Source organism: Protopterus annectens, chromosome 2.part0, assembly GCF_019279795.1.
Source record: "Protopterus annectens isolate FY-2018-M chromosome 2.part0, PAN1.0, whole genome shotgun sequence".
Classification (NCBI taxonomy): domain Eukaryota; kingdom Metazoa; phylum Chordata; order Ceratodontiformes; family Protopteridae; genus Protopterus; species Protopterus annectens.
Genome location: NC_056728.1, coordinates 1,128,491,613 through 1,128,563,701, shown reverse-complemented (window position 1 = coordinate 1,128,563,701; position 72,089 = coordinate 1,128,491,613).

Sequence of the window (72,089 nt, the reverse complement as noted above, 5' to 3'; positions counted from 1 at the left end):
TAGCTGTATTCTAATCTCACATAGGTATCACCAGGCCTTTCATAAACACTATCATCTCCCTTTTCTTATAACAAAACTGTCTCTGTGAGGTACCTAGCAGTATATAAATAATATAAACTGAGATACACTTTGTCCCAATATAACCTTTAACTCCTAGGTAACATCCTTAATCATTTTTAAAACACTCTCCATAGCCAGAGGGTAAAACTGACAAATTAGAAACAGCGTTTCTGTATGTCTTACTCCCTGAAATAATAAGTTCACCTACTATGTCCTATAGCCTGTAATTAACACATCATGTCCATGTTGGTCCAAGTAAATTTTCTGCAATTGTACCATCTAAGGTTTTGATTTTCTTCAACAACCTGTAACTGCGTTTATTTTTATGAGGCTAATCTACCTCTCAACACTCCGTGTAACAATAGTAATCGCACATTAAAAAAAAGCACATTCAGCATGTTACACCCTCTTTAAGCATTCACTTTTGGAACTATCTGGATGTGTTTATTCCACATTGCTCTGGTTTATGTTTCATAATCCTGCTATTTTATAGCTTGTCTCTCAGTATTCAGGACACTATAGTTGCTAGGTAAAGCTATTTCAATAATTAATGCTGCTCGTATCCTTTTTTTCTTTGATTGGAATATCTGGTTTTCTTGCTTCCTCTTTATTGACTGCTGATATTCTATGATCTCATGTGATAAGTGCTTCTTTATTTTCAGTAATCCTTTGTGGTTCATGTTTCCATTGCTTCTCAGTAACATGCATGTTGTAGTGTTTACACAATCCCCAATGCAACAATCTTGCTACACTTTTGTGCCTTTCAGTTTACTGACCCTCAATATATATATATACATCTCACAAGATGTGCAAGTATTTCTGGTTCTGTACTATAGAACTTAGTTTGTCTTTATCTCCCTCGTTTTCAATACCTTTTGCAAACCATTGTGCACATAACCCACTACATTCACCCACCATTATTAATATTTTATTTTTGGTTTAAATGCATCTCTTCTTAGCTATTCATTTGTCAAATTGTAATTAACATGTTTGTTCCAGCAGTTCATCTATAATTTTTGGACTTTCCAGTTTTCTTTTCTTGTGGTCATTGTATTCTTATAGAAATGTGAGCAGAACCAACTCTTCTGAAGTTCTACCTGTCCCTGTTTAGGTATATAATGATTCCATTCACTGCTGCGCCTTCCCTAATAAGGTGTACAGGACTTCTCTATGAGTCCTAGGCATTTTCTCAGGCAGGTTATCCAACTAAAAAAGCAATGACATTTTCTCCCAAGTTGATTTTTTGTAGTTTAGGCAGCAGAATGTTGTGGTCAATAATTTTAGAGACACAAACCATGTTCACAAAAATGCTGGCTATAAGGAGCCCATCACTTATGCTGCTGGAGATAATGTTAGACACAGATTATTGCGAAGATTATGCTAAAACCATTTCGGAAACCATGCTATCAGATAGAAGCCCATAGTTATTAAAGTGTTAAAGCAGCTGTTTATAAAGCACTGTGTTGTGGAGATAGGCTGATAGTCTTTATGGGTTTTGGGCTCAGGTACCTCAGGAAGTGGAAGAGGAATAATGATAATATGTTTAAGGGCTGGTGCAACAATTCCTGTGGTAAATGAGAGGTGATAAATATGAGTTAGGAGGTTGTCTTCCTAAGGGCATTAGGATGGAGGCAGCATACTCTGCAGGAATGTACATTTTAGCTTGAAGGTCCCTTTAAGAAGTCTGTTGGTTAGAGCTAGAGTAAGAAATGTGATAGTGACAGTTCCAGTGGAAGAGATGATAATAACATTTCTATAATACTCTAATGGATTAGTGTTAGAGTTATTAGGGGGATTATTGACCTGATAGGTGAAGTTAGAAGACTGTCTTGTTAGTTGTTTTATTTCTTTCCAAATATTTTTGGATCATTGGTAGCAAATTTTTGTTTACTTCCAAGATAAATGGCTTTTGTAGTTATTCATGTTTATTTTTTTAAGGAGATGTTCTTTTTATGTAGGGGTACATTAAATGGATTTTCTTTCTATTTAGACTAAACTTTATGCCTTTATTTTATAATAATGTTGATTTAAATGGTAGCCTTTTACATACAAAAGGGAAGAGAAAGGTCTGGATAGCACAAAAGGTATCAGTGAAGTATAACAAGGCACTCACAGGGTCAGCAGTTTGGTAAAGGAGAGACCAGTTGATAGAATGCCAGATTAAAGGAACTTAGCATTCACCAATAGATAAATGAAATTCATTAGTTTGACAGATTCATTACAGCATATTTCCCACTTATGGAACAACCCTGGAAGAAACTGACATTTGTGCAGTCAAAGAAACCTAGTTCAAAGCTGTGGAGAGCACCACAGTCATACCAGGTTACTCATCCTATTATTCATTCAGACCCCAAACTGTGGCAGTAAAACAAAAGGAGGTGGAGTTGTAATATATATAAAAGACATACACACCTCTAGGTTGGTCAAACAGTATGATGCACAGGAAATACTCCAGGTGCAGTTAACAATTGACAAGACCCCTATTCAGATTATAGCTAGCTACAGGCCTCCAACTCTGACTCAAGATGCCCACTCCAATTATTCGAATCTATCAAGATTCAACTCTTTACCCTGATCCTGGGTGACTTTAACTATCCAACCATAGATTGGAAGAAATACTCATGCTAAAACACAAATGCCCAGAGATTCCATGATTTTGTCAGTGCAAATGCCCTGGACCAGTTGGTTAACCCCCCCATAAGACGTGAAAATATCTTGGACTTGGTATTAACCAACATGAGTAACCACTGCAGCATCCCTACAGTGTCATCATCTCTGGTAAGATCTGACCACAAAGCAGTCACTTTTAAAGTCACCATCTCCCCGGACCCCCCCCCCCCCAGCTAAGGTCAAACAAAAAACTTCTCCAAAGCTGATTACAACCTCCTGAGGGAAGGTATAAACAGCTTCACAGTCCCCTCCCCCTCCACAGGAATGGGCACATATGCCCAAACCTACACCAAAGTACTACATGAGCATTTATATAGCTGCATGGAATCAGGAATACCAGATAGGATGAAATCCTCCTCCTCAAGGAAGAGTAAACCTGTCTGGTGGACATCTACAGTTACTAAACTCTATAATAAAAAGAAAAAATTGCTGTCCAGGACCAAGGAGCAGGTGTCTAATTGGAAGCAATCTCTCCTTAGCCTGAACAAGCAAATAAGAGCACTAGTGAAATCCTCCAAAGCAAACTTCGAGTCCAAACTGGCCACATCTACTAAAGACAATCATAAGGCTTTCTTCACATATGTCCGCAATCTCAAGGGAAGCACCCAGAGCTGCTCAGAACTGGTGGTCATGGACACCACATACACAAACCCTGTAGATATAGCCAACCTGCTGCCAGACAGGTTCAGTGAAAACATCACTCGTCTGTCCCCCCATCAGTAAAACAGGACATACCCAGTACCTGCCCCCCCTCCTCTTATCTCTAGGGAGCAAGTCATCACTGCCCTCTCAAAAGCAAAAAAATACAGCCTCCATGGGAACCGATAACATCCCAGGCTGCATCCTACATGAACTCAGGCAGGAACTTGTAGCACCATTAGGCACCCTATTCAACCAAAGCCTGAGTAACAGCTTCATCCCAGCCGAGTGGAGGGCAGCTACTGTCATCCATTTGCACAAAGGTGGAGCATCCACTGATCCAGGAAATTATAGACCCATCGGCCTAACTAGCCTGATCTGCAAGGCCATGGAGCGGATTATCATGTACCTCATTAACAAGGATATTGGCAACATCCAGACACTTGATCCCACACAGTTTGGATTTGTTAAGGGGAGGTCATGCATGTTAAATTTGGTTGACTTCTTCGAGACAGTCACCAAGGCCATAGATTTATTTATTTATTTATTTATTTATTTATTTGCAGTTTGATTACCGGGGAAGTCCACTGGGCTGAAGTGACCCATTTTCAGTGGAGGCCCGGGGAGAAAAGCTCCAAGATGCATTATACAATTTAGATACAACTGATAGTTAATATTAAAGATATCATGTAAAATAGTTACTCCTAAATGCAAAATGCATAAATTCAAGAAAAGGGGAAGACAGTGCACACTGCCTACCTTGACCTGGCCAATGCCTTTGATACTATTCCCCACTCAGGTATAATAGATAAACTCTCTCAACTAGGCATCAATCCATATGTTACCAGATGGGTTGCAAACTGGCTCACTGATAGTACCCACCTAGTCATAATAGGGGACGCCACCTCAAGTAGTAGACCTGTAACAGGCAGTGTACCCCAGGGATCGGTATTGGGTTCTCTGCTGTTTGGGATATACTTCTCAGAGGTGCAGGCCAAATCTAGTGGACTATAGCTGACCATGTGGACATCGTCCAGGAGGGTCTCACCCAAACAAATGACTGGTGCCAGAAACATGGCCTCAAACTGAATGCCAAAAAATGCATCATCATCATCCCTTTTGGGGAGAATGACGTCCCCACAAATGATCACATTGATAATAAGGCATTAAGCACGCAATCAGTTGTGAGGTACTTGGGCACACAGGTTGATAGCAAACTGACTTTTGACCACCATATTGCCTCCATTGTACAGAAAGCTTTCTACATGGCCCACCTCATTAGTAAGGGTATCTCATCCAAGGACAAGGTGGTCATAACATCCCTGTATTCTTCCCTTATAAGACCCATTATTGAGTACAATGCCCCTTTCGGCATGTACCTCATAAAGCACATGCAGCAGCTAGTGAGACCACAGAGGTTCCTCAACCAGAGAATCCAGGGCCTCAAACATCTACCCTACACAGATAGGCTAAAAACCCTGTCCCTCTACTCAGTCTTCTACAGACTCCTCAAAGGTGACTTCTGTCTGGCATACAAAGCAATCTCAGATCCTGCCCTCATGGGAGTGCTGCATATCTGCATGTTAAGCTTCACTCAAGTGACCCACACACATGACCTCAACCTGGTCTGTGACATCAACAGGACTTGATGGTGGGACAGATTTGTGTCCCAGAGATTCCCTCTCCACGTAAAGCAGAGTACCTCATTAAACCTTTTTAAGCGCAACCTGGATAACTGGATGGGGAACAGAAAATACACCCCTTGGATTCCACCTGTGTCCTTGCTTGGCTTTGGCATAGGGTGCTGACTTGTTGGAACATGGGATACATTCTTGGCTAGGCTTGTAAGGGCATCAGGGCCAATAGCCTAGTAACTTCCTATGATCCTATGAACAAACGCCCAGTACATGTCAAGCAGACTCCACCTTCAGGATAAACCTAGATTATTAGCTGTGCCACCTCTAATTCTCTCCTCATCTATCTTGTGTTGAGGTTGAAGGGTCTAATGAATATAGTTTATTGGTTAGTCTTGTAATGGACTGTAGAGTGATTGACAAGTACTTAACTATGAACCTATAATGCAAAGAACCATTTTTCTTTTGCTTTTATCTCTTGTAATTTGTCTTAGCAGGTAATTTGATTTCTCTGCAGTTTTTTTTCTTCTTTATGTTGCTCTACCTCTGTCTCAGAGTAACTGAGCACCCCCCCTTAATTTATTTTACTTCTCTTTATTCTTCCTCCACAAAATATTTATCTTTAGTTTTACTTTCTTCCTTACAGATAACTTTCCTAGAACCTTTTCTTATTAGAGGTTTATTTCTTACACTGACAAAACTGTCCTTAGAACTTTGATCAGATGTTGTTTTCACCTCTTTTTTTATGTAGCCTTTGTTAACAAAGTTAGTCCAACTGGGCTTGAGTAGACCTAAGGTGGTATATATACTAAAAAGGGAAATATGGCCAGGACATTGGCAAACTTCTATTCTTTTCAATAGATGCCATGGAAACTTTAACATCTACCTGGGCTACCACCAATTCAAGCAGATTGGACCTTTGTTTAATGTCATCCAAAAGATGACACATTCAAGAGTGCAGACCCCCACAGCTTTATGCACCAAAAGTGAGTGGATTACCTGTTGCTCGCTGACACTGCTCTTTTGCTGCCCTAAGTCTTTCTTATTGTTACATCACTCCTTCTCAATACTCACCTACTGTTTAGAATTCTCCTTTATTAGGTTTTTCTGTTTAAACTTTACAGAAAGTTTAGAATTCTGCTGAAGTTGCACATTTTTATACCTTCTAACTTTATTACCTTAGAATATACCAGTGCAGTGACTGATTCATTCTGTTTAGTTCTACAAGTAATTTCTGCCCCATAATCTGCAACACCTTCTGACTACAATGATATCTATCCAAGCTTTGTAACACTTTCAGATTGCAGTACTTTACTGCTTTTGCTTGCTGGTCTGCTGCTTGCTGCTCTGCTATAGATTCATGCTGTGACATCTTTTTAAATGGTGTAGGCCACTCTTTCTCTATCCTTAACTATGTGTTTATACTGTAGTGGCTTTGTAAACTGATGCCTTGATCTTAGTTGGAGTCATGCAGTCTTATAATGCACTTGGTGATTGCTTCCCCCCTTTCAGCAGGTTAGGCAGAATATGTATACTTGTTCACTTGCTGATTCCCTTCCTTACACTAATAAAGTGTATGTCAAAAGAGCTACTTTATTCTCATTCTCAAAACACATCTTTGAAGTGAGAGAAAGTCTTTTCCTATTTTTATATCATGTGTTAAACTAAGGACCAAAGCAGCATAATGAACTACCTTTCCAAGCACAGTGTGTATTTCTGCTTAGTAACTAGATATTGTTCTCCACAATTATAGACTATTTCATATTAAGAGTAGTCTGTACATAAATGTGATTTCATTATACCTGTGTTTTTTTCTCCTTTATATAAATGTCTGATTTTAAATGTATATCTATTAATATTAATGGACTGAATAATCCAGTAAAGAGGGGGAGTCTGTTCAAATACTTGCAGTTATATAAAGCTCAAATAGTATTTCTACAGGTAACACATTTACTTAAAGAAGATATAAATAAACTTTCATTAAATAATTATTTGGTTTTAGCAGGTTCTGTTTTTTGAAATAAAAGAAGAGGCACCCACATTTCATGGAAAAAACTCACCAGTAATGCCTAAAGTAAAAAATACATATATTGATAAAAATGGCATTTTAAGCATTGATATAATCGAGTGGAACAGAAAATAATATACATTGGTGAACTCTTATTGGATTTTAGGGGTTGGAGCTAAAGATGCAAAAAAATTACTTAGACACTATAGCCTATTGCATGAATGGTGAAGTCATAATGGCTGGTGATTTTAATTGCATTTTATCAGACAAAGATTCCACTGCAGATAGAAAGCTGAGAATCACATCTTCAGCCAAACACTTAACAGATTTTGTAAATCTAATCAATTTAAAGGATATATATGAGCTAAGGAAAACAAACTCACTTTAATTTACCCATTATTCACATAGATATGGAACACAAACAACTATTGATAACATTCTTGTCTGAAGCAATCTATCACATATCAGAGACGTTTCAATGCTTTCATGCCCATTATTGGACCATAATGCTATAATCTTTAATATTATTTTAAAATCTGATAATTTAATATATCACAGGAGATTACCAGTGCACATTATTAAAAAAGGGTTCAAAGAATGGTATGTTAAAGGGATCAAAAATTTCCTAGAAATAAACATGAATGGTGAAGTATCTGACATTGTCCTGTGGGATTCACTAAAGGCTTACTGAAATGAAAGAGTTACAAGCTGGTATATTAGTAAAACAAGAGAATGGGACAATGGATTGAATGCACTACAGGCCAAAATAGACAAACTAAAATTAAATCTAAAACCAAATGACGTTATCAGTCTGTCTGAACTTAACTTAAATATAACATACATTGAAATTCTAAGTCATAAAGTTTCAATAACCTGGAAAAACTTAAACTTCAGGCATATTCACTTGCATAAACTTGCTCTTAGATCAAAAATAAATAAATAAACTAAATCACATCAAAGAAATTATAGCACATATAAATAAACAAAGAAAGAATGACAGATATTAAAGGTATTCTTGAGGGATTTAAAATATTTCCTAAAAATATAAATGATAATGCAAATAACCTAGATAATGATGATATAGTTGAAACTTTTCTAAGGGGAAATATAAATAATAAAATAACAAGTGAACAAATAAATTGATAGATCATTCACTTTAACAGAAATAAAAGATCAAATAAAAAAGTAAAAAAATAACAAGGCACTAGGATTAGATGGTCTTATACCAAAATTATATAAAATACTACCTGATGATACAGTTAAAATATTATATTCTGAGAATTTGTTAATTTCATAAATATTTATAGAGACTTTGTGAATACAGAGATAAATAAGATATTTAATCTAGATAAGAAATTGTTCCCCAAATTATTGGAATTGTTAATAATATCAATATCAGCACCCTATAACCATACTCTTCAGCTTGAACCTTACACATTAACATACCTATTCTCATGTTTTTAACTCAGATATTCTGCATCCTTCTTTCCTGTTCACAGCTGACATTTTATACACTTTGAAATTTTTACTATTCACTTTCTCTCATGTGATAGTAACTTCCCTTATGACATCATCCTATGTACTAGCCTATCTTTCTTTCTTTCTTCCTCTCTCTCTCATAGATTAAAACCTTTGTTTGTAATTAACAAAATTATATCACTGTTAAACTTGTGTTTTTATTTGGAACCTTGTATCATAATTTCTCTGTATCAATATTGTATTTAAATCTTTTGTATATATTTTGTATGTTAATTTTAATTTTGTGGAGCTTTTCTTCCCGGGTCTGCACTGAAAATGGGCTCTTCTAGGCCCAGTGGACTTTTCCAGTCAACAAATGGAATAAATGAATAAATAAATAAATAATGCAATAAAAAATAAATCATATTTGTCACAAATTTACAAAATGCTTGTTATATTTCACATATTTAGACAATTCCTATCGAAACTATTCCTCAAAAATGAGTAATGAAGACTTCTCTAAAGAATATAAGAAATTAATATTAAAATCCTCAGATAAAACCACATCTTCATTATACTGGAAACTTTTCACTTGGAAATTCTTACACAGAGCTTTTGTCATGCCTAACAAAATTACAATTATGTATAAGTCAAATAGAATTAAATGCTGGAGATGTGATTCTGAAATAATAGCTGATTGGACACATATGATATATGAACATGAGGTCATCACCACTTTTTGGAAAGAAATGAATAACTTCATTCAAGCTCTATGGTCAGATAGATATAATATTTCTAAATCGTTAGTTTTATTTAATGGTCCAATTCCTGAGATTATTCCAAAAACCCAAGTACCTCTTCTTTGGTCTATTCCTGCTATAGCCAGAAAAGTAATTACTAAAAACTGGAAATATACAGTTACTCCCGCTACTGTTGAATTTATTACTAGGGCAGCAATTGTTTACTGTAGTGAATTGCATATTATAAAGATGAGAACTTCTAATTTTACACATTCATTATAAATCTTGACTTAAATGTAAAGACTTGCTTGACAAATATTAATTGTTGATATATGTAACACTGATGTATTTGATCAGCTGTGGACTATGTAAACAGTTATATGTTTGTTTTATAATTGATTTATCTGTTGTTTTTAAACCAAATAAAAAACATAAAAATAGTGTAGTCCTTTTAAATACATACTGCTCCTTTGTAAGAGTGACCATACTGCCTGAGTCTAGTAGTCCTTGCAGCCCCATGCAATAAATTCAGAAATTGCACTTAATTAATTTTGTAATAGTACAGTAATAGAAATTTGACTCAGTAATTCCAATAGGCAATTTATTGCATTCAAAATGTTCGATATCATCAGCATGATTTTCACTGGTTACAATTTTCACAGGTAGAATGGTGTTCTTGTCACTAGTATAAAATATGTTTATGTGACCTCTTTATCCTTTTTAAAGTAAGGTATGTCTACAGTCGATTCTTTGTTTATTACCAGAATAGACTTGTTATGTTTTAAACATAGTTTCATTGCATAACAGTCTTTCTACCAGTACAAGAACATTTTCAGCATCTTTAGAGTCAGTCTAGTACATTCACTTTCTTAACTTACCAAGCAAAGCCCTTTTAAATCTATTAATGGCTAACATTTCTGTTATCTTACTTTTAGTATTTTGACCCTCAGGATCTAACCATAGTTTTAGTACATGCTTTAAATCACATAATTGAGATTTTACCATAAACATTCATCTATGAAACTTTTGATCTTGTATCTCAGAGGTAGCAGTGCTTTTTTAACCTTATCACAGTCTTGCTATTCAGTCTCTTCCATGTCTGTGAAGGCTTTTAATGGTTCATCTGTTAGGTGGGTTGACAGAATTCTGTGCCAGTTACTTTAATCTCATCCTTTCTTGTGGGCATGCTGTCTGAGGACCACAAGGTATACTTCAAGGTCTTATTCTTGTTGGCTGCTTAAGAGGTGGAACTGTCTTCTGCATGGTCATGCACTTCACCACCACCACTACCATCCCCTCAACTTCACCAGCAACAATTTGCATCAGTTTCTCTACTGCTGTCATCTTGGTACAAAACTGGTGTACTCCACACACAAAACAAAAAAATCATAGTCCAGATCACAAAACTGTTATCTCTTTTCAGCTGGGGAAAATTTTGCTCAAGCTACAAGTAACAAAGAGTAAACTCAGGGTTTTTTGTTAACATAAAAAATTGTGTGCTAGTTTTTGCAGCTGCACCTACCGATTTGGTATCAAAACAAGACAGAAAAGGTAATTTGTCCATAAATTGTGTGGTTTTATTTAAATGTATGTCTGATGAAGCGGGTGAACCGCGAAAGCGCTCACATTGATTAAAACCTGGATTTTTTTTGACTCTTTACATTTGGCAGTTTTTGGCTGCTGTTTGATCGTTTTTGCCTAACTTTGTTCATTTTATTTGTGGACTATACCTTCAGCCAGTTCTGGGATTTGTTTGGTATATATATATATATATATATATATATATATATATATATAAAAGAACATTTTCAGTGTCTTTAGGGTCACATGTATTGTTTGTGTGCATGCATGCACGCATATGTGTGGGTGTATGTATATCCTCCGATATACTTAAGCGTGTGTCCTCAACCAGTGACCATGGATATCTTGAGCATGTGTATGCCTATCCTCCCATATACTTATGTGTGTGTCCTCAACCAGAGACCATGGATATCTTGAGCACAGTTGATGTCACAGAGGCCAACCATCCAAAAATAACTAAACTAGCACAGTAGACAGTCAAGTTATGCTTCTCTGATACTTAGCTCTGACACCAGAAAATATACATTCTGGCAATTTGTGAGTCATGAGTGAATAGTATGCCTCTAAAAGTGCAAGCATATGGCTAAAAATTCCACATCTCATCCATCAAATTAAATTAATTATATTAGCTAACAAATTATCAGAGTTTCTATAAAATGAGTTTGCCAGTTAATGCAAATCAGGAACTAGTTTCCACCATTGGAAGTTCATTGTGAGGTAAAGCATGGGCCCAAATGTTCAAGATTTATGGTACTTGACAGCTCATCTGGGACATATTTTCATTGTGGCTTGAGGCAGGTAAGTAGTTTTTGCAGTTGCTGAAGCTGATGGAAAGGCTGGGCAGGGCCTTCAGCTAATTTTCCCTGAAAAAGAACTTCCAGATGGAGAGGCTGTTGATTAGAATGCTGAATGGACTATAATGTGAGGTGTAAAGGTATTATCAATGTATAAATACTCTGTAAAGCCAAATGGGCTTTTTTATTTTTCTTCTGTCTGGGATAAATAAACTACACACACACACACACACACACACACACACACACACACATATATATATATATATATATATATATATATATATACACACACACACACACACACACATATATATATATATATATATATATATATATATATATATTTCTCATTTGTAGGTAGTGTGTTGTAAACTTTTGACCAAAAGATGGAGAAAGCTTTGATGCTCCGTTCTAGTGAGTGCTGGTTTATGTGTGGCAGTGAGGTGGAGAAGCAGCACCGAGTCCTGAAACATTTATGTAGCTTTATTGTTCAGGCCAACGAGAAGAGTTAGCATAATTGTATTAGCTTGAAAACTCAATGTAAAGGATAACAATATGCCCCAGAATGTATTGCCTTTCCATAGAAAAACAATGAAGCTCCCTTTTAAGGACATTGTACTTGAAGGGTCAAATTCTGCCTTAAATAATTTACATTTTTTTTTCAGTTTGTTTTCGAGTGTGTGCTGATAACAGGTATTGCAGACTACAGTGTTAGGATTATAACATCCTTTGTCCTAGTTAATCTGGCATCTTTAGAGATCAAACATGATGCATTGTGACAAATGAGTAACAGTATCTTTGCTCTTACTTATGGGTTTTCACATGGCTAGAGCAGATCAGGATACATTTTAACCAAATGCACAGATATTTGTCCCAATAGCATGTGAATTGGAAGAGTTCATTTCCTGAGCAGCAAAAACCATTCCCAGTCTTTTGGCTGTAGCATAGAACATAATTTGTTTTCTAAAAGTCAGTATTTAAGAATGATTTAACAGTGATTGGCTCCTTCAATTTTTGAAGCAGAGTTTTGTTTATAAGGACATGAAGCTGGTATGAGTACTTGATGGCAAAATTGTCAGTACACCATAGTGTACTGATGTTGTGATGTTGAATGAAATAGCGTTAGTAAAGAGTACAAAATGAAAGTGGCATTAGACCTTTCAAACACCGGTACCAGCTTTGTCTAGTCAGACCCTGACAGGCTGCTTCATTTAGTAACTGCTGAATTACTGTGAAGCAGAAGAGTTTAGCCAGTTCATGTCCAGCTCATGTAAAAGTCTTTAATGGTTTACTATTTCAGAGATCTTTGCAAGGCCTGCAAAACATAAGAGTTAATTTACCCCAGCCGTGTTTTTACATATGTTGTTAACAAGTGTTAGCAAAGCAATAGTAAGTTTGTGAAATTTGCAGAAGCTGTACTTCTGTTCATGAAGTAACATATAATATTTGAGCTGGCCTTTCATTATTGTTGACTGTGCTTTGTGCAGAATTACGGGTGTGGGGGGGGGGGGAGAAGAAATATAGGCCTGCCAGAACTGACTTTGTTCATAGAATCAGTTTTGAAAAGAAGGATGACTGCTGATTTCCAAAGTTCAGGGAAGGAAAAGAAGGCCAAGGATATGTTTATTACATGTGTGACTGGCACTAAGAGCAAGTCCAACTAAGTCTGCCCTGTACGAGTGTTGGATACTTTTCAGACAGTGGTTTATCTGAGTAAGGGAGATTGGTTGAAATGGCAATTCTGGGGTGAAATCAATCATTCTTGAGGTTGCTTGCTTATCTGGTAAGAATCCAGAGTGGGGTGAAAGTCTTATTTAGTTTGAGAAATATTTAGCAAATACCTCATCTACTCTTGAGGATAATGTGGACTGATTGCTGTCACAAATAAGAGATTTAACAGGATTAAAATAAATTCTTCCTCCTTGTTTTCTTGATTTATCTGTTTAAAACATGAGGTGTCTAAGGTGGAAAGGCTGTCTTTGTTTAATAGAGTAGCTCTGTTTTCTTTAGTGAGTCAATTAAATTTACTCCTAACCTTGCAGTAGTCTGTCTAATCAGTGTGGTTATTTAGAGCTTTATAGGTTTTCCAAGTTTCCTCCCATACTACAAATGGCTTTAACTTTAGGGATAAACATGGGAACAGGCTAAGCTCTTGCAGTTTTGGTAATGTTGGAAAAGTTCATATCCTGTAAGGGGCAGTAGAATATTCAACAGCTATTGTCATACTACAACACAGTACATCTCCACAGTTACAGAAAACCAACATAGTTGTACATTTGGTCAAAATCGTAAGTAACTGGATGCAGAATCAGAATTGCCTAGACATGGTAAGGCCTTGCTGTCTGTAATTATGGCGGCTGCCAAAAAAGCAATTACTAGAAAATGGAAATCAATGTCTAAACCAACTATACTAGAATTAGTGAATATAGTAACAGAGATAAAACAACTGGAATTGAGATCTTTAGAAAAAGGTAGGAGCAAACTACATAGGAAAAAATGGGAATTGTGGGAACAATACATACAGGGGAGGAATGAAGTTTAAAAGAAGGCATGGCTTAAATGAACTATGTAATGTTTGACTGAAAACAATTGGGTAGATTATAAGTGATATATAATGTTTGCAACTGGGAGTGTGTCATTACGGTTTGTGATGCAAAATGCTTGCGGCTATGATTGTGTTGGTGTGGTTTCTTTTCATTTATATAAATGTATAATTGCTTATGTCGTAAGTGATGGTTTAATAAAGATGTTTCTTGTTTAAAAAAAGGGCAGGAATTGAATAATTTATTTAATGTTGCTTAGGTTATATGATATATAGCAATATTATGTGAAGTATAATGTTTATTAATTTTAACTTGTTAATACAGCTTGATTACTTTTATATAAATGAGATGTGCCTATGTCACAAGAGATAATTCAATAAAGGTATTTAAAAAGTAGTAAATAACTGGTTATATTTATACATATAGTAGCTGACAGATATGTCAGGTAGCCATAATCTCTGTGGAGGTATTGAATACAATCCTGGATCTACTTCTCAGCTGTTTTCCAGTTCCCATCAATCCCAAATAGCTCTCTGTCAAAGGAAAAAACTTCAAAGACCAATACACGTAAGGTTCAGATAAGGCACATTTAATAAGTTGCTGCAAGGAGACAAAAACATGCAAATACAGGATTTTGCCTAACTACTAACAGAAAGTATGCTATTCTTATACTGTTCTACAAGGCATTGCCTTCTGTGGTTGAAGTAATCAAACACAACTTTCAGTATTGTTCTACAGCAGATGTTACTCAGATTTTTTGCTGACATGACTGGATTTATGAAAAACATTTTGAGAAAAACAACCTGGCCTTGGTGGGCTCTAGCCCATTACAAGCTTTTATTGTGTAGCTCTAATACATGTGTTACATTTCAAGGTATTTTTCTAGCTCAGACATAAGCAAGTGCTGATTGCAGTTCATATTTTCAAGCAGTCTTTGTTCTGGTTATCTATAGCTCCTGCAGCTGTATATTTTCTCACAGCACAAGCGGAACTCCTTGTCTAGGTCTCATACATCTATTCATTATTTTCCTGACACAAGCAGAAATTATCTGCTTTCCTGTAAATTTCCAAAGCATAAGCAAAGATTATAGCTGCTCATATTTCATGACAACACAAGGTTAGAAAGCTTCTGCAATTCATACAGATTTTATGCAGTGTGAAATAGAATAAATGTGTTAACCCTTTTCAAGCCTTAAATGCACTAAGCATATTACTAATACATACACTAATACATATTTTTCTGACATTTCCCCCCTTTTAATACTTTTATTCTACTTTCAAAATAAGCATAACAAGTTTTTTCTTCTCCTAACCTCTTCCCACTTAGGATTTGCAGTTAAGAGAGTCATTCAATTTAAACTTATGAAAGCATTTTCAATCTTTTAACAGTTCTTCAAACTCAGTACTTTGATATAGGGGTTCAGAAACTGACATGTCCATAAAGTCTTTAATCAGTCTTTTCATGCAGGGGATGCCACAGCAAACACATACTCCCAGTAGGACCATTCCTACACAAATAGCAATCAGAATGTTTATTAGGATAGTACCCCACCCCCCAAACCATTTCTGGAAAAAGTCCATCAGTGGGTTTGGTCCTGGTTTAGTCATGTCTGACACTTGCTGAATTACCTCAAGGTGATTGTCTATCTCGTGTTTATGGTCAGGAATATACGAACAGCACTCCTCCTGGATTAAAGTGCAAGTACCACCTCTCGCCGCTAGGGTGAAGTCGAGAGCCATGCGGTTTTGAAGCACTACAGTTCTCATGGCATTCAGTTCATCAGTCACCAATTCGAGAGTGGAAAAAGTTGCATTACTCATTACTTTGAGAAGTTTAGACAGTTTTCTCAGCTCCCAGATCGATTTTGTTGCTCCATATGCTGGTAATATGCCTGCCCACGATATAACAGTATCACTCAAGTACATGTGTGTCAGTCCCTCGCCTATAGAATGATGGTTTTTCCAGTGCGCATCGATTTGCCCCACTGGATTTACAGGTTTCTTGATGGGTTTCTTGTCGACCTCTCAGACATTCCAAATATTTCCTCGAGGCAAAACTGCAGTGTGTCGTATGGCCGGAACCAGGTAGTCCAAAAAAACAACTGCCAGACCAATTCTCAGGTAACCACTTGTATGCCTTTTTGCCACATACAAAATAACAATCCTCTACTTTAGTAGTAACTTTACTATGAATATACACTTGTCCTGCATGAAACATTTTTCTATCAATTATAGACAGTTGTTTATAGAGAACAGAACTATGTTTTACTTCATCAATTGTTTTTTGCATCAATTCAAGGAATGAATCATAGTTTGTATTACAATAAGAACCTGCATTGTTAGCTTTAGTGTAACATTTATAAGGAACAGTCACATTGCAATTGCTCCAACCCACCTGAACAGTATCATTTTTATAAAAACACACAGTTCCCTTTTGTGGAATAGACAAGTGCAATGCTATTTTATCCTGTGATGTAACGGTTGAGGTATCATAAATCAAGTTTTCTCAGGTCCCATTGATCCCTAGGGGGACTACAGTCATTAATAACCCCCCGTATGCTGTCGGCAAAGCCGTGCAAATCCAGCAATTTGAAACATTGAAAGTCTCAGCATACACATATTTAATTGCCTGGTAAGTGTTGAAGTTTGGGTGCCAGTCTATGAGTAACGCTTCACGTTTATTCAGTTCAGTTTGTGTGGCTGAAAAAAGGAATGGCCACAACAAAAAGATTATTGTCACTAGTACAGTTAACAGGATGATTATGCAATACTTCTGAGGAAATGGTTGTTCTGCATTCCTGTTTTTTCTGGATTCTATCATTTTTGCTCTTGACATGTGACAAGATTTTTGTCCAGTTCAAAGTTCTTAACTAGTTTGCAGTGCATCAGGTGGATCCATGAGGCATGCTCTGCGATCTTGACTGCAGTGGGTGTCGACAGAAGCACTTGATATGGACCTTCCCACTTTGGTGATGTCTAATTCTTTTTCTTTATTGTCTTCACCCAAACCCAGGTTCCTGGATCCACTGCCACTTCTGATGGTCTGGTTTGTTCTTTATCTGAAACAGAATTTGACTGCAACAGATGTTTAGAATTCAACAAATTTCTCATATACTCTGCCTGTGTACAGTCGGCTTCCTGGTCTGCGGGCATGAGAAGTTTCCACTGAGGTATATAATAAGCCCTTCCAAATAGTTTCTCAAAAGGAGTCAATTCTTTTGCATTTGGAACAGTTCTCATGCTCAACAGTGCCAGGGGCAGACAGTACACCCAATTTCTCTTTGTTTCCTCTATTAACTTTCTTAGCTTACTCTTTAAAATCCCATTATGCCTCTCAACTAACCCTGCAGATTGCGGATGATATGCACAATGATTCTTTAAAGAAATACCAAAATGCTTACTTAGCTGTTGTATGGTTTGGTTTACAAAGTGTGTACCGTTGTCACTATAGATCCTTTCCGGAATGCCGAATCTAGGGATGAATTCTTTAACGAGGATTTTTGCTACGGTAGCCACATCTAGATTTTTAGTCGGAAAGGCTTCCACCAATCTGGAAAACATATCTATAATGACAAGACAATACTTCTTATTTTCACATTTGTTCAATTCTATGAAATCCATACAGATAGTATGAAACGGATACGGTGGTGTAGGGAAACTCCCCCCTTGTGCATGATGTTTGTTACAAACGTGGCACATTAAACAAAATTTTTTAGAATAGTTTAAGAATCCATATGTCGAGAACACTCGGTTCACCAGCTGTACCATCCCCCCTGTTGAGACATGGCATTGCCCATGGCTCAACAAAGCTGCATATCTAAACAAATTAGATGGTAATATTGGTTTCCCTTCTTTAGAGATGTACAGCCCCTTTTCGAGAATTGCTCCTCGTCTTGCCCATCTTTGTTTTTCAGCCTGCGTAGTAAGTGTCTGCATTGTTTTTAACATTTCTAAGTCTAAAATCTCAGAGGGTTGTAATTCCTCATTCAAAAATACTTCTGAAGCTGCCTGTTTTGCAGCTGTATCAGCTCTTGCATTACCTTTTGAAATCCTATCCTGTTGCTTGGTATGAGGTGTGCATTTACAAATAGCTACTTTCTGAGGTAACTGAATAGATTCTAAAAGATCTAAAATAAACTGTGCATGATTGATTGGTTTGCCAGTAGATGTTATCATTCCTCGATTTTTCCACTGTTGCGCAAAAACATGTGCAGTAGAAAAAGCGTACTGGCTATCAGTAAAAATGTTCACACATTTACCCTTTGCTAAGATACATGCCCGTGTCAAGGCAATCAATTCTGCTGCCTGTGCAGATAAATTGTGTGGTAAAAGTTTTGCTTCTATAATCTCAGTATCAGAGACTACTGCATATCCTACTAGGTTCTGTCCTGCAGGACCCCTTTTGCACGAGCCATCCACGTAGTATGTTACCTTGGCATCATCCAAGGGAACAACTATGAGATCTTTTCTAGGCAGTGTCTTTTGCTCAATCACCTGCAGGCAGCTGTGTGGTGTGCCATCTGCAGGGGTTGGGAGCAAGGTAGAAGGGTTCAAAGTCATGCATCGTTCAATTGTCATATGAGGTTGGCTCAACAATATAGTCATACAGGAAAGATGCCTAGCAGGGGAAAGATATGCTACCTTCTCTTGCAGTAAAATAATCGTGACTGCATGAGGCACTCTCAAAGTGAGAGGGTGGAATAAAACTACTGAGGCCAAAAGCTTGTACTGCCATTGCAGCTGCAACTACTGCTTGTACACAGTGGGGTAAAGACCATGCCACTGGGTCTAGTTGTGATGAATAATAAGCAATAGGGTGTTGCGTGTCCCCATGCTGCTGTGTTAACACTGATGTCATATATCCTTGCTTACAATCTACAGTTTGGAAAAAACGTTTATGATAGTTTGGTAATCCAAAAACCAATGAGGACACTATTAAATGTTTCATTTTGCAGAAAGCAGATTCTGCTTCTGGTGTCCATTGTAACAAATCCTGTGCTGCCATAGGCTTTCTATATATCAGGTTAGTCAGCGGCATAGATTCTAAGGCATAGTTTGGAATCCAGCTCCAACAAAAATTAGTCGTACCCAGGAAGGACATCATTTCCTTCTTAGTAGTGGGTTTTGGTGCTTGCAAAATCACTATTTTTCTGTCCTCATCTAATGTCCTACCCTCTTTGGATATTACATATCCTAGGTATTTAACTTGTTTTTTCCAAAGCTGCAGTTTATTTTTGTTTACTTTATGTCCTTCAGTGGCTAAAAATTGTAATAGCGCTATGGTATCTTCTTTGCAATCTTGCTGGGTGGGGGCCGCCAGCAGGATATCATCAACATAAAGTAAAATCTGACTGCCTCTTGGTGGGGTAAATCCCGCCAAATTGCTTGCCATTTCTTGTGAGAATATCATTGGCCTTTCACGATATCCCTGTGGTAGTCACGTATATGTATACCTTTTCCCCTGAAATGTGAATGCAAACCAAGATTGGCTGTCAGGGTATATCGGTATCGAAAAGAATGCATTGCTGATATCCACCACAGAAAAATATTTCTGTTGAAGTTTTAAATCATTTAACAGGGTGTGTGGGTCTGGCACTGTAGGTGCCCTTGGTATTACTGCGTCATTTACAGCTTGTAAATCTTGGACCATACACCATTCTCCATTCGCTTTCTTAACAGGAAATAAGGGTGTGTTACATGGTGAATCAGGAGATTCCACCAGCACCCCTTCCTTAAGTAAAGCTGCTATAATAGGTTTGATTCCTACCTCTGCATCTTTTCTTAAGGGATACTGTCTTTTCTGTGGTCTAAATGCTGACTTTGGCGTGATAGTAACTGGTCCCGCTGTACGAATAAGTCCTACATCTGACTTTCCTGTTGACCAAAGAGTTTCTGGTATATTCTGTAAGGCATTCTATTCCTCCTTTAGTAGGAGTGCTAATCAGCTGTTCTTGCTAGACTGCAAGTGCACGGCTGGGTGGGTCTGAGTTATCCAATTCAACTTCTGCATTTGTATTCCTTGTTCTGACAGTTCTAACTCTGTCTGCTTTTCCCATCTCGTGACTTTTTCTCCTAAGTCTACCCATTTTACATTCTTGTCCTTAGTTAAGCTAACGTGGTAATTGATTAGATTTATAGAGTGCAAAGAACTCCTGGGGCAATGAACAGCTGGCTACACTGTTGCCTTCCATGTCCCAGTACAGATTACGTAATATCAATCTGTTTGCACTATTTCTAAACAATTCTTGCTCATATTCCTTATTAGGTCCTGGTGTGTTACAATAATACAGAGTACAGTGCAACAAATGTTGTTTATCAATGTCAAGGGAGGGGAACTTGCTGATGGCTACGTTCATCAACTCTTCGGTCACTGCCCCTGGACCAGTCGTAACCAAGTCCTGGCTGTACCAATAGAACATTTCACCCTCCGATTGCACTGCAAAGGTATCAATTTGTTGCTGTGCTTCCATACCCTGCATAGTTGGAACTACTGCTATACCAAATAGCTGCATAAGGTCTCTGCCCAAGAGGTTTACTCGGCATTTTGCGGAAACAACAATTTTGCTTCTCTGGGTCAATCCTGAAACAATATTATGGGAGAGGGGCTCCCGATACAGCTGTCCATTAGCTGCTTTCACTAGTATGTAATCAGGTGACTCTGAATTCTCTTGCAGTTTGGAGGGATGTATCAGGGTCTGTGATGCCCCTGAGTCACACAAGAATTTGACTTCCCTCCCTCCCTTCCACCAAGAGTGCAACTTCTGGTTTTGTGTCTGCTAAATAGAGCTCTAAGCTCAATAAAGCTAAATCCAATATTTCATTTTTTTCACTATCCTTAACTTCCTGCACTTCCTCTATTACTTCTATCACATTCTCATTTGTCCTTTCACCGCTATCCCCTTCTAGTGATTCTTGACTATCATATAGTCAGTCCTTACCCTCCTTGTCTTCCGTGGTTGCCTTCTTGTTTTTCTTGCAATCCCTTGCCAAGTGTCCCTTTTTACCTCATTTAAAACATTCACCCCTTTTCTTTCACTCTTCAAAATCCTCTGATCGCTGATCAGATTGTTTGTTTTCCTGTGCATTTCTCTTGCCCTTTTTCCCGGACTGTACTACATAAACTTCTGCTCCATCTTCTACAGAAAATACTTGGGCTTTCTTTTTCTTTTTGCTATTAAAATGCCTTTCGGCATGCCTAGCATATTCAAGTAATGACTGTAGCCTGCTTGTACGATGATCTACCATGTGCTTTGTAATAAAACTGCTTATGGGTGCAATGCTGCCTTTCAAAAATGCATTCTTTAACTGCTGCTCATATGGGGAATCTTGTGTCTGATCTTCAGGAACCTGCATTCCACAATGGTTATTAAAACATTCTAACAGTCTGGCATAATATCTGTCAATAGTTTCACCTTCTTGTTGGATGCATTGATTAATGCAAGTCCAGTCCGCCCTAGGCTTCCATTTCTCAGCGATTCGGTCTGTAAGACCTTTCACTCTGTTGTCTAACTCTGCGCTGCTATGTGGGAGGGGTCTGAGCGCAGCGTCAAGGGGATTCCAGTTGCCACTAATCATGTGCCAATCTGGTCCCACAATTTGTCTGACTAATTTTTCTACCTCTTCTCTGTTTAAATTATAACTTAGCCTCATTCCTTGTAAATCTTCTAAGAACTTTCTGAAATTAACTTTTGGATGTGGAATTCCCTCAGTGGCTTTCCGGATATCTTCCGGAGTCCAGGGTCTATACACTAGAATAGTTGGGTCCTGACCTTCTTGCCCTGCCTGAGGATTAGGTACTTCTATAAGTGGGCATATTTCTTCTTCACTCATAGATCGTGAATTCCTACCCATTTGATATAATTCAATGTCCCCTTTTGAGTTACCTGCCTGTGTTCGAGACCTGGTCTCGATGGGATCTCTAATAAATGGTTTTGCTTTCATAATGTCTCTATTTTCAGTGACAGCAGGATATTGTGGGGGTGGACTAACCTGTTCACGTGCTTCATATTCTGGTAAAGGAGGCGGAGGGGCCGATGCTATTACTAAGTTATTGTCCTTATCTAAAAACATTGCTTTTGATTTATTATTCTTTTGTTCCCTACAGTTTACCTCCTCAATCCACCTGTGTGCCTGAGGAATTCCTAATTGATTCTGCTTCTTTACCCGACCTTTAGAATCGGTTTTAAGCTGTTTGACAAGTTTGATAAGCGAGGATTTTTCTAATTTACCATCAAATTCATACTTATTAACCCACTTTGAGTAGTATTTAATATTATCAGCATGCTGTGACTGTATGTATTTTGCGTCTTTGGTTAACGGCGGATTTTGGGGTCTTTTTGTGCAATTATTACCCATTTTATTCTACCCTTTTTAATCGTTACGTAACTCCTTATTTTTAACGTGGTACCACAGATTTTGTTATAGTCTCTTCAGAATGACTGCCTACCTACTCTGTTTCGCTGATCTATGACAAGACAGTAATCTTTTCTGTCCCTGACTTGTAAAAATACAGTCCTGACAAAACAATACAATTGATCACCTGGTTCGTGAAAAACCCGTCCTTCGGTTGCAGATCAGAAAGTGGCTGGCCTCTTTTGTACAAAAATTCAGTTGGAGGGCTTTTCAAAATAAGAAGAACCGATATGGTTTCTTCCCCATATGGTTTCAAGCCACCTGGCCTGTCTGATCCGAGGCGAAGTGAGGGTTTCCGGTCCGAAGGACCAATCTGTCAAAGGAAAAAACTTCAAAGACCAGTACACATAAGGTTCAGATAAGGCACATTTAATAAGTTGCTGCAAGGAGACAAAAACATGCAAATACAGGATTTTTCCTAACTACTAACAGAAAGTATGCTATTCGTATACTGTTCTACAAGGCATTGCCTTCTGTGGTTGACGTAATCAAACACAACTTTCAGTATTGGTCTACAGCAGATGTTACTCAGATTTTCTGCTGACATGACTGGATTTATGAAAAACATTTTGAGAAAAACAACCTGGCCTTGGTGGGCTCTAGCCCGTTACAAGCTTCTATTGTGTAGTTCTAATACATGTGTTGCATTTCAAGGTACTTTTCTAGCTCAGACATAAGCAAGTGCTGATTGCAGTTCATATTTTCAAGCAGTCTTTGTTCTGGTTATCTATAGCTTCTGCAGCTGTATATTTTTTTCACAGCACAAGCGGAACTCATTGTCTAGGTCTCATACATCTATTCATTATTTTCCTGATACAAGCAGAAATTATCTGCTTTCCTGTAAATTTCCAAAGCATAAGCAAAGATTATAGCTGCGCATATTTCATGACAATACAAGGTTAGAAAGCTTCTGCAATTCGTATAGATTTTATGCAGTGTAAAATAGAATAAATGTGTTAACCCTTTTCAAGCCTTAAATGCACTAAGCATATTACTAATACATACACTAATACATATTTTTCTGACACTCTCTCTCTCTTTCTCTCTTACCCAATAAATATTGTATGTATTAATAATAAATGGCCAAATCTAGAACACTGGCTTAATCATTATAAACCCAAAATAATGGCAATTCCTAACTCATGGCTAAAAGACAATTCTTAGATCTTCCCAAATATATCCAACATAAACCACTACATCTGTGACAAAAGACCAAACAGGTACATAGGAAGGAGAACTATCACTTTCTTACATGAGTCCACAGATTTCTTAACTACTTTGACTGCTATCAGTAAACCAAAAGACAATAAAAGTCTTTACTGTATAGTCATTCAAGCAACCCTTAATGGTCTTGCAAAGTTCTACATTACTGTTTATATTCCTGCACAATCCAACTTAACTATCACACAGAATACTATTCTAGGCATTTTAAACACAACAAAATATCACAGCTCATTATCATTGGAATCTTGAAATTTAACTTTGCTGTTAGAAATAAAACAAAGTTTAATCATTTTTTATTCCTAAAACCTTATTCAAATAGCTACTTCAAGGACACAGCCTTGTAAGTCATCCTCTAAATCCTGTTTAAATGATCTACTTAGCAAATACATCACAGAGTAACTGAATGGTCTATAAATACTCCCATAATCTCTTGGTGACCCCTATCCATTATTCTTCTATCAGCTTTTCAAAACCCTTAATCTCTTACTCAGCCATACACAAACAAGGATAATGCCTGGAAGCCCCTTCAATATAATCGCACAGGAACTTTAGTTAATTCACTGGTCCACTCTTTACTTATGCACAGACTCCATCACTGCTATTTCTACTTTATACAATAGTATCTCCCCTATTCAGGCCAGACTATGACTATTTCCATTAAACAATTAAAAAAAACATAATGCCTCTGGATAATCCCAAGACTCAGGGAAATGATTAAGGAAAGAGAAATAGCATGGGAAATATGGAAAACCATCTAAAGTACTGTATATGATGGCATACATCAACTATCAATAACTAAGAAAAAAATATGCCTTAAGGCAAATGAATCTAAAGTTATCTACTTCAGGTCTATTCAATAGGCACAGGTTAGTCACCTGAGAAAATTCTGGGTAATTATTAAACAACTAAGCATATCTAAGATCTTCCCTAAACAAAACAACCATTCCATCCCTCTCTGCCATGACTTTCTTGATCTTATTCAGAAATCTGTATTTTTCTACCACCTCAGGTTTTTACAAAATTTAGAAATCATACCTCACCAGATCCTGAAACTTCTATCAAACACTGAAAAAATAAACACATTCTATTTTAAACCTGTTTCTTCAAAAAAAGTACCAGAACTGCTCAAGAACATGCAGTACAACTATAAACTATTTCCATCTCTGTAGCGATCCTTTTCATGACACATTTCCTCCACCCTAAGTAAGCTTTTAGCATTTATTTTCAATCTGTTTCTAATTATATCCACATTCCCACATAGCTTCAAACACTTCCTTATAGTCTCCTCCCAAAGGTCAAAATGGTGCATAACCCCTCTTCTCCAAATGATTACTAACAAAATAACTAAACTATTCAAAAAACTCCTTTACCAACAAATTATTGAGCAAATATAAACTTACTATATCCTCACAGACCAACAACATGGATTCAGATTTAAATATAGTACTATTACTGCCATCTACTTTCTACTTGATAATATCTTCACAAGCATGGGAAAGGGGCTTCTAACTGTAGCTCTCTTCTTAGATTTAAAATAGACATCTGATGATATCAACCATAACCTACTTCTAGATTTAAAATAGACATCTGATGATATCAACCATAACCTACTTCTTAAAAGAAACTTGCTTCCTGCACTTTCTCAGAAAATGTCAGTTTGTGGTTTAAAAACTATTTTTCAAAAACAGAATATATATTGCTAACTCCAGTTTAGATAATTCCTGTTCAGGTACACTCTACAAAGGTGTGTCTCAAGTCTCTGTATTAGGACCTCATCTTTTTTCTCTTTTCATTAATCATCTCCTCCAGTGATCTTCAAACTAACTTACTTCTGTATCCGTATGACATAGTACTGATTTCTACCCACAGACAAGCTTCTACAATAACATCTGACTTCTTAACTCTATAGAATTTACTTTCTGAAAAACAAATTAGCAATTAGTGTTAAAGAATTCACTATTATGTTATTATGTTATTTGCCACCTCAAGAAACATAATGCATCCACTCATCATTGCTCTATCAAAGATTCCACAGGAGATGTAGTTCCACTGCTAAGGAACAATGATACTCAGACATCTTAATTGCTCACTCTCTAACACTTCAGCCTCATACTGAAAACCAGTCTCTAAAAGTACCTCAACAGTTGAATATCATATATACATATTCTACTCTTCTTTCACAGGAAGCTAGGAAAGTTATTCCTTAAATGTTCTTACTCCTAAATTGGAATACTGTCTCCTAATCTTTGCTTTCAACTTCGTCTGTAAAACAGAGTTCTTAGATTTTTTCAGAGTTTAATGTAATAAACACCATTTCATCAAAATACACAAATTTAACAGTCTCTTAAGAGAATACTTCATTCCTATATAACACCTAATATAAAAAGTCCTACTTGAATTCTACTGTCCATCTCTAAACAAGTCTTTTGATTTGTTCCTTAGAAATCAGAATACCTTACTCCTATACAGAATTCGCTAATAATAAATTCTGTAGATGGAAATGCATTTTCCAAATCTTGTCTACCATCCTGGAATTCCTTTTCTGATAAATTAAGTTAAATTAACATTTTCCCTAATTCTTTTCAAACAAATTAAAAATTCCTGTAGTAACAATCTGAATGTATTGCCTTAGAGATGAAAGATGACCCTATGCCCATGAGTTATATCATACAATAAGTTTCTTGTTGCATCCAACTCTTTGTATTTATAACAAAAATGAACATATGCATTCTAAATGTCAATATAACCAACCCTGATGCCTATTACACACACACACACACACACACACACACACACACATATATATATATATATATATATATATATATATATATATATATATATATATATGTATTTCACACTACTCTAGACTCTAGACATTAATTGTTCACTTATGTTTGCAAACATATACTGTATTCTGCTGTATCTACCTCTAGCCAAGGACAAAGCTAAAAAGATTCCTTGGACTAGTTCATTCATCAGGCGATTAAATTTCAATAAAATACAAAAAAAAACTTTTTTGCTAAAAATGTACTAGTATTAACACAACACTAAATATTGGTAAGTATAATACAGATGGAGAGATTCCTAATGGACACTGTGTGAGATGCCATTTTAACAGTGGGCTTGCTGATAAAGGATTTAGCTTAGACATTTTTTTTAAGCTGTGCCAGACTTTAGACAGTAGATCTTATAACAAACCTCTGCCACAATGATCCCTGTGAAAACATTTTACAAGATACCTGTATTATAATTCGTTTGAAAAGGAACAATGCCTTTTACTATGCATTGTTTTGAAAAATGGCCATTAAACACAACTGTTTGATTGGCTGAACATATTTTTAACAATGGCAAACTACAGTTATTACCACATGAAACTGAACATCCTGCCATGAAGACATTGTTTGGTGACAAATTCATGAAATTATATCCTTTCTGGACCAAAATCTCTCCATTAAAAAAGCGACAGAAATGATTTAATACCAGAATGTTAGAGACATGAACTGCGAGGCAAAATACTTGTTGGCGTGTGTGCGTGTGTGTGTGTGTGTGTGTGTGTGTGTGTGTGTGTGTGTGTGTGTGTGTGTGTGTGTGTGTGTGTGTGTGTGTGTGTGTGTGTGTGTGTGTGTGTGTGTGTGTGTGTGTGTGTGTGTGTGTGTGTGTGTGTGTGTGTGTGTGTGTGTGTGTGTGTGTGTGTGTGTGTGTGTGTGTGTGTGTGTGTGTGTGTGTGTGTGTGGAGATATCCCCTGACTGAAAATAGGGCCATTATCCAATGGAGTTATTCAAAAAAATTAAGAAATATATTTTTAAAAAGTGACTGGAGTATAATACGAATAGTCACCACATGATCATGGAAGAAGCAGGATTTACCGACTCCTGGTGAAATTTACCCATTAGGATTCACCCTGGGGTAAATAGCACTGGTCATGGGTAAATCCTGTATTAACCATCCCACAGTTGGGCAGTGATTAGCATAACAGGTTAGAAGATTCTTCAGGGCAGGTAGATAGTTTGCAGTAAACTACCCATGAACAGTGGTTGGTACGACCCAATGAACATACAGAAACAATGAAGTCAAGTTCAGGGTCTGATAAGTTAGATAACACCACTAATGAAAAACCACTAAGTCATAATAAAATAGTGCTAAACAGTCACATACCTGTATCGATAAGGACCAGGACCCCTTACCATTTCTCACATCAGGTCACTGACTGCAGAAAGGTAGAACCATTTAACGGGTTGGTGAATGATGTCATCAAGCTTCAGCCACAATTTCATAATTCCTGTAGTCTAAGGGTTGTAAGTTTTTAGCCAGCTTTCTAAGTAGATAAATTTATTTAAAATGTTGCATGCACTGCAGAAAGTAAACTGATTAATAAAGGGGCACCAGGAAGGCTGGGATTCAGCTCATTGTCATCAGAGAGTAGTAAAAATGATAGGGTGATCAACAAATGTGCTGCCTTTGTGAAGACCTCTTCTGGTAATGTTTAGAGTACTAACGGTGATAGATGACCATCAGCAAAGTGGATTAGTCAGGGTAAGGGGCAGGACATGTAGTACTGCAAGGAGAATACACGATGAGCAATGATTTCAACCTTTCGAAGTGGTGATGAATAAGTAGTGGGGTATCCTGTCTGGTAAGTAGAAAAGAACTGTCAAGCTAGTAAAGGTGCAAGTCCCTGGAGTTATCACATTGTTGAGATACTGGAGGTTGACAGGAAGCATTGCTACATGTATGGCTATAAGAGAGGAGTTCATCTTGGATGTGGGTTATCTTGTGGGTGTGACAGACACTGTGTGGTGCTGCTCTGGGAGAAAGGTCACCAATGAGGAGCTCTAAGGTTAAAGTGTGGATATTGCATACTTGTTAGGTAGCTGACACTCCCTTGCCTTTGTAAGGGAAGTGCAGGTCTGCATTGTGGCGTACAATGCTACTTGTTATACCAGTATTCTTATTTCATAACACATTAAGCAACACACATCACAGTATCAGTAAATATTCAGCTCAACACTGGAACAGAGCTACAGCATTAAAACTGTGTAAGATCCACACTATCAATCATTAAAGTAAGGTTCAATATCTAGTACAAACATCCCTCCAGTCATAAACTGTGGTGAATAGAAAGTTAATGACTGCAATGGCCAAAAAGGTTGCAATATTGTACAGAAATGAGTGGGTTTAGATTACATTTAGGACACATATGGATATGTTGGTGTGGCCACATTTTAATACATTTAAAATGCAACACCTTACCCTTAGCAAAACATCACTGCAGCTAACATTCACATGTATAATAATGTTAGTTTTAACACAACAGCAACTACAGAGCATCCTTAATATGGCAAAGAGACATTCAGATTATATGGATTCATGTATGTCCATGTCGTGTTGTGCAAATATTTCCCAGCAATCTGCCAGTGCAGGTTCCAAGCACAAACTGGTAGATGATTGAAGTACACCATCCAACTAATATACAAGCCAGATATTCAATGAACACACACACACACACACACACACACACACACACACACACACACACACACACACACACACACACACACACACACAGAAATTCCCAATGACCAATAGTTGTAATGTAGCTAGGTGATGATTGGACCAACAGACCTGAACATGGCCCCTGAAAGGGGCCATCTTTATTGACTTCATAAAAGGCATTGATCTAATTGACCATAAATTACTATTTCACAAATTAACTGAAATAAGCATTAGTGACAATGCAAAACCTTGGTTTGTAGATGTCCTCACCAACATTTCATCCTAACATATACAGTTGCACACATTTATCATCTGTAGAACTAAAACAACTTTCACATTGATAATAAAGAGCTTATCTCACTGTTCACGTGTTTCTTCTTAGTCATTAGCTGAATAAACAGCTGGATGGTGCCACACTAATAACAGGTGTCAATCTCAGGACAGCAGAGCCAGAAAACTACAAATGTGAGCCATCCATTTCACAGGCACGATACAACACTCCACTGCTGATTTAAGACCAAACTACTGGTGTCTTAAGAAATTAGAATGTGCATTTAGACTGTATTAGGCGTACTGCGGTGGTGGTGCTGCGGTAGCGTTGTCAGCTCACAGTAAGATGGTGTCCTGTTGAAGGTTGTGCGTCAGAGCCGGCAACTCAGCATGTAAAAATCTACTGCCAATCATTAGCAGACCGGAGTTCTGCTGTGGTGACCCCCTAACCGGGAAATGCCGAAAGACACAACATTTAGATTGTATTAGGCAGCATAGATGAGCAATTCAGCAAGGTAGAAAAGTTTTGATGTCAACAAGGAGCCATGCCAGCAAAACCTAAGACTCACAAAAGCTGAATATGTAAAAGGTGAGTAGGTATAAGCCAGAACAGCACCTTTCAAGGAACTATACCCCCACTCTGGAAAAGCATCCCACTGGTTATTAACTTAACTACTGTTCTTATTAAATATTTAATGATATGAAAGGGAAAAGCATTAGGCAAGAGGGAATGTGAGATATAAAATAACCTAATACCAGTATACGAAAAGAAGTACATTCAATTCTGTAATTTGAAAGCATTTGTTAGCAGTATGTACTTATCAAAGATACATCACTAGGGCATGTTCCTGTAGATATTTGTATGGCACAATGTATTACCAAGATACATTACTAAAGGCTTAAGCACATCAGATAGCTTTAAACTACTGAGAGAGATGGAATGTGTGCAAAATGCTTGCAAAAATGCAGCACTTATTGGATGCCATCCTATCTAATATGCACAAAGGCATCCTGAAAGGGGCCATCTTTATTGACTTCATAAAAGGCATTGATCTAATTGACCATAAATTACTATTTCACAAATTAACTGAAATAAGCATTAGTGACAATGCAAAACCTTGGTTTGTAGATGTCCTCACCAAAGATCCTTCAAGGTGAAAGTAGTCACCACCACATCTGAAATAGGTCCTCTTTTAAAAGGAGTCCCCCAGGGTTCCACTTTAGCCCGAGTGCTCTTTTCCATATTTTTCAACAAACTCTCATTTGATCATCCTCAGATACCTCTAATTCTTTATACAGATGACATGCGTTTATATCATGTTATCGAAAGATGAAAATAGCGAACGCTATTTCATCGGCCCCAAAACATCTAAACATGAAAATATCGAACATTCAGAACGGCAAATTTTTTCCCATGGAAAAAATTTGCTGCTCCGAAACACATACACACAACGCAAGCAAACAGCAACCACACACATACACTTAAATTACTACATCTAACGCTACACTAAACTAAACATATGCTACTATCTACCCACTTACCTTAACCCAAACCCTAACCCTAAGGTCTGTCACTATCGTACACTCACCTAACCCGTGCCCTAACCCTAACTCACTTAAACCGCCCCTAACCCTAAAGTCTGTCACTATCGCACACACTCCTAACCCATGCCCTAACCCTAACTCACTTAACCCGACCCTAACCCTAACATACAATCGCACACTTACCTGAACCCAACCCGTAACTTTCCACCACAGCGTTAAGAATAGCGAAGCCACAGAAACGCCAACCGAATTCTTTCCCGAGGAAAGAATTCGCTGTTCTGCAGCTTCGCTATTCTTAGCATTCACTTAATAGTGTTCGATATCAGAACATTCAAAGTTTTAATACTTCGATGTTCTGATATAGACCTGATGACATGATCATCAACAGGTGAAACAAATCTGACTCTGTTATACAAACTCATCTCCAAGAAGACCTCCAGTCCCTCAACCAGTGAGATAGGCCCAAAATCTATGCTCAATCCCTCAAAAACAAAAACAATGCTATTTGAAAGCAACCCAAAAATAGCCAAAGCACCCAGCTTCCTTAATATTAATGATATTATCAATACCACCATATCAACTACTGGGTCCACTTTTAAATCCTGAAATACCAAAATCTCGAGTTTGGGATACCAAACTCAAAACATCGAGATTTCGGTATCTCAAAATTTAAAAGTGGACCAAAAAAAAAATCCACAGCTAAAATAATGTGTTTGCAGGGGGCAAGTTCCCCTGCACCCCCACACCCCCCTACTTAAATATACCAAATCTTAGATTGCGCTACAGTGAAGAGAACAGTAATGCTCCTGTTGCACTTACCATTCTCTTCACAGTAATGCAATCTCGGAGTTGGTATATTTAAGTAGGGGGGTGTGGGGGTGCAGGGGGCTTGCCCCCCTGCAAACACATTATTTTAGTTTAGTTTTTTTTTGTCCACTTTTAAGTTTCGAGATACGTAAATCTCAATGTTTTGAGTCCGGTATCTCAAAACTCAAGATTTTGGCATTTCGGGATTTAAAAGTGGACCTAAACTACTACAGACTTCAAATATCTTGACATTTGGCTAGACCAGTCTCTTACCTTTCAACTGCACATTTGAAACACACACAAAAATATCACCACACTACTGTTTTGGGTGAACAAGCTATTGCCTCTTATGTCCAAGCCAGCCAAACTAACATAGGCAAAGGCATACTCTTATCTTATCTCAAATATCAACTACCAATTATAGCTGTAGGTACAAAGGAACATGCCACCAACTTACAAACCATCTCCAATAAAATCTGCTGGCTCATTACTAACCCCCCAATAATGAAAATCACCACCTAATTCTAGCTAAAGCTAAATGGCTTCCCATACATTTGACAGCCAACCTCCTCCTAGGATTACTAATTCACAAAACACTTTCTCCTGCAACATTGTCCCCTCTCACTCATAAACTGTTCATGAAAACCCCCACATATAATCTCAGGGGTATCTCTCAAGTCTCAACCCCCTTTACTAACTCCCAAAAGTACATTCTGTTATACTAATCATGCATTCTTCATCCTAGTTCCTAAACTTGGGAATCTATTCTTCTCTCAGTCCAGATATTCAAAAGTACTTGGACTTCAGACAACATCTCAAGGAACACCTCTTCACCCAAGCAAAGTGCAGCTGCACTCACTCAAGTCACTTCACATGAACCCTAAAGCTCTCTCACACCCCTTTATCTCTATAATACCAGGTTTTAGGTGGAATATAAATACATGTCAGCATATTAGTCCTCCCTTGCCAGTATCCCCTTACTACCACAAATCTACCATTATTTTTTTTACTCTTCTATCACTATTGGAGCTCCTTTAGTAATTACTATAAGTACTTTCCTTTTCCTTTGTCCTTGATAGTCTGCTGAATATCCCTCCTGAAATCCTTTCAAATTCACATGCTCAGTTCTTTTCAAATGTCTTCTATAGCATTGGAATTTGCACTCTGCAGTTCTTTGTATAATTCAATACTCTTTCCTTTTTGTCTAAACCCACAATGCCATTAACATTCCATGATAATATACATAGTTTAGTCATTATGATAAGAAATTATTATTCCGAGCTATTATATATGACAACTTTTACATGCACCCACTAATGTTTGACCCATTGATCTTCTATACAGTTGCTTAATAATCATCACCATTTGAATCTATGTCACATTTTACAAGATTTTTTGTTTTAATGAAAACTTTCAAAAAAAAAAAAACACGCCAAGAACGCCCCCAGAACCTAGTAACTTAAAATAAACACACGTCTCTATTTACATCTTCAAATAATAAAATTCAAACCTTTTGATAAGAACAATTGTTCCAAATTCACAGCTGCACACAGAGGTATAACCTAACCTAAAATTAAGGTTATTTGTGCTAAGGCACATGTTACAGCCTGTGCTCCTACTTACACTAACTGCTGTCTGTTGTTGTCTTATCTTTATTCCCCTCTGAGATATGAAAAACAACTTGTATACTTTCAGAAAATGTGAACTTTTAGCCTTAAAAGTGCTCTGGCTTTTATTGCATACCACTCATTTTGCGTCTATGAAACCTAAAAAGAAAATGTATAGCTGGCCACAGCTTCAGAATTCTTAACTCACTCTAAACATTTTTTTGTTAAAGGAAAACTTTTCATAACATTCAGCATTCTCTTATCTAGTTGCTTTAATCCAGCCATTTGCCTAAGCAAAAGTAAGAAAAAGCATATCAACTTTATATATTATAATCTGTGCACGTTTACACCCCATTCCTCACCTCACCAACCCAAGATTACAGCATATTAACTTAGACATGCTTTTGTCCTACCTTTCTTCTCTTTTTACATTGTAATGCCTATATTTCTTAAAACTAAAAAAAAAAGAAAAGAAAAAAGACACTTGCTTACTTTAGTATATTTATCATGTACAACAATAACTGAAAATGCTTAACTATATAGCATGCAATTTATATCATACAATATTTTATACAAATATTAAGAATAAAAATTGTTTTACTTAGAATTACTTTTTTCCTTTCCTTTTAGTGTCCTTCAAAGCATTAATGATGTGTGAAGGTGTCCATATTTTACAATTTGATTCATGATTTGTAATCTCACATTTATTCAATAACTTCAGTATTTCTGATCTTCTTCCTGTTCATTTTCATCTCCCAACCCCCAGACTCTGGTTTAAGTCCAAGGAACACCCAATTGTCTAGTCAACTCCTGTACTTTTTTCTGTCTCTTGAGCATTTTCCTTTTTAACTTTAGAAAAGGTTTCACTATTGAAGTCTCTCTATGAGCTTTATCATCAGAAGAACTAGGAGTGTCCCATTCTGTTTAATGGCTCTCTTTTTGTTGGACAGACTTTTGTATTTCCTGCTTAGCATGTCCTGCATGAAAAAAAATGACTTTGATCCTCTAGGAAAAATATTCTGAAGACAGCTGGATACAACAGATTGAATCTCACAACTGCCTTTTAATATTCTCTGATTGCAAGGATAGATTTGCTTCTCTTCTGTAAGGTATACAGTGAATAATCATTTTCAAAAAACACTCTACTGTCTCCAATTTTAACACTTTATCCTTCTGCCACAGTTTGTCAGGATCAACTCTTTCTGCTTGTATGATTGCATCTTTACTAATACAGGTCTTGGCTGTTTTCTCATGTTCCAGTTTGGAGCATACATATGCTGTACCCTTTCAATGAACAAATCCTGCTGTGGAATACCAGTCCAGTTGCTTATTTGTGCTTTCATATAATTAATACAGTGTGTTCTCTCTAGTTTCTCTGGAACAGCAGAAAATCTCAGGTTTTCCCTTTGTGCTTTGTCTTCTAAATCTATCATTTTTTTAAACAGCTCTTCTTGAACAGTCTCATATTAAGCCAGCCTTTTCTTTATTTCAACCTCTAATTTTTGCAGTTTTATCAGTTCATCTACATAGCTGTTTCAAGATTCTCCCTTTTTTCTAGCCTTTTGTTATTTGAGTTGTTATATGCCCTCAAAGTTTCATTTCTCTCAGTCAAGTCTGAACACATTTGATTTGTCTTTTCTTCTAGATTTCTGGAAACCATGTCTTGCACCAAAGCTAGAGCTTGAACTGCTTTTTGCTGAACAGTCAGTGTTTTTTCTTCACCTTTTCTAGTTGATTTTCTTTCAGGCTAAGTATTTCTTTGTTGGCATCCAAGCAGTGTACTTACTAGCCAGAAATTGAATTACTGAATCTAGCAGAGCTACTGACCTTTATCTCTCAGTTCCTTTTCTTTTCTTTTTTTTTTTTTTTTTGCACATTGGGATAGCTGAAATTAAGCTGTTGATCAGTGTGTGGCCATCTTGGAAGTCAAAACAGCAAAATATTGTGCTGCAGATTCAGTCTAAGTTTCCATATATCTGTTTTTAAACAGAACAATGTGAAAATGCAGTCACAGTCTGTGGACAACAGATACACATGCTAGATCTCCTTTTGGTCAACTCTAATTCCTGAGTCATGAGGCCACATACCAACATAAATTGAATTTGTCTTCATATGGAATTTATTCTGCACCTATTCAGGGATGTACCTTATTGCTCTGATGGAAGGCACTGAAGTTTGTTAGTAATAACTTAATGTGATAAGTGAAAGCTTGCTAGTAATAACTCACAATAAATTTTAGGAACTATGACAAAATGTAGCATTATGGCAAATTCATAAATGCTACCATAAATTTTACACTGTGTACACTTTCTGAATTCAAGAACATCCCTACCATAATGCTTGTGCTGTCTATTTACTCAGAAAGGTTACACTAAGTGTACACACAGTCACACTTTTGGGTAAATTTGTCTTCTAAATCACACCCGAAATACTTAAAAAGGGAAAGAAAATGTTTCAGGCAGGATTTCAACAAGTTTATAAAATAGCATGAACCATATAAGTGTTAATGTTATAAAATAATTCAGTAAACATTCCTACATGCTATTGTTAAAATTATGTTTTTAATGGATTACCTTCTTTGAAAGATACATTTTGAGAAAGACAGCAAAACGGTTGCATAGTTTTTCTTTTCCTTTTTTTAAACATCATCATCATCATCAACCCCCTTTTTTCCTAGTTTTTATAAATGGATCAGAGTGTTGTGTGAATTGTTGCTCCCTCTCTTGATTCAGTGCCACTCTCCAATCTCTTTGAGAGTTATGTCTGGCTGTCACTTTTCTTGAGCAATCTATCCATTTCTTTGTTAAATTCCTTGTTTCCTCTTGCCTTCCTCCTGACTCTCCCAAATCCTCACCATCAAATCATATTCTGCTTTCCTGCACATGTGCCTGAGCCACCATAATCTGTTTTCTTTGACCTTCTCTGTAACTGCAGCTACTTTGACTTCTGCTCTCATGTCATCATTTCTTCATCTGTCCCGCAGTTTGCATCTTGCCACCCATCTCAAGCACTTCATCTCTATCACTTCTAACTTCCTCAGTCATTCTGCCTTAACTGCCCAGGTTTCTGTTCCATGCAGAAGTACCGGTCACATCACTGTTTTGTGCACCTTACTTTTTAGCCACTTTGGTGTTCTTTCATCCAGAAGCATAGCTGGTTCAAACAGCACCCTGGGCCGGTACTATAAACCATGGCCCATCTCCTCATGTCTCCAAGTGAAGTGCAAAGAAAAAAAAAAGGAATATAAAGACTTCACTGAAACAAGCCAATTGTAATGATCAGCTTATTACACTTAGATCTACACTCATGACTTTCCCATTAAACAGCAAAAAAAAATAACATAAAAAAAAAAATTTCCAGATGCACGACCCCCCCCCCCCCCCCCGCCCCAGCCATTCAGGTCCTGTTTCTGTTCCCTGTCCCAAATACTGTTTCAGCTTATTTTATTTTTAAAAAGTATTCTTTTAAACTGTAGCAAACTGTTTGCTACAAATGTAGCAAAGAGTTACTAGAGTTTAAACTCAGCCTGTAAGGATTGCTACTGTACTCATGTTTTAATTGAAAAAAACAAAGAAAGAAATTCTTCTTTTTAAACTGTAGCAAACAGTTGCTACAGTACCTGCATGGAATGCTATTGTGTTCAGGTTTTAGTAAAAAAAAACAAATAAAAATATTATAGTAAGCAGTTGCTACATTTTAGACTACACAGAGAGCACTACAGTACTCAGGTTTGACTGGAAATCCACTACTGGCTTTTAAAAGATGGTATTGCATTTAGGAGAGATCAGGATTGGCTGATCGCTCCTCTAAGACTTTGGTCCCATGGCAGTTTCCACTCATGCCCCACCCTAGCTACTCTACTGCTTTTGTCACTCACTACCCTGACAATTTCTGCTAGGTTGTGCAGCCCTTCTGACTGTAGCTTTGACATTCTTATGCAGATTTCCCTTCTCCTTAATCACCTCTCCTAGACAACTGTTAACCTGTTAATTTGTTCCACTACTTCCATTCTACTTCATTGTTCAGCTTTTTCTGATTTACCCCATTTACTGAATGACAACTGTCTTGTCTGTATTCAGTTTCATCCCATATGGTGTCAGTTTTGTATTTCATTCCTCCATCATCTGCTGAAGTTCTTGTTCAAAGTCTGCTTGTAATGCCACATCATACGCATACAGCAGCTTTGTTGATTTCTCCCCTGTGACCTGTATACTAATGTAGTCCATCACCAGTATGAACATCATTGAGCTCAGAGATGAACCCTGATTTGCACCCCTCCCAACTGGAGCCCCTCTTCGAGTTCAAACACTGTTTGTACTTGTGCCATTGGGTCCTTGCTCATAGCCTGCACTAATTCAACCATTGTTTCTGGGCTTTCAAACTGTTATAGGACTGACCAAATCAACTTTCCTGGAACCTTGTTATATGCTTTCTCTAAGCCTAAGAAAGCTCATTTGGACTTTTTTCTCTTCTATAGTTTCTTCTCCTCTGTCTGTCTCACTATAAACATTAGTTCAGTTGTAATGCATCCTGACCTGAATCCAAACTGATCATCTTTCTTTCTACTACTCTGCGTATACATTTATCAGTCACCCCCACCACTTTCATGCAGTGTAACAGAAGTTTTATACTACACACAGTAGCGAGTGTCCCCTTTGTTCTTGTACACTGGCACTAGGATGCTTATTCACCAGCCATCTGGAATATAGCTTTCTCTGTATACTGCTATGAGTACCCTCAGTAACCAATTCTCCCCTAACTCACCCAATGTCATGATCACATCTGCCATGACGCCAGCCGAGCCTTCTGCTTTTCCTGACCATTATTCTTAGTGCCGTTCATTTTTCTTCTTCTACGCTGGGCTCTTCCTCTTCACTGTTGGCTGAGAATAGGGCAGTACAGCTTCTATGGGATTTTATTTATTCAGAAACTACTAGAAGTGCTCCTTTCATCTGCCTTTGATATCCTGTGGACTGGTGAGTGGACTGTAGACTGTCTTCTTTACCTTGTAACCTGATAGAGTTTCTCTCTCCCATCTGCTGACGTACTTTCCTGAAGTTGGCAGACTGCCTTTGATTATGACTGCCCTCTTAGCCTGTGTGTTAGCCAACAAGTATTCCTTCTTAGCCTACTCTATCTTTTCTACTTTCACTTTACATTCATACATACATCCGAATCCTTCTTCAAGCACAGGCAATAATGCCCTTTTAACCTGCCAGTAACAGTTATTCCCATAATGTGTCCAGGTTGTTATTAAAAATATCTAAACTAGTGCTTGCTTTAATTTCATTTGATAGTCTATTCCATGCATCAGCAAACTCTCTCAGAGAACCAGTTTGTATACTTCATGTTATCATGGTACCCACCAAAACATTCCAACAATTTTCAGAGTGCTGTAGTTTAGCAAAATATTTGCAACCTGATTTTGCAATTTTTTTTGGATGGGGTACTAGCTATTGAAATAAAACTAGACTAACTGACATAAAACAGCACTGACAAATATATTACACTGTAGGGAAAGATGTACTTAACAGGCATGGTGCAGAAAATCATGATATCCTAACTGGAGAGCTACCATTCAAGGAGTGTTAGCTAGTCATATGCAATCTTCACAATCCCAACTCCCTGAACGCACAAGTCTCAGAATGTGTTTCCATGATTCTTTTTTTTTTGTGATATCACAACTGTGTGAGTCATTTTTTACCTTTACTGAATGTTAGAAAGTGCTTTGGAAAACTGAGAATTTGGGCTAGGCTCCTCAATGATCCCCTGGACCACAAGCTTAATAACTACCTATAAATGGAAGGTCTTGGGGTGCATTACTTCATGCGATGGCTTGCATGGTGGCTTACTCTCTACAGAAATGCTTATTCCTGATGTCACCCACATTTCCAGTAGTCATAGCCGGCCTTAGGCATAGGCCAGCTAGACATGTGGTGGGGGGCACCATGGAGCACTTTTGCCTAGGGTGCCAGTTGACCTAAGGCCGCTTCTGCCAGTAGTTGTATTGTTTAACAAGTTTGCCTCATTACATTTGCTTTTAATGAGTTATAATCCAAATTCTCATAAACAACCTTTGCTTAAATCTATTCATTCTAGTTGTACCCCTCTGAATGAAAGTTTGTCAGCAGAACATCAGAGGCATTTCACAGAAGATGAAACAGAACTCAGCTACAGCAGTAGGATCAAGTTTTTATTAAAAAAAAAAAAAAAAATAAAAAATAAACAATACTCTTTGTGATCTCACTAGAATGCATCAGTGCTTATACTGCATTTTATTCCATTGTAAGGCCATAAACAACTAAATGTATTTAAATCGTGTTCCACCCTCTCTGGACAAAGCAAGTTTTATGGCAATGTGATGGAAGAATTATTTCCTACCCATTGCCACTTTATTGGAACCCTCCATGAACTTGATTGCATTCTTTTGTGATTCCTTAGTTCTGGGCACAGCCGGCCTTAGGCATAGGCCAACTAGGCGGTCACCTAGGGCACCACTCTAGCAGGGGCACTTTTTCAGTAATTGTTTGATGTAGGTAGACTAGGATAGGGGCACCAGGTGGTGTGGTGGGGGGTGCCATGGAGCCCTTTTGCCTAGGGCACCAGTTGACCTAAGGCCGCTCCTGGTTCTGGGGACATAATTTCACAACAGCAAGCTCAGAGTTTGTATTCCTGATGTTTACTGATTTCTCTAGTAGTATGTCTATGTCTAGTCATTAGGCTTTTGAAGACTTTACCAGAATACATCTATATATTTCAGACCTTGTCCAGTTCTTATGTCATCTTTTCCTTTACTAGTCTGCTTCTGTTTGTTTAGAATCTGTGTAAAGCACTCCATTAGAACTAAGTATTTTTTAATGTAGCAGCATTTGTAAGTATGCAGAAAAGATCTATCAAAATATTAATTAATTTAATAGAACTTCTATACAACTCAGTTTTAATTCTGTAGTTATTAAAAATGTTATCCTTAATTCTTCTGACCACAGCCTTCTGGAGTTTAACATGCCTAAATATTTATTTATTTATTTATTGGCATTTGTTTACGGGGAAAGTCCACCGGGCCAAGAAGAGCCCATTTTCAGTAGAAGCCTGGGGAGAAAATCTCCACATGAAACACAACATAGAATACATAGTAAAACAAGGCATACATTTTAAATATATACAGGAGCAATGGAGGGAAAGATTACTGACAGAAGAACACTTGGAATATATACAACACTTGATACATACAATATAAAAACTAATACAATGTAATAGAACTATAGTTAACCCAAAAATAAGGAAGACAAAAGCTTATGTTCACACACTAGATGGTACACCTAATATACTAAAATAATATTATTCAACTAAAGCTGAATATAGTAATCTGAGTGAAAATAAGATGCAATGATTATAAAAGAAGAACTGAGATTAAGAGAAGGGAAGAAGTATGGAGGCTACAGAAATTATAGAATAAGAGAGGAAAAAATAAATAAATAAACAAGTATAATAATAAGAGATACATAAATAATAAATAAATAATAAGTATAATAATACATAATAAATAAATAAGGCCAGGAGTTTGCATTTGTTCTTGTAAGCTCTAGAAAATTAATTTAAATGTAGATTAATCACATGATTGATTTATTTAGTTAATTAATGCTGCACCAGGCTAATCCTATACTGTCTTCATCTTTCTAGATAGCGTTTCCTCCTTGCACTCTCCTCACTCACATGATATTTTATAACACTAGTATTTTTTGTTTTTAGAATTTTTTTTTTATTTTTGTATGCAACTCTCTTACTCTGTTATATTCATTTTAGGATGTTGTTTTTATATTGTAACTCTGGTACTCTGTAAATATTCTTACTTTTTGACATATTTTAACTCTATAAATTCGTTCTTTTTTCATTCTCACTTGTAATAATTTACCATATGTTTGTTATTTGTAATATTGGAGCTTTTCTTCTCGGGCCTCTGCTGAAAAAGGGCTGCTGCCCAGTTGGACTAACCTGGTTAACAAATGTCAAATAACTAAATAACACTATTAAAATTAACCTACAGCAGGCCTTCCTCCATGCTACTTCTCCTTTCCCTTTTTCAATTCTTATTCATACTCCACACACAAAATGCATCCTACCTACTTTATTTTACTCCTCCTTTTCCTTCCCCTCCAGCTGTAATATATTGATGCCTGTTCTTTCTGTAATTTTTCCCACTCTACTTTCCCTCCTTTTTCTTTCACAAATATATTTACTCTAACTCCTCTAGATCTGGACTATTTCCCCCTTACCTAATCTCTACACAATCTATCTGGCTATTACCTGAGAACCCCTTTCTACTACTTCTATATCTTGCCTGTTCTACATTGCACCTAATATCCCTGTAATGCTCTAATAATGCTATACAACTGTATATAAACGTGACTGATTTTTAAAATCGATCTTCTGTGAATCTACATTGTAATTGTAATTGTGAAATAATATCAATGCAATTTCATATCTATAGGATTATATCCTGCTTTTGCTACCATTTCTTAGTAAGCTTACTCTGTATTATGTTATCCTACCAGAAAAAGTATGGTAACTTTTTTGCACTTTTGTGTGTTTTGTCTTTTTTATAGTGATGTGTGAAGCTTTTCACAGTGGGCCTCTACTGAAAAGGGGTTTGGTTTTGCTGACCTAATCAGACTATCCCTGTAAACAAATGTAATTAATCCATTTATTTATTAATATCTGTGAAAATCACTTTGAAGAAAAGCTTATTTTGGATGAGGGCTGGGATTTGACAACATTTGGGAGATATGTTATTGGAAGCATATACATGGGACTAGTAGCAAGAAGTGGGTGAAGAAGTAATTTGCATAATTCATTTGAAGGTACAAAACCAACCTGGCTTTTCTGTTATGCACAATAAAATACAGATAAACATGTAAAACAATTAAATAAAAAAAACATTATGGTAGTTTATATGGGGGAACTGTAGCCAGGGTGGTAGTTATGGGTGTAGTGGTGAGGATTTCTCTTACTGAAGCACCTGAGGCACCTTCCCTCAGGAAATATCATCAAATATAACTCTCCCCCTACCATAACTAGGGAACAGGTCCTTAATGCTTTCTCTAAGACCAAGAACACTGCATAAATGGGCCCAGACAATATCCCAGGATGCCTTACAAACAGCATGAAACATGACCTATCAGGGCCTCTGGAATTACTATTTAACTGTAGCCTCCAAACAGGCTTCGTTCCTCATGAATGGAAAAAGACAACAGTCATCCCTCTGTGCAAAGGTGGGCTATCTACAGACCCTGGAAACTACAGACCCATAAGTCTCACTAGTCTTATATATAAAGCCATGGAAAGAACTATCAATGAGATGATCAACAGAGATGTAGTAAACCTCCCGACACTGAATCCAACCCAGTCTGGTTTTGTCAAGGGCAGATTATGCCTACTCAACCTGATGGACTTCTTTGAGAAGGTCACCGAAGCAATGGATGAGGGCAAAATCATTCACACGGTCTACTTTGACCTAGCCAAGGCATTTTACACAATATTCCACTCGGGCATTGTTGACAAACTCAGGAGGTTAGGTACCACCAGGTGACATATAGGTTTGTACCTAACCTCTTGAGTTTGTCAACAATGTGCAAGTGGGGTGTTGTTGACAAATTCAAGAGGTTAGGTACAAACCTGTATGTCAGCTGGTGGATAGCCACTGGCTCACAGACAGGACTCAGGAAGTTAGAACTGGGGAGTCTACCTCTACAAAGAGGCCAGCCACAAGTGGAGTCCCTCAGGGATCAATCCTTGGACTGTTCCTTTTTGGCATTTACTTCTCAGAAGTCAAGGCCAATGTCAGTGTTCTCTGGCTGACTAAATTTGCAGATGATTGCAAATTAGGAGCTGTCATTGAATCTCACACTGGCACAAATATTCTCAGGAGGGGCTGACACAGACAAACAACTGGTGTCAAAGTCATGGACTAAAACTAAATGCCAAGAAATGCATAATAGTATCCTTTGGGATTTCATCCATCCTTGGTAACTATCATATTGACAACACACCCCTTGGAGCTGACCCAGGAGTCAGAGACTTAGGGACACACATAGACAGTAATCTAGCCTTTGATCATCTTGTGTCTACAGTGGTGAGGAAATCATTCTATGGTGTGTAACTTATAAACAAAGGTATGACATCTAAGTCCAAGGAAGTCATTGTTCCACTGTATTCAGCATTCATCAGACCTATTATTGAGTACAATGCCCCCATTGGTATGTACTTAACCAGGCATATCCAACAACTGGAACATCCACAGAGGTTCCTCACTAAAAGAATACAGGGTGTAAGTAATATGTCCTATGCAGACTGCTTCAAGGCCCTGTCCCTGTATTCTGTCTCCTACAGGCTTTTGAGGGGAGATCTATTCCTAGCATACATGGCATTGTCAGACCCACTACAATGGGCCTCCTGCATATCCACAAAACAAACAGCACTAGAATTGCCCATTCTAAAGCCTTAAACCTTGCCTGTGATATAAATAGGACCTGCTGGAGAGATAGGTATGTATCCCAGAAACTACCCGATCTATGGAACAGGCTCCCCATCTATGTGAAGCAGAGTTCCTCCCTAATCCAATTCAAGTGCAACTTGGACAGCTGGATGGGAAACCAGAAATTCATCCCTGGTTTGGCACCTATGTCTCTGATGCAAACAGGTAACCTATAAATGGTTCATCTTCCAGGCCCATGCTTACACTTATCAAGGGTATCAGAACTTGTCAGAGATTTGGGATGCATGGCTAGGCTTAAAAAGGCCCTTGTGGTCGTTAGCCTAGTAAACACCTAAGAACCTATGAACCTATAAGTTAAGCAACATGTCAAAGGAACATAACATAGGTTCATAGGTAAGTACTAGGCTAGCTGCCCTTGTAGGCCATTTTAAGCCTAGACAGCTTCCATTCTTGTGCTTGAAATAACCTGTCCCATTTAGTTATAGATTGGCCTTACCATGATCGATAATTGCATATTACCCCTAATGACAATAACCGGGATCATACCATAGATAGTTTGAGGGGGCATGCATGCAATAAAGCATTTAGGAGCTGCCTCTGTTATTCAGGAGTACAGGGGGCAATCCCGGGGTAAATTTTCTGTTTCCATCAATAGATCTAAACTGCACTTGCTTATAGACAGGGATGAACTTTCTTTTATGAGGATGGGGATTATGTTCCAGAGCATCGGTATCCTGTGCACGATATACCTGTCCCTCCAAACTGTTCTGTTGATGTTGCAGACGAGGTTTAGATCCCTAGACAGAGTATTTCTGATGCCATTTGACTTCTTGATGTGCAGTAAATCCATCTGTAATGGATCAGTGGATGCCTTGTATGGCAAATACATGTCACCTCTTAGCAGTGTGTGTGTAGGATATTGAGTATGGTGACAGGGTTTTGAATCGGTCCATATCGGACATGCAGTTTAGGATTTGTTCTTCTGTGGGCATTTCACTTGTTGCATGTGTCTGGAGAGATACATGCCAAGGGGGACATTATATTCAATGACTGCCCTAATGACAGTTGAGCAATAGTGGACAATGACAACCCTAGATCTAGATACAGTTTCTTTGTTTATAAGCTCTGCAATATAGAAGGAATTTCTTACAACAATGGACACACGTTGGTCAAAAGTTAGATCACTGTTCACATAAAGTTCCCATATTCCGAACAACTGATTCAACTCTTAGGGGTGTATTTTCAATGTGGTAGTTCCCTAGAGAAGATGACTTTCCAAAGGATACAATAATGTATTCTTTGGCATTTAGTTTCAGTCCATGATTTTGGCACCGGTTATTTATTTCACATTCATGAATAGTTCATGGTAAAGCATGGAGATGGAGTAAAAGAGGATGATGTATTTTGTCTTGTAACAAGGTGGTATGGAAAGTTTCTCAACCTGCTGCTGTCACTGAAAGTAACAGACTGTCCAGCTGTGCTGTTTAACATGGATAAGACAAAGTGGTGATGAGAGAGCAATGAACAGTTTCATATGCAGGAAGGGAGACTGAGGCATCTATGTCAAGTTTTACTTAAGTATTAGTTCGTTTGTTAACTAAATGGGCACATAGTTCAGATAAAATGCTTCTTTTCACCTGAGAACAGTGACAACCAAAGTTATGTACACTCACAGATGTAGGAGTTATCAAATATCACAGTTTACAGCATACATCAGCATATATAATAATAATAATATTCATTCAAACAATTAATAATGTAATCAATTAACTGACACATATTCTGTGATATAGATAGCCTCATTATATAGACAAGTCTGAATTATAGCATAACTTGGTTAGTAGTAACAATAAATATTAATATATTATGAACCAAACTAGTGTGCAACAGCTTACACTTACCATATGCAAATCCATAACTTCACGGGGGTGGTTACTATAACATTATGGTAGCTTGAACAAAGTAATAGATATAAACAAAAGTGATATGATGCAGTGGACAACTGAAGCAGTCGTGTCAATCTGGCAGTTGCTTTTGGTGACATTAAGGAAATGTCCTCTAGAGCTTGCTTTGAATGCAGGCATTTTATGATTTTACAGGGTATGCATGGGGTGGGACTGGGCTGATGTTAGTTATGTGTCATTAATAGAGAAGGATTGTAATCTGCATACTAAGTCAAGGTTTCGCTGTGGGCTGGGCACATCTCATTCTACATGATTAGCTTCTGTGTGTCTGGATCAGGGCATATTCAAAGACCTCACACTTCTAGGAGGACTTTAATGAGTGCCCTGGTCAATAGGATTTGTGACAATACAAGTAGTCAGGAAGTGCTCAATCTACTGTTACCAAAGAGTACAGCCATTATTTTAGGTTTGTGTAGTCAGTGGCTGCTAGAAGAAATCCAGCCCACAAAAGCCTGGATATTTTTCTGCATCCAGTTACTGATACATTTGTATTAGAAACACATATGCTACCAGCATATTGTCATCAGGTGTTGTTCCTCAACACTGTCAGACTTCATTAAATAGAAGGGACTACACTGCAAATCCTGTGGTGTCATGTTGTCATGATAAGAGTTATGTTGCTCATGAGAAATGTCTCAAATGTTTAAACTTCCAGGATTAGAAATAGCAAGTCTGAAAGTAACTGTGTGATCATCCAACTGTTTGGATCATTGGTCTTCTGTCAATAGAATATGGCTTATAGGAAAGAACCTCTTTTACAGACGTTTAAAATGAGTGTTTCACTAGACAGATGTCTGCCTAAGACTGACAGAGGAATATGTGTAGGTTTAATGGTAGCTATGTTAGCGTGCAGAGGAAGGTAAAAAGCATGCTAAGTTCAGTAGTATGCATCATTTAAAGGAAGATGAGGCCGAGACACACTGTACACTTCTACTTTCACAGGGATTTGTAATGAGTTATTCAAAGGGTAGATTATGGAATGTCATTGTCACAGCATAGGAGACACATGGAGGAATCTGGGGACAACATCACCCATATAAGAGAAGAAAGTAAGGGTTAATGGGTGAGTCAAATCCTAAGCAATTTACACATCTGAACTTCATCAAAAAATACATTCTGAATATCATGATCCAAAAATAATTTTGACTGAGTTTATTTACTTTTGAAATGTTCAATACAGCTCAGATTCCTGCAATGATTTTTTTTTTGGGGGGGGGGTTGATCAACATTTCTCAGATGGTTAGCCAGCTTCCCTTGGGAAATGTAACTTTGTTTCAGGAGAGACACAAGCGAATCTGAAAATAAGTGTTAACTATTTAGTATTGCTTTAAAGTAAGATCAGACTAAATGTAAAATGATACTAGTGAAAGAACATGTTTGTGCGTGATGCAAATCGGTAGCAAAATAATGTACTATACCAAATGCTGGTTAACTATGTACGTGTGCGTGTTTTTGTGTGTGTGTGTGTGTGTGTGTGTGTGTGTGTGTGTGTGTGTGTGTGTGTGCGTGCGTGTGTGTGTGTGTGTGTGTGTGTGTGTGCCCGTGTGCAAGCGTGCACTTTACATTTGTATCAACTGTTTACTGCAAAATACAACATGAGTTTTTTGGCTGTGGAGGCCCAAAGTCTTCAGGGGAGGCTAAAGGACTCTTCTATGGTTTAAGAGAGGCTCACTGTTACAAGTCTGACATTATGTGTGCTTTTATGTGAAAGAGATTTTTTAGCTTGACTAAATCTATCACTGCAGTGCATTTTATTTCCAATAAACAATATATCACCTGTCTGGAAATATAAGAACACAGTTTGGTCATGATACCACTTACAACTTTCTTGGTGGGAATATCTTTTATTTTTAAAGGTTAACCCACTCCAGCCAAAGATGGTCTGGATTTTATGATTTGTTTGAAAAAGGTCAGCAAGCAGCTGATCCGCCTACAGGAACAGAAGCCTAAGCGTTCGCTTTGTCTCTGACCACCCTTGCAGAACAGCTTGAGGACAAATAACCCTCTTTAAGCAGGTCTGAATCAGCAAAACGAGGTGGGAGAAAAGTTTTTCTCAAGCAGTCAGTTTCTGTTACAGTGCCATTTCAAATCTTATTTCTCTCATTGTACATCCTTTTTCAACAAATCGTAATAGTGACATCTGTACTACACAGTACTTTCTCAAAGATGCAATCACATGTTTTGCATTTTTATGTAAACCACTTTCTATTCACACAGGAAATAAAATTACACTAATCTTTAATTAAATGCATTTCTTTAAGTTTATGATCACTATTACAGTTGAAATTGCCTCAGATGTAATGAAGAATGTTTCACAAAGGCTTGAAATATGAAAACCATCTTTCTGCTTTAGAACAGTTTACCAAATTGCTGCTGTTAATGTGTTCTACTGCCACTTTCTACACATTACTGAGAATTCAGGTTTTCAGCTGATAATGTCATCTTGAAACTGAGTCCTGAGGCAGATTATAGCTTTGCAGCTGTTTTACCAAATTCAGTTCATATAAGACTTAAAAAAGGCAGCACTATAAATGAAACAAAAAAATCCTTTTCAGTTTTAGAATGTAGTCAACTCTACATATGACACTAACCTCTTTTAGAATGATATTTGCAAAAATCTCCATTTTTATGCTATCATGGAGTATGTAAAGTGGCCTTAAAAAGACATTTAAGCAGAATGCCTAAAACATGAACAAAGATAAACAGGCCTTTTATAATTAAGTAAAAACACCAGAATGCAGTGCTGATGGACATGTATTACATTGCTTTTAAAGCTCATAGCTCTTAACCCATTAGTATACCATACGAAGAAAAAACATTCTGGAACACTGAATTATTTGCCTCGTAAAAAACAATTATTCTTATCTCAGGGCTTGCAGGTACCAAGTGAGGACAAAAAAAAAAAGTATATATATATATATATATATATATATATATATATATATATATATATATATAGTGAATGCTTGGTTTTGGTGCTAGTTTATAACTTTGTTAATGTATGAATTTATTAGTAATTTATATGCTTATTGACCATAGTTATACTGACCATTGCATGCCGTCTATGTCATTTCCTACTCTCCATGAACTGCTGTCCTCATGCTGTCCTCATGTCAAGCAGAGCACCTCGCTGGCCCTCTTCAAGTGAAATCTTGATGAGTGGATGGGTAACAGTAAGTTCACCCCTGGGATCACTCCAGTTGCCCTACTTAATAGAGGCACTGTGAACTAATTTTAGGTGGCACGGCGCCAGGGCAATTTTTTGGGCTAGGTTTGTAAAGGCTCCAGGGCCATTAGCCTAGTACACACCTATGAACCTATACACAATGCCCAGTTAAGCCCATCAAGCACTGAGCACCAGTCAATATTCCCAGAACACTGACTGATGGAACAATAAAGAGATTGGCAGAGATGTGAACAGGAAATTGTGACTATATGTACACCATTGTTAAGAGATAACATGGATATGTTTTTTTCCAGATTGGACACAAGATGTATAATGGTACCATAATTTGTGGCTCTTGCTTTGCATATCGACAGCTCTCTATTGAAATGTCAAGGCTCAGATAGCCAAAATGGGCAAATACAGACAGGCAAGTGCTAACACATATACTAATATGTACATGCATGTATACATGCAATGCGCATGCACACAAACACTGTTTCAGGTACCACTAAATTTAAATGAAGATTATGATTACAATCTGAAAAAAGAACGTAGATTTTTTCATCTTATTGTAATGTTGTCTTTGTATGTTAACCATAAATACTTCACAGGGATGGAAATATTGACATCATGATTTTGTTTTTTAGCTAAGATGTCTCTTTTCCCATAGCATATTTGGTGTAATATTATAATCTCCAATCCTTTTCTTCAAGATCTTCTTTTCATCCATTTATAATGAAAGCACTTGTGATTATTGCTTATTTTCAGAGGCTGTGGTTGCAGTATCATTAATTATTTTCCAGTACCTCTTATGGGTTTGTATTTCTAGCCCTCTTTATCAGAGACTATAATAAGCCTTTTATTTCTTTTTATATAGGTGCCCTTTGTTTCCCACTACCTGAAAGCCATAAAGCCTCTTGCAATCAATAGACCCATTTCCTCCTCCCCCATCCTGTATAGCCGTCATTGATATTGTTATGTTTGTCTAATGGTTGACATGTATGCTGATAGATGTGAGGGCCTGCAATGCTCTTCTCTGTAGGTGTACATATTCTTGCACATATCCTGTAAAGACTACAGCAGGAATATAGTTTTGCAATATCAGGTGCATGACCCCAACCCATACACACTATGCCATGCACCTAACTAACATGGCACTGGGCCAGACTGCCTCTCTCCCCCCTAGGATAGGGTCGCTAGCACTGGCCACTCACTTCTGGTCTTTGTCACCTGGGTCCCCAGTACATAAGCTTCTCATTGCTCTTAAGTCATCTGACTCATACTCATGGGTTCATCTCTCTGCTGTAGATCTGGGCACCGAGCCTTTTCTTTTAAATGCAGAAATTGTTTATATTAAAGGACAACTGTACCATCCAGTGTAATTAAACTTATCTCAGAGAAATTCTTCTTTCTGTATTATTTCCTAAATATAGACTAGTACTCAGAAACCCTTCATTTCTTTCCATTTTTCTTAATTTCTATTTCCAATGCCAAAGATTGTGATACTGACAGTATATTTTTTCTTATTGAATTCTTGCATTGTTTCAAAAGTTAACTAACGGAAACAACACATTTCCTATAGTTTTCACTGTTAATCACTGCCTAAAGTTTTAATTCATGTGTCTTGGCTTGCTTAAAAGAGAACCTCACTCAAAAACTGAATCAGATATATGTTTTTTGGCTTTTCTTGACTTTTCTGCATAACTAATGTTTCTGCATCAAAGTAAGTAGCTATTACTATTTCCTTATTCTCCAAAATATCCTTAATGGGGGTTGCCATGTGTAGCACAATTTAAGGCCTTCAATTCCCTGATGTCCCTTTAGAGAGACAGAGAGAAATTCATATGAAGAGAGAATAATTTACTGTGCTTCTCTTTCTTATCAGCTTACAACAGTACTGTAACTGCCTACTTCTGACTGTCAGCATATTCATTACTTTACTTCCTTTGATTTTTATTAGTGACCATTTCTGAGACAACATTTTAAGGGATGTTTGGATGACAGGCCTGAAAATGCAGCTGAGTTAATTGTTCTTTTCAAAGTAACAACTGTAGTTCTTGTAAGAGTAATCTGACTCCTGTGATTAGTATGTGTTATGTGGCCTGATCTGGTATGTGTTGCATTCACATTTTTAATATTATAGCTGGAATTAGAGTCTTTGAAGTTAATATTCCTTCCCCCCAACTCACAGACTGGTTTCAAAAAAACACTGTATAGAATGCAAAAATGATGTAATAAAATCCCAGAAGAACATACACTTTTACAGAAAATGCAGTGTTCAAAGGTTCATAGGTGATTACTAGGCTAATGGCACAAGAGCCTTTATAAGCCTAACCAATCATAGCCAGGATATGACAATATTATATCTTAATTCCCCAGATATAGTATGGGGTAGTATCAATGTAGTAGGTCTTTGGGTGTTGGAGCCTGAGTCATTTTACAGACTGCCTCTGTCCATGAAGGGACATGGGCAGTACCATGGGAGTGAATGTATGGTTCCTCATCCATTTATCCAAATTATTTTTGAAGAGAGTGAGGGCCAGGATTTGTTTTATGAAGATGGGAAGTTTATTCCACAGATGAGGTAGCATCTGGGATATGACTTTGTTTCTCCTATAAGTTCTGTTAGAGTCACAAATGAGTTTAGAAAATCAGAAGAGTAAGATAAAATATTTATTTCATTCTTTGTGGCACTCAGAGTTTGATAGGGAAAGACAACACATTTATAATAAGAAAAAAAAACTAAACGTGGGCTGTTTTTTTTTTCTTGTTCATTTGCAACTTAGCTTGGTTCAAACCCCAGGTTACATTATTTATCTGAGGTGTGACGCTGGCAATCTGTGATTGATGAGGCACAGTTACATGCTATTGTTTTCTTAATGGCTCTGTAGTTGGAATAAGTGACCTAACCAAATAACTCTGCCACTGTTAGTAGCCTTCATGATGTAACAGATGAGACATGAGAATGAAGAAAAGCAAACAGAAATAAGTTCAGACATAAAACAAATGGAATAATTAATGAATGATGCCTTTTCTGTATGGGATATGTTTAGTATTGGATTACAGGGAAGGAAAAGTCATTAAAGAGGCATAAGGCACACAAAACACCTGAAATGAAACCCTTGCTAAGGAATTAGTTGGAGAAATCTTTATATGCATAAGTGGGATAATTTATATGGCAGCACTTACCTAAAACCTGTAAGTAAGCTCACTGATTTTTATGTAGTAGAATATAGCTTTTATCCATGTAATTACAGAATGCTGAGGACAGTATGCACTATTACAAGTAGTATCATCTTCCTTACCAGCTCTATGAGGTGACAGCTGTCAGTCACAGATAAACACACAACGTTGTTAGACTTGCCTGGGAACTTTGATGTATAAGGCTTATGGTGAATGTTGCAGAATTATCGAGAAGCAACAGCTTTGAATATTAAAACCCCAGAATTTTCCATCGTTGTAAAAAAGAAGATTTAGATGTACTATAAAATGCTTTTTAGGAGCAAACAACTAAAACGGATACTTTTCCCTGAGACATGTAAAATGCTAGTGACTTACAGAATGTTCAATGTAACTAAATGCAGAAATAAATCACAACATTTACTATATCTGGGTTGTGTTATATATTGGAACTCAAGCTATATTGTAGGAACAAGACGAACAGACAGAGAAATAAAATTATAAGGGTATAAGGGTATAGCAATAGCTATAACAGCCATTTGGGTTATGACAAATTATTTGATAAGAAACAGAGTGGCTACATCAGTACAGTATGGCATATCAAGGTGCATTAAACTATTCATTAAATCTCAGTTTCTGGGTGGAGTTTTCCATTAAGACTAACTTTGTTGAGAAGTAAGAATACTCTTCCCACATTAATTCTCTCTGTTTCCCAGAAGCATCACATTTCATACTATTTCAGTGCCATCTGCTTACTTGGCTACAGCTAGCACAAACCAGTAAGTTAGTGTAAGGTTTTATTATCTATTGGTTAGTTAATTAATTAGTTAGTTAGTTAGTTAGTTAGTTTATTTATTTATACATATGTTGACAAGGGTATGGGGCTGATCTCAATGGTCCATTTTCAGGCTAAGCCCAGGGCACACAACCAAAACTAAACAACACATCATTTTTGGTACACAGAATGTATAAACTATTTACAGTTGTAGTAGTCACTGATCTTTGAAAACTGCTAATTCACACCTTGCTTCCAGGTATTTACACTGATGTGAGTGAGAGTAATTGTGGTGTAGGGAAGATATGAAGGAGGAAGAAAGGAAGGGAGGTAGGGACATAAAGTGACAGTAAAAGGGTGAGTGATTAGAGAAACAGAGTCAGGACAGGAGGTGATATGCAAAAGAGTAGTGGGAGAGTAGTAGTGCAGATGTTATAGTGTAGTTGAGATTTAAGTGATAGAGTTATTCCAAAAGCATTTGCAGTGTGCCTGACTGATGAGAAAAAAAAATCTATTTTTTTTTTTTTGAATTTGCTGATAGATGACATGGACTATATGTCATTAGGAATGGATTCACATATTTTGTGAGGGAGTAGGTAAAATGCCATGCCCTGTGCTTTTTATGTTAGTGAAATGAGTTTATAAGTGGGGTGTAGAGTTAGACAGAGATATAAGGTTATATGATGGTTGTAATCTTTCTGGAACTCTCAGTCCGAATGATAGGAAGCATTATTTAAAAGAGTGCCATGGGAAGCCACTTGGCTTTTGATAGGGTAAGGCAGTGATGTTATCTATTTGAAAATATGGTGATGATTTAACAAATGTTATTAGTGATAATTTGTAAGGAAGATCAATTTTTGTGATATGGCTGAGGTGAAAGGGAGGCCATACTCCAAATGGAGAAGTATGACAACTTTACTAATTGCTGCCCTGGCTTTAAGACTAAGGAAATGGGATATTTTTATAGCCTATAGGAGAAATGTATTAACTTTGGATTACATGACCTGAATATGGTGTTGGAAGATAAATGCAGGATCGTACCAGATTCTTAGGTATCTATAGAAAGGAACTGTTTGGAAAGTAATATTTCAGTTGAGCAGAATAATGTTTAGAGAACTTTTATGGAGTGCTGAAGTGTATAGCCTTAGATGTTTTAGAGTTAAGAGTTAGGATATGAGAGTCTAGCCATGTTTTAGAGATGTGAGGTCTTGCTATAGTTGTTGCTTTATGTTGGAAGGAAAAGGGTTAGAAATGTAGATGAATAGCAGTGAAATTGTATCAAAGTACACCATAAATAAATAAATAAAACATACATTTTTAACTTGTCGGGATTTTTATACTTCATTTTTATTTACTCAAACCATTCATGGAACACAATGGTGGGAGAGGTTCAAAGTAGGTCACAGGGGAGTGAGTGGTCATAGGAGTTCCAAACAGGCTTATTACATTACAAACCACGTTCCAACAAACCAATGACACCTTCTTCTTTTCAATAAATAAAAGTCTGTTTATTCCACAGCGAAGTAGAAAGCAGTAAATTCCACCATAAAATCTCCTAGCGCCTTGGCCGTAACAGCCATTACAGAGTAAAATGCAAACTCACAGTATTTCCTATTTATAACACCATCAATTTCAATTAATTAATTATGCGAATTAGGCAGAATAAAAATTTCTTAAAGCTAAAACAGAATTCAAATAAAACTCTGCCAGTTACATTCTTTATTTAGCCTGTGAGGCTGCATAGTATTATATTTAATAATAAAAATTGATTCCTTTTTTTCTTAATGAATGTTTAAGCTGATCATCTCTAGCAAAATGCAAAGAAACTTGTTCCAAAACTGTATCTTTTAAACTATTTGTGTTTCCCGAATGTACTGTATTAAAGTGATCTGCTACGGGACTTATGATTTTATTATTTTTTATATCCCTAACATGTTCTTTTATCCTTTCACTTAAACTTCATTTACTTTCTCCGATATAGAAACAATCGCAAGAGCATTTAATTGCATAAACTATTCCCTTTGTCATACAGGAAAAACAGTCCTGTGTTTCAAACTTTTTACCATTTATTTTGTCAAATGTAGATACTATATACTGACAAATGGAACACTTGCCACAAAGGCTTGTTCCCAATTTTTTTACATTTCTATTGATTCACATTTTTGGTTTACTGTATTTACTATGTACTAAAAAATCTTGCAAGTTACGACCCCTCTGATAAGATGGTTCTAAATTTTACATGTGACAAAGAGAGAACTTGCCTTATTGTAAGTTTCCAGTATTCTTTTAATAGGCTATTGAGTCTATCTGAAAAAACAGTATATTTGGTAACAAAAAATAAAGAATTGTCATCTGAGGTCATTTGTCCATTGCCTATGTTACCCATGTGACTTCTTTTCTTACTAACATCATGCTTCTCATAAATTTTAGCATAACTTTCCATAACCAATTGCTCTTCATATCCTCTATCCAAAAACATTTTTATAGCTCTCTCAGCTTCTATTTGTGACTCATTTATGTCACTACATAACCTCTTAATTCTAAGCAGTTTCCCATAAGGAATAGATGCCTAAGTGTGTGGTGGATGGCAACTAGTAGCTTGTAACATTAAATTCAACTGACTAAATTTTCTATGAATCTTAGTTTTGATTTTCTCATTGATTACTCCTTCTATAGCAATATCCAGAAAAGTAACCTTCGGACCTATTTGTGCCTCATCATATTTAATTCCAAATCTGTTGTTGTTCAAAAAAATTCAAAAACTCAAACACCTCATCTCTACCACCATGACATAAAAATATGAGATCATCTATAAATCTAAAATAGAGTCTAACATATCTCTGATAAAATGCATTTCTATAGATATGAGTACTCTCCATTAACCCCATAAACAAATTTGCATACATGGGGGCAAAAGCTGCCCCCATAGCTGTATCTTGTTTTGTCTATAAAGGTTCCCCTCAAATTCAAATATGTTGTTATACAAACAGATATGTACTAGCTCTTTAATATATTGAGTTCTGGGATTGTCTCCCAAAAAATACTGAATAGCTTCTAGTCCATATTTATGTTGTATATTACTATATAGACTAGTTACATCTACTGCTACAAAGTACATATTTTCCTTCCACTCTATTCTTCCCACCCTCTTCAAAAAATCAAAGGAATCTTTAATATAAGATGGGAGCTTTAGTACTTCTTTCAACAGTACTTCATGTAAAAGACAACCCAAATTATGTGTAAAATATCCAATAGCTGACACTATTGGGCATCCTGGAGGGTGCTGCAAATCCTTATGAATTTTAGGCACACAAAAAAATCTAGCTACCCTCCTTGTTCACAAGCTTTTTTGTTTCATCTGATGCTGTAAAATAGTGTAACCTCACTCCCTTAACCAACAGCATCCGATATTCTTTTTGAGCCTGACTTAAAATTGTCATGTCTGCTTTATTATAAATTTGTTCATTGTTCAAATGTTGCATACACATATCATAATAAGTTAAAGAATTCATAACAACCAGCTTACCCCCTTTATCTGAGGGTTTAAATACAATATTATCATTAGTGCTTAGTTGTTTTAATTTATACCATTCCACCTTTGTTAAATTAAAATTCTTGTTCACTCTGTTAAATTCATTCATTTATTTTTCTATTACTAAATTAATAGCATTGTTAAATCGCTGTATATTAACATTTTTAAAAGGTGGCATGAAAGTGCTTTTAACAGATATTTTAGTCATATCCAACAATGTATATGCATTGCTTTCAACATTGGAATCACAGGAATAAAAGCTATATTCACTTGATGAATCTGTGTCTTCATTGACTATACTCACATTATGTGGAACAGAATTATAAAAATATTCTTTCAAATGCATTTTACGAATTAATTTAAATACTTCTTTAACAGTCTGGAACCATTGAATTCACTAGTACTTTGGTTCCATTTTCAACCAATCCTTCAAACTTCAGAGATGGTGCATTAAATGTAGAAAGTGATCTGGCATGTCTTTGTACCTGACAAGTTTAGGTGTGTGTTATATAAAGGACTTTTTAATAATTGACTCTCACATGCATAATTCTTTTATGTTTATTACACATCTAATGGAATAGTTTAATGGTTAATTATGCAACTATAGAACATGTCACAGTTGACAGTGGAACTAAAAAAAGTGTAACATAGTATATCATAGTTACCATTGATAGATGCTATTGCAGCAAAGAGATGCTCAGATAATAAATGTGTTTTACATCCCTCCATCACCCCCCCCCCCCACACACACACAAACACATTGAAGATGGCTTTGTCCCCATATCATCCTGCAATTGTTGCATGCTTCCAGTGCATGTTTGTCAGTTTTAAACACATTATTCTAAAAAATGGAACTTTGAATATCTTACAGAAGTTAAACTTGTCTTTAATAAAGAATGTTCCTCATCTCCTTCATATTACATTTTGCTGTAGTAAATCACTGTAGTTTCTGTGTTGTCTGCAATTTACTTTGTGTACTAGGGATTTTTATTATTTTATAGAACAGGTACAATGAGAACACTTTGAGAAAATAATTTATGAATGGGTTACCTAGCACTACAGCTACGTAAGACAGGTTAGACAAGAGCACATCTAATGGCTTTAAAAATATTCTAGAAGCTGAGTACATGATATATGAAGAGACATTGCTACTTTAGTGTAATAGCTGTGCCTTTTAGAACTCTGCGTAGACATGATTATGACTGAATATCTGATCATAACTAGATTGTTATGTGTTAGAGAAATGGGAGTGAAGAAATTCTTCTTGGGAGCAAAGTTTTAGAAGTCAATCTGTCGACATCCATTTTAAGAGCACATAACCACTGATGGTGATCAGATACCTACCCATAAATCTTTCTAATACAGTTGGAAACTTAGCTGTGCATATGTGATAGTATCCATTAACAAAAGGTTGTGTGTATGTGATAGTATCCATTAACAAAAGGTTGTGTGTATGTGATAGTATCCATTAACAAAAGGTTGTGTGTGTGTGTGTGTGTGTGTGTGAAAGTATCCATTAAGAAAAGGTTATGCATATGTGATAGTATCCATTAACAAAAGGTTGTATTTTGGCATGTCTCCATGTCTATGGTACAAAGCTAGATGGCAGGCAGTGCACATATTCATGTTCTAGAATGTCAACAAGTCTTGTAGTGGAATGGAATCTGTAGTAACAGTTTTGCACTTTAACTCAACTAGACTCCCTGCTATAGAAACAGAATATTGGCATTATAATGTAAAGTATACTTTAGTGTTAATAGGCTCACAGACGTACTAGGCAATCAGTCAGTAAATCATTGCAAGTTTAGCCAAAAAAAAAAAAAAATAGTCAAAAGTTCCCTCCAGCCTCAGGAGGGTAATATAGGATAGACCAGGGAAAAATGTTGAAGCAGCTCATGCAGTTATTTAGATTTACCTTCAAGGTGGCAGGGAGGCCACTCTGCTTGACATAGAGTTGAACTTATTCTAGAGATGGGGATGTGGTGGGAAATGAATCTCGTGCACCAATGTGTCTTGTTTGTCTGTTGATGAAATGTAGCTCCTTTAATTGGGCATTAGAGGAACCATTTATTCTGTGAAGGAATAAGAAGTCAAACAGGGTCAAATCTTTCTTGGCTCAAAATTCTAGACATACCCATGGAGGAATATATAAGAAAATTAGTGCAGAGGCATGGATGCTAATAATTCAAATTTGTGAGGCCACTGATTTTTTTTAGTAAGGAATGTCTGAGGTCTCTCATTTGAATGGTATGTTTTCACGGGTCTATATCACTTCATCAAAGTAATATTATATCGAATACCTATTTATCGAACCCTTTTCATCAAAGCTCCTTTTTGTCAAATGCTCTATTTCCCGAATTTCATTAAATCAAAAGATTTTTGTTGGTCAGCTTAAAACTATGCAATGCTAAACATCAATAATCAACTACAGAAGCCGGAACCATTTCACCAGTAAACTTTATATATAAAATATTAAAAATCAATTTAATAAACAAAAATACTTAATAAAACTCCTTCACTTTTGCAGGGGGGCTGTGCCCCCCTGCATGCCCCACACCCACCGCAAATTAAATATATCAACTCTGAGATCTCACTATGTTGATAAAAAGGGTAAATTAGAAACTGGCTATGAACATTCATGCCACCAGTGGTATGAATTTTCATTAACTTTCACCGATTGTTGAATGGTGAGCGGTTATGTTTCTTTAGTGAATAACTGCTGTGTTGGAGCAATGCATGAATCAACTAACATTAGAGACATGCGACCCAGACTGGGGTTGAATTAGTGATTTCCCATCCAGTGGTCAAGGTTTCATTTGAATAGAGTCAGGGATGAGCTTTGCTTTACATGGCCAGGGAGCCTATTCCATAATGCAGGGATTTTTTTGAGTCACATATCTGTATCTCCAGCATGTTCTCTTTATGTTACAAGTAAAGTTTAGATCCTTGAATCTATTGTTTCTAGTGCTGTTTGTTTTGTGGATGTGCAAAAGATCAGTCAGGGCTGGATCTAAGGATGCCCTATAAGCCAGGCATAGATTGCCTCTCAATAGCCTGTAGGATACTGAGGGTCTTTAGGTGATCCATATAGGACAGGGTATTCATGCCCTGGATTCTCCTGGTGAGGGAGCTTTGAGGGCATTCCAGCTGTTGCAAGTGTCTGCTTAGGAATATGGCAAAGATGGCATTGTACTCAATGATGGATCTGATAAAGGCTGGGCAGAGTCATATAACTTCCTTGGACCTGTATGTCATACCTTTATCTATATGTTGGGTGACATAGATATATTTTCATACTATCTTTGCTACATGTTGGTTAAAGGCCAGATTACTGTCTACATATGATCCCAAATTCCTAATTACCAGCTCGATTCTTAGGGATGTTTTATAAATGGAGCAACTAACTTGGTTGGACAAATTCTGAACTGGCATTATAATGCATTTCTTGGCCTTGAGTTCTAAGGCATGGCTTTGGCACCAGTCATTTATCTGTGTTAGACCCTCTTGCAAGATGTGGGTATTGAGGGAGGAATCTACGATAGCTTCCAATTTACAGTTATCTGTGAACTTGGTGAGCAAAGGCCTTTGACATTAGCCTTGACTTCTGAGAAGTAAATGCCAGACTTGAGTGGGCCCATCACAGAGTCCTGAGATACCCCACTGGTGTCTGGTGTCTTGGTCGAGGTGGTCTCACTAATCCTGACTTCTTGGGTCTTATCTGTGAGACAGCCAGCAATCCAGTGAGTTATGTAGGGATGTATGCCTAGTTCAGAGAGTTTGTCAACAATGCCTGACTGGGGTATCTTGTCAAATACTTTCCACAGTTCAGGGTATGTGGTATGTACTGCTTTACTCTCATCTGTTACCTTGGTGACCTTCTCGAAGAAATCAAACAGGTTAAGTAGGGACAACCTTCCCTTAACAAAGCCAAACTTGGATGGGTCCAATGTCTATAGGTTGCCAATGCCAGTTCTGTTCCATAGCATTACACATGAAGCTTGTAAGACCAATGGCGCTACAGTTTCTAGGGTCTGTGGTTGGGTCACCCTTGTGTAACAGCATTACAATGGCTGTTTTCCATGCTTCAGGAATGTAACCAATTAAGAGGCTTACACAAAAGTAGAGGTTCAAATAGGCTATAATTGGTACTGATAATCAGGGGCAACCTAGTATACTATCTGGGCCCATGGATGAGATGTTCTTAGCTTCTGTGAGAGCTGAGAGCATGTGTCCCATAGTAATTAAGGGGAGTGGCTGTAACAGCAGTATTTGGGAATAGCTATAACTGTGGGTGGAGTAAAATTTGCACTAAATTTGACAGCTAGGATATTATCTATTTTCTTTGAGTCAGAGTAGGCAGTATTATTCTAGACTAGCTCTTAACATTGTGAGATGATGTTTTTTAACATCATGATATAGTCAGAGAAAGAGTTGTGGTTGTGTCTGTTTTGTTGCTATTTAAGTTCATATTCAGCTATTTGGTTCCTAATGGTCCCTTAAGCTCTTTATTACTTTGCTTAAGTGTGCTCTTATGATAAGTAGAATGAGCCTTTGTATAGGAAAAAGCATGCCATCATTTTATAACCCACGTACTGCAATACCTATGTAAGCTGAACTACTTAAGCACTATAAAACTTACAAAATAAACATGAATAAAAAACTTTCGAACTGTCCAACCTGCCTAAATTTCTCACAATCTAGTGTTTCATAACAGGCAGTCAGCTAACATAGGCAGAGATCTATTAAAAAGAATGATTTGACATGTTTCTGCCAATCACATCAAATAACTGAGGGATAAGCCCTGAAGGAAAACAGAAAAGGACAATTTTTATCTTCCATAAAATAAAAAAAAAAAAAAAAAAAAAAAAAAAAAACCTGACTTGCCCAAACAGCCTAATCAGTGTTATCTGTTATGGTTTAATTTCTGCAAGTCTTTTGAGTTTTTAATACCATGATGGGAAATGACCCCATTTCTAAGTCAAAGTATGATTAAAGTTCATGAAATTAGTATTATTTCATTTTTTGATATTATCCAAAACTACCCTTTGCAGTACCTATAACGTGCCCAGAATTGACTCCTTCTGCAATTCATATGGAGTTACATGTATCAGTAACGGTTCCCATTCAGAAGCCTGAAACATCATAAGCCTGAAAATCAAAATCTTGAAACCAAAAGCCTGAAAATTCAGAATCCTGAAAACTCAAAATCCTGAAAGCCCAAAATCCTGAAAGCCCAAAATCCTGAAACTCAAAATCCTGAAAACACAAAATAGACATACTGATGTCATTGTGGCTTTGCCATTGTTAGCTCTGTGGTGTTAGGTCATGCGTTGGGGTCAGGTAAGTGTGCAGTTGGTTTTATGTTAGGGTTAGGGGCGGTTTAAGTGAGTTAGGGTTAGGGCGCAGGTTAGGCATGTATGCAATAGTGACAAATATTGGGGTTAGAGGCGGTTTAAGTGAGTTAGGGTTAGGGTGCGGCTCAGGTGAGTGTGCAATAGTGACGGACCTTAGGGTTAGGGTTAGGGTCAGGGTCAGTTGGTAGATATTAGTGTCTTTATAGTGACATATTAGCATTATTTGTGTTTTCAGGATTTTGAGTTTCAGGATTTTGGGCTTTCAGGATTTTGGGCTTTCAGGATTTTGAGTTTTCAGGATTCTGAATTTTCAGGCTTTTGGTTTCAGGATTTTGATTTTCAGGCTTATGATGTTTCAGGCTTCTGAATGGGAACCATCAGTAACATATCTAAGTATGATTGTAATTTTGTTTTTTAAAGACCCATTGCTCCTACTTCAATTGGAACTGTCTGGGGATCCTTCTTCCACAGTACCCTCATTTCTGCCTGCAAATCCTGGTATTTTATGATTTTGTGTCTCTCTGTACATATGACACTGTAGTCACTAGGTGTAGCATCATTTTCTATAATGCTTTGTGGGTCATGTTTCCAGTGTTTTTCAGCTACTTCAGTATTATAATGTTTGCACAATCCCCAAGCAACAGTCTTGCTACATTATTATGCCTTTTAGTATACAGGCCATCTGCCATTAGTATATCACAACCAGCAACAAGATATGCGACTGTTTCCAATTCTCTTTTACAAAACTTGCATTTGTCTGTTTCTCCCACGTGCTCAATGGACTTTGTAAACCAATGTGTATGTAGTCCACTATCCTAGGCTGCCAATGTTAATCTTTCATCTTTTGGTTTAAATTCACCTCTCCTTAACCATTCTTGATTGACATGATGTTGTTCCAAAAATTTTCTATACTTGCAACTATATTTATGCATTTTCCACATTTTTTGCCTTCTCATCTGATTCTTCACCTTATATTCTTTCTTTAGTTTTTTTTTGTCACATTCACTTATTTTTATCTACTTCTGGCTTTATTTCTATTCCTGCTCGACACTGATATGCTTCTGCTAAACTAAGCAGGAAAAGTCACCTTAGACTTTTTCTCCTCATGTTTTAAAACTTTTGCTATGTTCAGATCTTGTAAGGTCAGCAGATTTATATGCAGTCTTATGATTGCAGATCTATACATGTAATAATTTTCAAGAAAGCCCATACCTCCTTCAAAAGGGGGAATTTATAATCTTGGTATACATTGATATTTATAAATCATTTAATAAGCATAATGCATTTTTCTTGTTTTCCTGTCCAGTTCTCCCCTTCTTTTCCCTTACTACTCCGTGTTTTTGTGGTAAGACTTTATCTGTTATTAATTTAGCTCCACATTAATATATCCCATTTACTTCTGTTATATGCCATGAATTTCTATGAACAGTCCTGATTACTGTGTTCATTCATTTTATCAACCTTCTAACATTTTGGATCTTATTGACTTTCTGTAGTCTATTTCTTTCATTGATCTTAATATATATATCCATGTCTATTAAATCAATCAACTCTTCCCTTAGATCATTTTCTTTTTAACTGAGGACACATTCTTTGTTCTCCATTTCCTGAGGAATTCTACAGAAAGTTCCAGAGCATCTTCTGTGCCATATTCTCTTCAGTTAAATCCTGTGTCATCTGTTGCTCTTTCATATCGAAACTCACTGGCCTAACACCCCACAACATTGACTGTGTCAGAGTTGCCACAGTTTCCTGTTCCTTCCCTTGCTGTCCAACTCCATCTGAACCTTTATACTGCTTTCCTACTGAAGGCTCCAAAGTATCTTCATATGGCAACTGATCAGATATTTTCTGCTCCACTGGTTTCTCCTTAATTTGGGGATTCATTATTTGATCCTGCTGTTGTGTTTTCAGAGTTAGATTTTCTACACTAAATCTTTCTCTTTGCAGGTAATCCATAACTTCAGTTTCTATTTCTTTAACTTTTCCATTACTAATCCTCTTTTCTACTTTCCCTCTTTGTGTTCTTATTTTTTGAATTTAAAAATTTTCCATATCCAGGTGCCTTTGCCTGTATTTTTCAAATATTTTTAGTGCTGCTCTTTTTGTATTGATTAGTTTTGCTTTCTCTTTTGCATAAAAATAGCATCATATTAAATATCTTTTTCTTTCCCATGTGCATATTTCTTCTTCAGATGTCTTCTGCTTCTCCTGTTTCTCCTTACTTGGGGGACTCATTGTTCTATGATGTGATATAACTTGTGTTAGACATTTTATACTAAATCTTTCACTTTGCAGGCATTCCATAAGTTCCTTTTCTATTTTTTTTACTTCTTTTTTAATCTTCTGTTCTACATTCCCCCTTTATGACATTATTTTTTCTATTGTGAAAATTTCCATATCTGGGTGTTTTCACTGTATTTCTGTATTTGGCTTTCTCCTTTGCATAAATATTGCAAAATATCATATCTCTCTTTCTTTCCCATGTACCTATCTCTTTTTATATACCTATCCAAAATCTCTAGATTTTGTGCTTTATATTTTTGCACTTTTTTTAGTCACTTCTTTTTCCAAATGGCCCAAGGTTTCTTGGTCTATATAATGTTTTTCATGAATCTGTTGTATTAATGAACACAAATTTGCATTTGAAGCTTGTGACAGTTTTTGTTGTGAATGTGTTTTTCTTACATCCAATTCTCTCTTAATTGTTCGTATATCTTCTGTCTGGAAATGGTGGACTTCTCTCATAATAGTAACAATACATAATTTCTTTCTTATCCTCACTAGTCCACTCTATCATCTTTATGGTTCTTTTTTGGCCTATCAGTTTTTTGATGTTTATGGACTACTACTTTTTTCTACAATGGGGGGGGGGGGTAGCCTCCCCCTGAGACTGGTCTAACCCCCTTGTTGGAATGTTTCCATGTCATGAAGATTCAACATTGTCAATTTTTCCAGTCCTGGCACCAATGCGCCTTCCAGGACTGGGCACTTTTTATACTGGGACTTGTGCACCCCGCTGTCTTTTTTATTTTTTAACCTTCTTCTATCCATGATATATGCTATGTAAAATAGAGTCTATATATCAGTGTCACCTTCATGAGAATTTTATAAAAAACAGGACCTACCTCATGAAGGTACTCACCAAGACTTGAGGATGAATTCAGTTACAGCAATACTACTCTCCTTTGCTTGCTGATTTTATCATTTCTCCAGATCTGTTATTTTGTGGTGAAAATTTTGATGGAGTTAGTTTTCATGAAGATAATGTCTCAAATGTAGTCTTCAGCCCATACCAACAAAGACTAGCTGAATCAGCTTCACAAGTTTTACAGTATTGGTAATACATGTAAAAAAAAAAAATGGAAAAATTACTGGAGAAATTTAACAAAACTCTATGCCAGCATTCACACACTATTAAGGATCAGAAGACATTATCTATGTCAAAAAAAAAAACACTCAGTATATACACTTTGAATTTATTTCCTGGAAAATTATTGTTTTGCTTGAAGTCAAATTTAGCCAGAAGGCCTTTTGAAATGCAAGCATTAATGCATAAACATCATACAAAGGTTTTCCACAAGGACATGATGTCTTAAAGAATGACCCCTTCTTCTGTGCTTGATAAGTCATATCTGTGTTATCATTTGCCCTCGTTTCTAAATAAGAGAATAAAGGTAAATAGTCTTCCGTAAAATGTACATTCATAGAACACTTTAATATTACAATAAGAGAACCAAGAACAAACCAAGAACCAACAAGGCAGACTAAAACGTAAACTACAGAGAGCACCACAACCAGCAAGGATAACCACAAGGTCCTCTTTATTCAAAACAATTGAGCGCTTTCGTAAGAATATAACAAATCTTCATCAGAATCATAGAACACTTCATGCACCCACTATTAAATAACCCTCCCAAAAATCACGTCTAAAAGGCACAACCCCCTAAGGAGGTATTACTTAATAAAAGTACCACTGCAATACTTAAAGATGACATACAAAATATAAAACATAACAATAAAAACCAGAAAGAAAAATGAAATATAATCACACATGATATGACATTAATCTAAGCACACTAGCTATGGAAACAGACTCATTTAAACCAATTTAAACTCCTTAGGAGGGTGTGCCTTTTAGACATGTGACTTTTGGGCAATTTAATAGTCGGTGTGTGAAGTGTTCTATGATTCTGATAAAGTTTTGTTATATACTTACGAAAGCGCTCAATTGTTTTGAATAAAGAAGACCTAGTGGTTATCCTTGCTGGTTGTGGGGCTCTCTGCAGGTTACGTTTTAGATTACAATAAGAGAGAAAACACTAAGCCTGATATTTTTAATATAAAAGGAAGGAGAAGTCCAGTTATTAAACAGATTTTATAAATGTATTTATTTATTTATTATTTGGTAACGGGGGAGGTGAACTAGTTCAGAGACCCTTTTTAGATGTGACCTGACCTCAGAGGCAATAAACAATGCAAGCAAACTTAAGTTATACACTGAAAATATGACAGATTACTAGGTTTACAAATCTGTAAAACTTTAGAAAATACATATACAGTTATTATACCTTTTTTATAAATTAGAATGAGTTTACAGTTCTACAGTAGTTGGTTTAAGTTAGGTTTTATCAGTTTACATAATCTGCAGTACAATGTGGCAACATGAAATTGCCTCCAAAAGGTTTAAAACTACATTTCCTTGGAAAACAAAAACTCATTTGGAAGTGAGGTCAAAATAGAGATTACAGAGATAGGCCTAAAGGCTAAGAACACAGAAGTAAGAAGAGTTAAAGGCAAAGGTAAACAGCTTAGAGACTGCTAACTTCCCTGAAGTGGTGGTCAGAAAGGAACTTCTTAAACATGGTAAGAGCATCTTGATGTTTTGTTTCATCTGGTATTTTTTGACACCTTTATTGAATTATTACTTAAGACATAAGCCTACATATATTAATGGAAAAGAAACCATATTTTTTCATTTACATACATTATATATCACGTGTATGTTCTCTTTCTTTACAACTCTCATTTAGTCCAACATTACAGAAATTACTCGCTTCCTGTCTTCTCTTAACCCATTTCTTTTATTTCTTTTACAATATTCAGTACTTCAAATACACTTGGTTTAGATTCTGATTTTGATTTTCTAGTAATTTGGCAGCTAGTAGAATTAAACTTCATAAGGCCTTACTATGTCTAGGCAATTCAGATGTTGTGTGGTTTTAGCTGGTAGTTTGTTCCAGACACCTTGGACTGTTTTAAATGGGGGATAGTTTATTAAATTCTCCTGGGAATTCCTTAGGGAGTGAGACTGTCCCATGAATGGGAGTTTTGCTTTCAGGGGGCAATAACCATCATTTAAAATTTTATATAGTAAGGTGCATAGAAGATAAGTGGACCTTTCAGTAACGAGTGGCCAATTTAAGTCATTTAGAAGGGTGCAGAGATGTATGTGGGTATAAGCAAGTAGGGCAAATCTGGTAGCTTTATTCCCAGTGACTTGAAGTCTTTGAGTATTATAAGCTGAGTGAAAAGGAAGTACAGCAAGACAATATTCTAGTTTGCTGATCACCTTACCTTCTGTGATTAAACAAATTTTGGACTGTAGATTTCTGGACTTAGTCCACCTGCTTAGCAGCTACCACTGTAGTCGTCTTCAAAATGTATCTGCTCAAAGTATTTGCAAAGCTGTCAGAAATGTGTGAGGGAGTACCCTGCCATTAAATGTGGTGTCCAATCTAGCAATACAGGTCTTAGTTGGGTGATAAAGTGAGGCGTGCAACAGCTTTTACAGATGTTGGCTGACTAGCTCAGCATGCCACATCTGACTCTTATCTATGTAGCAGCATGAACTGTCAACATACCTCATGCTGCCACATCTGACTCTTATCTATGTAGCAGCATGAGGTGTGTTGACAGCTTTTAAAGCTGGATTTGGCTTTTTGATACTGCCATGTAATGACGGCTATCTGTGTGACATGGAAAGGGTCACTTAGTTTTATAACAGTGAGGTTAATATCTAACAATCTGGATGTTATGATGCTATGTTTTTCTATTTTTTTATGATGTGCAGTAATAACCCAATGGCTTCCCTTCCTGTACCAAAAAGATCCATATATTTCTCCATTATGGTGAGAATACTCAGGCCCTTTCATTCCCCAGTAGAATCAAGAGTTGGGTAGAAGAAAACAGGGCTATCTCCACACCCTCTTGACTGTCCTGTCTCCACCCCTATGGTAGCCTTGTGAGATTTGCTATAACTGCTTTGAGAGGTGCTTGCACTCTTCTGTGCATGTGCAACTTCTTGACTAGGTGGCATAATACTGACAGAGTAGACATTCTGGGAACATTATGTACCAGTGATACACCTGCATTTTTGCAGGTGTCACCAAAGCAGTGAGCCAAACTGCCCCCCAACCTCAATGAGCAAGCCAGAGTTTCTGCCACAAACTCCCATCTTCCTCTGCCTTGTCCATCCAGAGCCCATGTTGCTACCCAAGCATGAGTCACCTGGGGTGCAGTCAGGGCTGTATCCCTTTGCGCCATTGGTGCTGGATTCTTTTTATTTTTTTGTCATTTTATTAGTATATTTAAGAATGCTCCACTTATTACAGGTATATTACAATGCATCACAGGGGATTATCATCTGCAAAAGTAATCTGTTTTACTTTCCAGCACATGTATAATAAAGCCATGCAATGCACTATATAGGTGATGTACAATAAGCTGCACAGAATACATTGTGAAGTACAATTTAATAAATACTGAATAACGCAGAACACACTGTGAAATGCAATTTAATAAATACTGACTAACAACAGTCATAACTGAATGCACATTTACACCTAAGAGTTTTATTAGTACAGAACGCCAAACACATAACCAGGGAGCTGAACTACAAGAAGTAACAAAGCATTTTATAATTTTCTAAAATAACAAAAGTAGCCAAGATTGTGCAACAGAAATGCTGTATTTTGGTTGTAAGGTGAGATTATTTTGTATTAGTAGAAGTCATGTTTGGACCCAGGACATCTTGCATTTCAATAAGAAATGCCCCACTTTTAGGCATTTGAAAAGGTGGCAACCCTAATCAGTTTTTCTTCTACAGTGTTCTCATACGTGTCTAATTAGCTGATTGCTTCATTTTTTGCCTGTATTTCTCATATATAATACAACAACAAAACAAGTTTTACTGCATGAAAACTTCAGTAGGTAATAACTGCAATACCATTACTATTGCTTGTCCTTCTCTAACACATAAGACAAGCAGGTGGGGGGGGGGTATTTAGATTCTTTAATACACAGACACACATCAGGATGGACAGCAGCATTATAAAGTACAAATGAACTAGTTAACAGACAGACCTTACATACATACATGCTGGCTTATACAAAATGGCACTCAGGATCGCACATGCTCAGTATTTATACACTTGTGCAAGCCCTTGGATAGCTTCTTAAAGGTATATATATATATATATATATATATATATATATATATATACACGTATTGATCTACAATAACTATCCTTGAAAATGGATAACATTCTTATAAAAATAGATATAATACAAGAAAAGTGTAGCAAACAAACCAACATGTTAAAATAATTGGTAAAGAAACAAGAACCCAAAAACAAAACATCTTGTAACACACCAACAATGGGATTTAATATATGCTTAGTGTTTTACTGGCAGCAATTGCTAAAAGCAGGTAACAGATCATAATGAATATTAATATCAAATGCATTTTATAGAAACAGTTTATTTGTAAATTACAGTAAGTTCAACATTTACTTACATGTTTATACATGCACCTTTAATATCTTTAATACCAGCTTTTCATTTTTTTTACTTTCTTGCGCAATGTTTTATTATAAAAATGTATTATTGGTGAATATAACTTGAATTGACTGAGTCATGTGACACTTTGATATAAAAGGAAGATGAATATAATAGTTTTTTTTCTTCTGATGAAATCCAATTATGTTGTGGATGAAAGCACTCGTTACACTATAGGTTGACAAAGACTGACCCTCGAGCTTCAATTGCCCAGGTTCAGCTTACTGATGATCAGAGTTCTTCTCAAGAAAATCAGGGTCAGTGAGATGAGCCATAGTGGTGCCTTTTTTGGGGGAATTTCCCTTTCTTCAAGTTAGTGCAACTGTGGAATTGGTATATATAAGTTTTGGGGTGTGGGGGTGAAAGGGAATCACATCAGGAATGCTTGCTCCCCCTCCCACATTACTATTTTTCTGTAGATTTTATACTTTAAGTGCTGTTGGTATTCAAGTGATTTTTCTCCTTTGTGATCACAGGTTTAGTAATTGACCTCAAAAGCATCAAAGTCTTATCAGGAAGCTTAAAATCCAAATCGAGAGGAGAACGTCTAAGTTACAGAAGGAAAAAGATGATAAATACTGGGAAGTTTATCAAGTAACAAGAAATAAAGTAGCTTAAAGAGTCAGGAGAGCAATGGCATGCATGAAAATAGCCTGTCTATAGTACTTAAGAACGTGTCATTCTTTACGTTTATGGGTGAAAGGAGGTGAGTAAAATGATTGAGCTGAAGATAGGGTACACTTGGTACAAGGAGACACATGAGGAGACATTATGTGTTTGATGTCAAGTAGCTGAACAGGTTGTAACCTTACCTTTGGTTCTGGCTGGTCAGCAGGCTGATGGTTCTATTCCTGTGTCAGGTGTTTGGATTATTTTTTTCCAGATTGCTGACACTGCAGTGCAGCATTAGTGGATGCTGCACTCCTGAATGTGATGTCCTTCAGATGAGATGCTAAACTGTGGTCCCACTTGCTTAAATCAGTGGTAGCTCAGGTAGATGTAAAATATCCCAGAACACTTATTGAAATGATGCGTAAATGAAGCTCCTTAGTGTTGTGGCCAAATTTCCCCTAGTATTATATTTATTTATTTTTACTTACGCTTTGTTAGCCCTGTTACTCCCACTAGGCCAGTGTCATCTTTTCAGGGGAGTCCCAAGATGGTATTCATATTGACTAGAGGATATTTGGCCAGGACACCAAATTTAACATTTTGCCCAAAGGACAGCACACAGGAGTGCATCATTTCCCTTATGCTGTAATGCAGTGTGAGTATTGGAAGATTAATCCACTGATACTACAAATTCTACATATGCCACCTCAGCCTTCATCTCAAAGGAGGCTACTAGTCTAGTGGGAATAACTCAGTCAACAAAGGTTTGATAAATAAATAATAACAAAATGAATGCTTTCATTGGCTTGGTGTTCATGGGAGAGGGTAAGGTCCAAGCATAGGAGGAGTTCACATGCAGAATTAGAAAGAGCTGGACAGATGGACAGACAGTACAGAATATAGCACCCAAGGGCTGGGAAGAGTGAGAATAAAGCCCAAGGTCCAAACATGCTACCTCAAGGAATACTCAGTAGGCTGGTAGAAGTAATGGTAGAATCATTCACAGAGTACTTTAACAGATTTTTGTGTAGAGAGGTGGCCCTGTTTTACTGATGAAGGACCACAGTAATACCAATGCATAAGAGGCATATGTGCTACTAAGGAAAACTCCAGATCAGCCAGTCTAAATTCGATAACATGGGAGGTCATGGAGAAAAAAACTAACAGGATTTTTAGGGAAGAACTGCCTACTGATACCTCCAACTCCAAACCACAACTGGAACCACTGACAAAACCTTCACAGCAACTGGTAAAATCCAAAAAGCTTTATTGTACCACTCACCGGTTGAGCGCTTTCTTCTCTACTGAAGGAACTTCATCAGAACCTTCCAAACTGCCTACTGATGCCAGCCAGCAAGAATTTGCTACCAGCCATTATTTTTCAGCCAGTCCAGTCTAGTTCCATTACTAGGTAACTAGGGAATAGACTGAGGACTGCTGGTCAATGTCTTCCTACATGTCAACAAAGCCATAGATTCCATACTACACAGAAGGTTGTTGGATAAGTGTAGGTGGGTGTCAGAGAGAATTGTTTAATAGTGTAATCTGGTAGAGAAGTGACTGGATAAAAGAAGGCAGAAGATAGAAGTGAGGGGGCAGATGTCAGAAAAAGGGTATGTAATGTGTGATGAACAGCAGGACAGCAGTAATGGGAAGGGTATGTTTCAATGTATGTATTTATAA